Raw genomic sequence first — 71,402 nt, 5'->3', positions numbered from 1 at the left:
AAATCAGCAATGGATCTAGCACCACCGAGGTTCCCGAGGACCCCAGGTCAGTAAGGCGAGGGAGGAAGAAGAGAGGGCAATGTCAAGCCATCCAGTTTCCAAATGTGTCTAAGACAGAAAAAGGAATAACTAGAACTTGTTTCCCTCTCCTTCCTGCTGTGTCAACTCCGAGTTACATAACTGAGCTTCTCTGTGAGGTGCCTCATAGGGGCCTCCAGGAGGCAGGGTTGGCAGTGACATAAATAAATATTTCTGTGCTCTCTGCCCCCGGGCTCAGGTTCTGAGCAAATACCACAGCCTGAGAGGGAGGCTGTGACAAGGAGGAAGCTCTGGGCTGTGAGTTGCCCAGTGTTCCAGGCCCAGCCCTGCCTGGAAGGATGTGAATGGGTCACAGGCGGGTGCCTGATTAGGTACGAGCGGTCACGGGAGTGTGACCTGGAAGGAGAGACTCCAGTACGGCCAGGGCGTCGCGGAACCCTTGGTCGATTCTCTCTATGGATAGAATCGAGGCCACTCTCCTGCCCCACCTGGTATTCAATGCCCTTTACAATTCATTCCCCGTCACCTCTCTCCTGCCTCCTCTCCCATCCCATCTGGACACCCACGTACTCCACACCGCGGCTCCTTGAGGCTATTGAGTTTTCCCCAAGATTTGTCCCCCCTCTGGGAATGTCCTCCACTTCTTGCCTCCTCCATGAACTAGAAAGGGGGTGGAGTAGACAGAGATAAGGGCTTTAGAATTAAACTGGGGATTGAACTCCGGCTTAGTCGTGTCCCCTTGGGCTCACGACTTAGCCTCCACGCCTGTTTCCTCAACCGTAAAGGAGGCTTTGTGACTCCTCTCTAGTTTTCTTGTGACACTCAAAGGAGATGATAATTGTTAATATTAAGTGTCAATCACTTAGCCTTACTGTATCGACCAGGCCTGTGTAAGGGTTTGGTGTGCCTAAGTCGCTTTAGCAGTGCACGTTAACCCCCTAGCAGAATGCCTGGGCCTAGTGGGTGCTGATAATCTCAGCTCCTTTTTCTCCAAGACCTGCCCAAAGCCTCTCCTCCTATCTCAAGCAGGTCAGGCTCCTCTGAGACTCTTCCCAGCATCTCATAGGTACCTTAGTGATAGCACTTACCACATGAAAGTGTTGTTTTCGGTAGGGAGGTCCAGCTTCCTTTCTATTCTAGGTGCTCCCTGGGGGACAGACCTGCCTTAGTCATAGCCATCCTGCCAGCACCCAGCACAAGGCCTGCCATTTAGAAGGCACTTGAATGAATAAACGCGTGAATGCGTGCGTGCATATAGGCTGCATGGAAGAGATGGGCTTAGGCAGGTACCTGAGGATGGGTTGGTTCCGAACATATGCTTGACTCTCTGGGGTCCGGCTCCCTGAGCTCAGGGCCTGGGCCCTCTCAGCTCCATGCAGACTCAAGGGGCAAGTCACAGCCTCCTTTGTACTTTTACATTGGATATTGGGTATTTTTATAGTAAAAAAAAAAAACAGGATATTTGTCCCGGCAAAGGGTTTTTGGGCCACAAGTCATCCAAGAGGGAATCTAGAAGCTATGGACTGGAGTTTCCAGGATTCAGGTTTATGAATCATAGACTCACCTCCACAGTGCCTGGTCTGGCATTGTACCCAGCATACAATAATTGTCTAATAAATGCTTAGTGGATTTGAGGCGGTGTGCTTTTTATGCCATTGTGGCGCTGGGATATGTAACTGTGAAGGAATAGAAGCCTCCAGCCTCTTCCCTGGGGAGCCACCTGTTGAAGGAACTAGAATTACAGACCTTTGCTTTCTGCACGGTTTCTACATTGTTCCAATAGCAATGATCATTTCCAACTTGCTGCAGAATCAAGTTCTAATGATCTGTTGTGGGAATCAAGGTCTTCCATGAACTTGCCTCAGTCTTACTGCACCAGCCCCTGTCTCCTCCTCCCTTCCCCCCGCCAGGCAGAAAGAGCAATTTCCTGTCTCCAAAACTCACCAGTGCTTCCCAGCTATGCAAATTGCAGTTTCCAAAGACAACCTCATAATATCTCCCATTCCATATTCTCTCCTGTAGTGTGAACCGGCCACGGCCCACATCAAGAGGCGGAGTCCATTTCTCCACTCCCTTGAGTCTGGGTGGGCCCTGTGACTGCTTAGACCACTAGAATATGTCAGAAATGGCCAGGCGCATGGCTCATACCTGTCATCCCAGCATTTGGGGAGGCTGAAGTGGGAGGATCACTTGAGCCCAGGAGTTAGAGACCAGCCTGGGAGCATTAGTTTGTTTTCTTACTGCTGTAAAGAACTGCCCAAGACTGGGTAATTTATAAAGGAAAGAGGTTTAACTGCCTCGAAGTCCGGCACGGCTGTGGAGGCCTCAGGAAACTTACAATCGTGGAGGAAGGAGAAGGGGAAGCAAGGTAACTTCTTCACAAGGCGGCAGGTAGGAGAAGTGCCAAGTGAAAGGGGAAGAGCCCCTTATAGAACCATCAGATCTCATGAGAACTCACTCACTATCATGAGAACAGCATGCAGGAAACCACCACAGTGATTCAATTACCTCCATCTGGTCTCTCCCTCGACAAGTGGGTATTAAGGGGATTACAATTCAAGATGAAATTTGGGTGGGGACACAAAGCCTAACCATATCACTGGGCAACAGAGTGAGACCCTGTCTCTACAAACACACACACACACACACACACACAAATTAGCCAGGTGTGGTGGTGCGCACCTGTAGTCTCACCTATTTGAGAGGCTGGTGAAATTAAGAATATGAAAGACCAGGAAGAAGAGCAGGGAGAAATAACAGATGCCATACAAAGGAAGAAAAATCAGGTTGGCATTATACTTCTCAACAGCAATACCCGATAAAGGAAGTCAAAGAAGTGAGGTGGGTGGATTGATTGAACCAGGAGGTGGAGGCTGCAGTGAGCCATGATCACGCCACTGCACTCCAGCCTGGGTGACAGAGTGAGACTCTATCTCAAAACACACACACACACACACACACACACACACACACAATCTTCTATCGCTTCTAAAAATGGAAAACCAGTGTCACTTGCCATTAATAGAAGGTAACAATGACATAAATTAGATGAAATAGATCAATGTCATTAAATTTTAGCCAGACAGTGTCACCTCCCAAACTGTCCAAGCCCAGGATTCACTCTCTCCTTGTTGAAAAGACGAACAAGTGTTGCAGTGACACTGGTACCCAGACTCTGGGTTCCAATATCTGGGCAGTTACAGTGTATCGGCTTCCAGGTCACTGGATCCAGGATGTATGTGTCCTTGAATTCAACAGTTCCCTGTCAAGTTCAGTTTCAATCTCCAGGGCAGCCTTGAGATTCTTCCACTTTCCTAGCTATGGCAGATGCTGTAGCTCCCCAGTCTGGCCAGTTCTGCAGTATTTTGGGAGCCTCTAGCCTTTCCTATATTTAAAAACAAAAACAAAACCAAAAAACCAAAAAACGAGGTGTATAAAATCCCCTCCTGCCTAAAATGCCAAGTATTGCACTGAAGCCTGACTTCCCACAGCTCTTGCAGGATCTCCTGAACATTTCTTTTATTATTTATTTCCTGCAAGAGTATTTTCAATGTGGGTCTTTGTGCATTCCACCTTCTGAGGCTTTATTTGCCTAAGAATATTTTTATTGTGACCTCATGTTTGAATGACAAATTGGCTGGCTTTAAAATTCTGGATTGAAAGAGTTCTTTTTAAAAAATTACTAGTGACATCACTTCTTTGACTTTCTTTATCGGGTATTGCTGTTGAGAAGTATAATGCCAATCCAATTCTTGTTCCTTTTTACGCCATCTGTTATTTCTCCCTGCTCTTCTTCCTGGTCTTTCATATTCTTAATCTCTCCATGATACCTATGTGTGAATTTTTCCTTATTCTTTTCTACTGTTGGTTACTCTATGAGCCCTTTCAATCTGCACTCATTAAAAAAAATTTTGGAACATTTAAATCTCCATTATTTCTTCAATTATTTATTTCCTCATCTCCACTTTTATTTTTCTTTCCTTTTGGGAATCGTATGTCTACTCTCCATCTCTCTCAGCTTTTTTTTTTTTTTTTTTTTTTTGAGACAATCTCACTGTGTTGCCCAGGCTGGAATGCAGTGGCGTGATTTCAGGTCACTGCAACCTCCAATCTCCCGGGTTCAAGTGATCCTCCTCTTGCCTCAGCCTCCTGAGTAGCTGGGATTACAGGCATCCACCACCACACTCAGCTAATTTTTGTATTTTTAGTAGTGATGGGGTTTTACCATGTTGGCCAGGCTGGTCTCAAACTCTTGACCTCAAATGATCTACCTGCCTCGGCCTCCCAAAATGCTGGGATTACAGGCGTGAGCCACTGCGCCTGGCCTCTCTCAGCTTTTCTTTTCTATGTGTTGTCTCTGTTTCTTTCCCTGTTGCTTCTGGGGATAATTCTCAATCTGATCATCCTATCTACTCGCAAATTCTTCAGTTGTATCCATCCTGATATTCAGGCCATCTATTATGTCTTTTATTTTTTTAATCTTAAATTTTTCATAGCTAATGTTTTGGCTTGGTTCTCTCTTATGACTTCTTTTTTTCCTCTTCATTGCAGCAGTTTTTTAATGAAAGCTGTATGTAAGATTACTTTATTCCTACATCTTCCCAATTGCATTTTCCTTGTATTTGGGCTTTTCTATTCCTACTTGGTGAGATTTAGCTTTCTGCTCAAGGATCTCAGTCTTCGTTCAGGGTTAAGCGCCCTGCTGGGGCGAATGGCCAGCCTTCTCCCCCTGCACATGTCCAATGCAGATAACATATTTCTTCCCATAAACTTGGACCACTTTGCTAATTTGCTGACCTCTGTAGGGTGCTTGTGCAAACTGAGCTTCTTCATGCTTTCAGATGGGCATGGACCGAACATTATATTTCTGTCTCAGCTCTTTGGAAAGAGGAGAAGACATAATCTTCCTGTAAATATGGGAAGCTGCGTTACAATACCGCTTATGGTTCTTGTGAGAGTCATAAAGATTTCTTGACTTTCAGAAGTCCCTTAATTTCTGTTTTTGTTTGTTTGTTTTTGTTTTTGAGAAGAAGTTTCTTTGTTGTTGCCTAGGCTGGAGTACAATGGCATGATCTGGGCCACCGTGACCTCCGCCTCCTGGGTTCCAGTGATTCTCCTGCCTCAGCCTCCCGAAGTAGCTGGGATTACAGGTATGCACCACCATGCCCGGCTAATTTCGTATTTTTAGTAGAGATGGGGTTTCCCCATGTTGGTCAGGCTGGTCTTGAACTCCTGACCTCAGGTGATCTGCCCACCTCAGCCTCCCAAATTGCTGGGACTACAGGCCACCATGCCCGGCCAAGTCACTGAATTTCATTTTGGCCACTGTTGCTTTCTCAGTGATAGCTGAGAAAGGGAAGTGCCTGTGACTTCTTGTTCTTACATTATTTCATGAATTTCTTCCTTTATCTCCTTAAGTATAATCATGCTTTACTTTAAAATCTTGGTCCATCTGCTTCAATAATTCTGCTCTGAATGGCATATGTGGTTTGATTTATCTTTCTTTTTTCTTTTTTTTTTTTTTTTGAGACGGAGTCTGGCTCTGTCGTCCAGGCTGGAGTGCAGTGGCCGGATCTCAGCTCACTGCAAGCTCTGCCTCCCAGGTTTATGCCATTCTCCTGCCTCAGCCTCCCGAGTAGCTGGGACTACAGGCGCCCGCCACCTCGCCCGGCTAGTTTTTGTATTTTTTAGTAGAGACAAGGTTTCACCGTGTTAGCCAGGATGGTCTCGATCTCCTGACCTCGTGATTCTCCCGTCTCGGCCTCCCAAAGTGCTGGGATTACAGGCTTGAGCCACCGCGCCCGGCCGATTTATCTTTCTTTTGTAGTAGCTGCACTTCTCAAGTGTCTAATTATTCCAGCAGGTGAGTTCATGTCCCCCCAGGGATGCCAGCTCTCTGTCTGGTAATGTGCCCTGGAGAAAGGGCATAAGGAGGGGGAAGGGATGAGCCCCAGGGCAGGAAGCCATGCAAGCATCCTTGGCTTTTCTGCCTGGCACTCTGCCAGCTTCACCTTTAAGTTCCCAGAGAAAAGCAGGCTCAGTAGGAGGTAGACTCTGCTTGGGAGATTCTCCCAGCTGGGGGTGGGGATGGGACTTTAGGGGTATTAGTGGGGAAGTCAACGCCTGATCCCCTGCCTGTTTTTATAATTCCTCACTCCAGCAGGGCTGTAGCTGCCAATATGTGCACCAAAGTGACAGGCAGTGATTGTTTCAAGACAAAGAGCAGGGGAGCTGAAGCAGGTGAGCTTCTCTGAAGGACAGAGCAGTGGGTGGAAAGGGCAAGAGTTCAGGCTCTGGGGTCTGTCAAGCATTCGTTCATTCCACATTGAAAGCTGGTATGTGGCGGGCATTGTGTTGGGTGATAGGGAGACAGTGGGGAACCGGGCACAGTCCTCACCCTCAGGGAGGTTACAGTCTGACAACAAACTAACAGACGTGGATCCATGTTGGCACTGCCAGCTGGGCAACTCGCTTAGTCTTTCCAAGCCTCAGTTTCTTCATCTGCAAGATGGAGATGATAATAGCACTAATGTATAGGGTTCCTAAGGCTTATCAGGAGACAAGGCTGCAAAGTGATTCGTAGAATGCCTGGCACTTGAAGGCTCTCAAAAATGTTAATTATTGTTGTCATTATTGTGACTAATGATGCTGTTACTGGGAATGAGGAACTTGGAGCTGTTTAGAAAAAAGATAAATGAATTGCTTTTCATCCTCTGGGCAAACCAGTTACCCTTAGGAGACAGAACATTCAGAATTTCAAAGAAAGAGGATTGAGTGGGCGTGGCTCTTAAAAAGTTGAGGTAAAAAGCAGCAAGGCAAAGAAATAAACCAAGTTTCATTTTCTAGCAAGAACTATTAATATCATTAAAGGTTTTCAGATTTTGGATAACTGATCTCCTTCTCCAGTTCTTCGTCCCTCCCCCCCTCCTTTTTTTTTTTTTTTTTTTTTTTGTTTTGAGATAAAGTCTCGCTCTTGTCCCCAGGCTGGAGTGCAGTGGTGTGATCTCGGCTCACTGCAACCTCCGCCTCCCAGATTCAAGCAATTCTCCTCCCTCAGCATCCCTAGTAGGGGTATTACAGGTGTGTACCCACCACACCTGGCTAATTTTTTTATTTTAAGTAGAGACAGGGTTTCACTATGTTGGCCAGGCTGGCCTCGAACTCCTGACCTCAGGTGATCTGCCCGTCTCAGCCTCCCAAAGTGCTGGGATTACAGGCGTGGGCCACCGTGCCCGGCCCCTCCCTTCCTTCTTTCTTGCTGAAGGCAGTACTGTGAGGTTAGAGCTTCCATAGCGTTGGGCCGGGCTGGAGTTTCATTCCTTTTCTTGTTGGCTGGAGGACCCATGTCTCCATTAGGTGCAGGTGGCATGATGCCCAGAGTACCTTTAGGGGCCCACAAAAAATGTTTTCATTTCTTTTAAAATCCAGAGGAAAAAGTGACTTTCAGGTTGAAGAAGATGTTTTGATATACCCATGCAGTCATATAAATATCATTGTAAATATTTCTTTTTCTTTTTTTGAAACAGACTTTCACTCTTGTCACCTAGGCTGAAGTGCAATGGTGCGATCTCGACTCACTGCAACCTCTGCCTTCCCCATTCAAACGATTCTCCTGCCTCAGCCTTCCAAGTAGCTGAGATTACAGGTGCCCGCCACCATGCCCAGCTATTTTTTTTTTTTTTTTTTTGTATTTTTAGTAGAGACGGGGTTTCACCATACTGGCCAGGCTGGTCTCGAACTCCTGACCTCAGGTGATCCGCCCTCCTCGGCCTCCCAAAGTGCTGGGATTATAGGCGTGAGTCATTGCACCAGGATGATTTTAAATATTTCTTATGGGGCATGGGGCCCATGAAGGCAAAATTGCCCCAGGCTCAGGGAAGTCAGAATGCATCCCCAAGGACACCATGGAACAATAATACTCATCTCTGGGGGTGTTAAAGGGCCAGGGCTTGTATAGCACTCAGCACTGTGTAGGCACCTAAGAAGCTCTTGGCAAGCAAGTTAACCATTTGTTTCCTCTATGAACTACAAGTTGAAACCTTAGGAAACCTCCAGGAGGGTCATGGGATTGGGCACAGCAGTGAGGGGAAGTCGCACAATTGCTTTTTTTTTTTTTTTTTTCTCCTATGAGATAGGGTCTTGCTCTGTCACCCAGGCTGGAGTGCAGTGGTGCCATCACAGCTCACGACAGCCTCAACCTCCTGGGCTTGATTCTCCCACTTCAGCCTCCTGAGTAGCTGGGACCACAGGCGCACAACACCATGCTTGCTAAAGTTTTTGTTATTTGTAGAGACAGGGTCTCCCTATGTTGGCCAGACTGGTCTCAAACTCCTGGGCTCAAGTGATCCTTCTGCCTTGGCATGAGCCACCACCCCAGGCCCACATTTGTTTTTTATTACGCGACAGACTAAGGAAATACCCCAGGTGGAGGAACAGATGAAAACTTCAAAGCAAGGCCACTGTGTTTTGGGGTGTGCAAGAAACCAGACAGGCAGCAAAAAGAGCTCTTTCTGAATTCCCAGTGCAGGTGTTAGCAAGCACTGAAGAGGTGGGCCGAGTCAATGAACAAATGAATGAACCAATAATGAGGGAATTGTGGGAGGAATTTTTAAATCCTGAGGTTGTTTGCCCCAAAAGGTAGCTCCCCAGACACAAGTTTCTTCGGAGGCAAAGGGAAACTTTTTTTTTTGAGGTGGAGTCTGGCTCTGTCTCCCAGGCTGGAGTGCAGTGGTGCGATCTCAGCCCATTGCAAGCTCCACCTCCCGGGTTCACGCCATTCTCCTGCCTCAGCCTCCGGAGTAGCTGGGACTACAGGCGCCCGCCACCACGCCTGGCTAATTTTTCGTGTTTTTAGTAGAGACGGGGTTTCACCATGTTAGCCAGGATGGTCTTGATCTCCCGACTTCATGCGTGATCCGCCTGCTTCAGCCTCCCAAAGTGCTGGGATTACAGACGTGAGCCACCGTGCCTGGCCACAAATTTTGTATTTTTAGTAGAGACGGGGTTTCACCGTGTTAGCCAGGATGGTCTCGATCTCCTGACCTCGTGATCCGCCCGTCTCGGCCTCCCAAAGTGCTGGGATTACAGGCTTGAGCCACCGCGCCCGGCCGGCCACAAATTCTTAATAGGTGATTGCAGAGGGTACTATCGTCTCTGGTTAAATTAGGAAACTGAGGCTCAGAGAGGTAATGTGGCTTGAGGCAGAGTACAGGGCTTAACACCCTGCTCATCTCTGCCTCCTCGGGGCTGTTACGTGGAGCAAAGCCCTCCAAGCCCAGAGGCCCCAAGCAGGTACCGGCCCCACAAGGGCCCCCATAGTTCAGGTGTGTCCAGCCCAAGCAGGAGGCCCCTCGGAGAAGGCCTGAGCCCAGCTAGAGAACAGGCTTCTCTGTCTTAGAGGTTGGCACGCCCTCTGTTCCTTCCTTAGACTAAACTGCAGCCACTACCTTGGGGAATTTCAAACCACATGAGAAGGTCCCACTATCCAGCTCCAGCTCTGGTTCCACCCCCTCAGCTTCACCTACACCCCTACCCTGCTCAGGAATCCACCGAGACTCACTGCTGGCTCTTTTCTTGACTCAGTCCCCTTCCTTCTTCCTGCCTCCTCCTGCCCACCTAGGATCTGTACTTCTGATTAGGAATTCATTTCAGTGTAAACAGCAAGACATCCATCCTTCTAGGTCCCAAAGAAAAGAGCAGGACTCCAGGGGCCGAAGTGCCAACGACTGCCTCAGGAGACTGGATGGATGGTGATGGGGAAACCGATAGGGGAACGAGAACGAGGCTTGGAGGTTGTCCGGGAGAAACAAACCAGCTGCTGCTTCCGGGCTGACTTCAGAGGCCCCTGGACAGCAGCATGCAAAGTGGACATCTTACCGCAGGCACTTCTGGCCAGCAACAGGTTTAGCCCAAGTTACAGAAGTTCTGTTTTGGATATTTCTCTTCAATATCAAATATATATCTTTTTAAAAGTCAGGAGAATAGATGTAATTTTGGGTCTTTTCATCATACATGAGGGTTTTTTTTTTTTTTTTTAAGAAATTAAAAGAGTTTATTGGGCAACTTAAAATCCACTTTACCTTTCTTTTTCTTTTCTTTTTAACCTTTCATCCCAATTTATTGGAAGACTGTAAAATAAAGGGAAGTGTTGCTGCATTTACAATTCCCAGAGAACTGCACTGCTTACTGAGTGTGGAAAGCAGTTGGAGTTAGGAGAAATGGCCTTCCCAGCTCTATATGACTCTGAACATCCTATCCAGATTCCGGCTTGCAAACCCTGAGAGTGACAGTGTGCTCTGCTCCCTGTAGAGACCCTGTCACCTCTAACACACCATGACCCTGTGTCCCAGGAGCAACAGGATGGGAGGGGGTTCAGCTTGGACGTCACTTTCTCCTCTGGGAGCCCCGGGAACAGCGACATAGTGTGAGGCCTCCCCCTCAGCTGTCAATGTCTAGCACTAGATCCTTTTCTGAGAAGAGGCATTGGTGATGGTAGGAGAGAGAGTGGAGGTGCCAAATGTGAGACAGGGGGTAGGGACAGTGGGGGGACCACACAATGAAACAAGAAGCTCATGGTCAGTTAGTCAGAATCTCTTCTCTCAAAGCCAAAAGCCCCGTCCCTCAGCCTGGGTGAATGCATTCCACATGGACTCCTTGAGCCCCTCCTGTGAGCCAGATGCCATGCTAGGTAGGGACACAGTGAGAAGCAAGGCAGGCTTGCCTCCCTGCTTTTCTAGAGCTTAGGGCAAAACACAGATATTAAACAAGGGTTGTTGGCAATTATGGGAAGTGTTACAAGGAGAAGCTTCGAACTTGGCCCTTTTAGGGGGTCCAACGCCTCCTGACTGTTGACATACTCCTCCAGTCTCCACCTCCACTTTAGACCTTTGCTTCTCACATATTCGTGGTCAACCCAGGGAGATGGAAACCCACTGCAGCTGCCTGCCAGGATGTCACAAAACTAAAACTAGCTTTGCTTAGAGTGGCTCTACCTCAAGGACACAGCTCCTTCCTGGCTCCAGGCAGGAATGACCACAGTCCACATGGTGCTATGGAGCCCAGGAACTGGCCCAGGGGATAAGCTGTTGATAGGAAACCACTACACCAGATTCCCACAGAGCCCAGCCAGTTCCTCAAGCCCAGCTCACCGCACATGCCGTGGCTGGCTGGCTTGGCACTATGCTGCCTCCCCACAGCTCACCTCGGCCCCAGCCAGCAAAGAGCCCAGCAGGGACAAGGTGAAGAATGCCCCATGCCATGAAGGGATCACGGGAAGCCCCTTCCCTTTTCCTCCTCCCCTCCCACCAGGCATTCATAGTCCTTTGGTGTCTCTTGACTGCCTTTCTTTCCCATCTCCCCACTTAGACAACATGAGTAAAGGTATTGGTCTACTTAGAGTTCCTGCTCCATCATCCACTCCCACGGGCTGCTAGGACTCAGGATTCCAGTGCCCTTCTCTACCCCGGTGCTCTGGCTGTGCCTGTCACTTTCTACTGCCACCACCAACACACGCATGTGCACACACACACACACTTACACACATGCACACATACACACATGCACCATAGGAGGGGGTGTCTATAATCTGTTGCTCTGGGCTTATGCTTATAACTGTTCCATCCACCTGGACCATTGTCTCTGGCATCCATACCCACCTCTTAGAACCAGCCACCTGTAAATTCACTATTTGTGTCAAGCATTGTATTTCATACTCATTCATTCATTCATTGGACAAATATGTATTGAGACCTACTGCGTGCTGGACACCGTGTTGGTGCTGGGGATACAAGGGTGAACCAAATAGGAATCATCCCTGCCCCCAAGCAGCTGCTAGCAGACATTAATAGCTCGTGTTTATTGAGTGCCTATTATATACTGACCCTGTATTAAGCACTTTCTGAATTATCTGATTTAATCTGTCAGAGAAATTGTTTCATTTAAGGAGCACATCAAACTGAACCATAGAGAAAAGTGTGGACTTGCCCGAGACTGTTGGACGGCCTTGGCTGAGGGGTAAAGCAGGGACTCCAAAGTGCTGCCCTAACCACTACCTTTCCTTTCCCTGCCCCACTCAGATGCCACCTCCTCCAAGGAGGCTTCCGGAATCTTCTCCCAGACTCAAGGGCTGCCTTGGTCTCTCTAATCCAGCCTTCAGATTTGACACATCCATCTCCTCCTCCCACAAGGATACCCAGAGAACTAGAGCCGTCTCTGCATCCTTCCTCAGGAGCGCAGTTGGATGAGCGACCCCCGAGCCCCTCCAAACTTGCGGCGGATCGGAACTAGAGCCCTGGGCTCCTTCTCTGCCATGGGTTTTCATCTCGCTGAATCGCAGATCTTCCAGAGGGGCCTCTGCATAGGGCCGACCCATCAAGGCGCCCATTTAACAGATGAGGTGGACAAGGCCCCAAGTGGGTAAAAGCTCCTTGCATCTCCAGGCCGGGTCAAGGTCGACCCCCTTTTCTTCCAGCGAGCCTTGGTCCCTCCGCCAGACGCTTGGGTGAGGAGGGGACAGGGAAACCCACTGGGGACGGTCAGCCTCCCTCCCACCACCCCGGACCAACGCCCTCTCCGTGCAGACCCCAGGCACTTCCTCCAACAGAGGTGGGGGCGAGACTGGGGACCCCTCGTCCCCTCCCCCAGGCCCTCCTTCGCCCAGCGCGGTCTGCAGGTGGACAGGAAGCCACCGCACCTAGGCCGGGCCGCTCCTCGCTCCTCGCAGCCCTGGGCGCCCCGGCGACCAGACGCCTCCTACCTGCTCTGTCGAGCCCCGCTCGGCCTCCCGCCAGCGCCGCCGCTCTCCCAGCCTGGGTCCCCGCCGCCGCCGGCGCTGCCACCCTGGGGATCCCGCCCCCACCCGGGGCGTCCCGCCCCCGGCCCCGCCCCGTGCAGGTGATCCCGGGGAGCCCGGGGGCCGCGCCGGGGGTGCCAGGGTCCCGCACACTGGAGTGGCGGCGCCTCCCCGTGGTGTCCCCGCGCCTGGGTCCTTTTTGGGACTGGCTCTGGCACTCACGGGCACTCAGTCCAGTAGAGAAATCCAGCAGGAGGCTTCCAGGTGGGACTCCTCCTCCGAGGAGTAAGGAGAGGGAAGGGGCCTCACAAACACACCCAGGTGAGCTCTAGGCACTTTGAGTAGGGTCTTTAAAGGAGCACGGCGCTAATCTGATTGAAGGCTGTGGGGGGCAGGTGGGGATTCAGACAGCCACAGAACGTTAGACCGGGATTGGCAGCGGCAAGTGTCAAGAACTCAGCCCCTGTAGGATCAAAGGCTCCTTCCTCCCCAGGCTGTTGGGCTTCCAGCTGTATCCCAGGAGCCCAGGGCGATATCCCTGGCAGGCAGCAGGCTCTCAATCAATATTTATAGAAAGCGGGAAGAGACCTCGGAGAGGGGATCTCTTCTTTCAGAAACAGGGAAGCTGAGGCCCAGGAAGCAGAGGTGAGCACAAAGTCTTATAGCAGGTTAGTGACAGAATCAGGAGTAGAGGCTGGTTTCCCGGTTCTGTTTTCAAATGATTTCCAGAAAGTGATTGGATCTGGGCCGACTGGCTTGCCGCTCAGTGCCTGTGAGATGCTTTCAAACTCTCCTCAGCTAAGAACTAAGATTTTTATAGGAAAAAACACGTATTTTTATAGGAAACTCCAAGGTAGTACTTATTTATTTATTTTTGAAACAGGATCTCACTTTGTCGCCCAGGCTGGAGTGTGGTGGCACGATCTCGGCTCACTGCAACCTCTGCCTCCTAGTTCAAGTGATTCTCTTGCCTTAGCCTCCCGAGTAGCTGGGATTACAGGCACATGCCACCACACCCAGCTAATATATTTTTTTTGGTAGGGATGGGGTTTCACCATGTTGGCCAGGATGGTCTTGAACTCTTGACCTCAAGTGATCCACCAGCCTTTGCCTTCCAAAGTGCTGGATGAGCCACTGCTCCGGACCTATTTTATTTTATGGAGACTGGGTCTTGCTCTCTCGCCCCAGCTGGAGTGCGGTGGCGTGATCTCGGCTCGCTGCAGCCTCTAACTCCTGGGCTCTAGTGATCCTCCCACCTTGGCCTCCAAAAGTACTGGAATTACAGGCATGAGCCACCATGCCCAGCCACAAGGCGGTATTAACGAATATTGATTGAGAGTATAATTCTGTAATTCTACTTTCTCATCAAAGACTTGAGACACTTGAGTATGATCTTTAAGGAGCATGGCACTAATCCCTGGCTTCAAGAGCTTCCCTGTGGTGGGGGAGGCAGACCTGGTTACAGGGAGAGGCCACAATGTGAGGAGGGGAGTCCAGTGGGAGCCTGCTCTGGCCTTGAGGCCTGAGTTCCATAGTAAATGGCAGTGGTGGGGGGGGGGACACTTCAGGATGTTTCTGGAAGCTTTTCCAGGTTTGTTTGTGGGGGCAAGAGCCCCCAGTGCACAGTCTCAGATTCAAATCCTGGCTCCACTGCTTACTACTTTCAAGATGGGAGTAGTTTCTGAGACTGTGTCTTTCTGTAAAATGAAGAGAAGTTATTCAGTATGGTTGTGGTGAGGCTTAGAAATGTGATGACGCTTGTGAAGTGCCAGGTAAGTGGGAGAATGATCACGCCAAGTGGCAGGAGCTGGGAAGGGGAACCTTGGTGTCTCAGATAGGTCCTTCTCCATGGGGTTTGGTGGTCTTCAGCCTTCTGTTATCTATGGCTCAAGCCCACCTTCTGCTTTGTCCCTTAATCCAGGCTGGCTAAGCCACAGGACACCTGCCATGTCAGAATGAGTTTGTGCACAAACAGTAAGGGGTTTGGGAAGGGAGCTCTTCCTTGCATCAGCCCTCCCATAACCAGGGTCAGACACACCAGCCAAGCCCAGGAGGCAGAAGCATGAAAAGGCTCTTCATTGCTCAGCATATTCACTCATTAAGTGCTACAGAGTGTTCACTACAGGCCAGGCACTTTGCAAGGTAGGACAGAGTCAGTGGTGGCCCCTCCCTGCCCTGTACACCTCACCTTCCAGAGGGGCTGGGGTACGGGGACAGATGACACAAGCACAAAAGATGGTAACAAAATAGTGAGACCGTCTGAAAAGCTCTAAATGAAATAATAATACGGTGTCATTGGTTATTACGGGTGGGGGCAGTGGCTCCCTCAGAAACAGAGGAGAGGGTAAAACCCATCTGCCAGGGGAGGACGGGGAGCTGAGACCCAAAGGACAGGCAGGCAGGTGAGGAGAGGCTGGAGCTGGGGCCAGGGAGTGCTCTAGAAGGGAGCAGGGTGGGATAGGGTGGGGGAAGCAGAAGGTTGGTTTGTGAAAAGATCCTAAAGCCAGTATGGCAACTAAAGCCAGGGGTGGTTTCAGGGAGAGAGGACAGAATGAGGTTAGAGGCAGACAGAGATCAGATGCGAGGTCTTACAGGTCAGAGTAAGAATTTTATTCCAAGGATAGGGGAAAGCCATTGAGGGTTTCCCCTTGCAATTAAGACAAGCAACAGGCTGGGGGTGGTGGCACACGCCTGTAATCCCAGAACTTTGGGAGGCTGAGGCAGGAGGATCACTTGAGTCCAGGAGTTCGAGATCAACCTGGGCAACATGGCAAGGTCCCATCTCTACAAATTTTAAAAATTAGCCAGCCATGGTGGTGCATGGCTATAGTCCCAGCTGCTTGGGAGGCTGAGGTAGGAGGGTCACTTGGGCCTAGGAGGTAAGAGACTGCAGTGAGATGAGATTGCACCACTGCGCACTCCAGCCTGAGTGACAGAGCCAGACTCTTTCTCCAAAAAAAGAAAAAAAAAGAAGAAGAAGATTTTGAAAGGAGTTTAATGGAATGTAAAAAAAAAGTGTGGTGACTTTTCATTTTTAAAATAAAGATGATGTTTATATATAAATCAGTTTTATTAGTCAATGAAAATTACTTATAAAATTACCCAACATTCCAGCACTTTGGGAGGCCAAGGTGGGAGGATCACCTGAGGTCAGGAGTTCGAGACCAGCCTGGCCAACATGGCAAAACCCCGTCTCTACTAAAAACACAAAAAAATTAGCTGGGCGTGGTGGCGTGCACCTGTGATCCCAGCTACTCGGGAGGCTGAGGCAGGAGAATCACTTGAACCCAGGAGGCAGAGGATGCAGTGAGCTGAGATCTGCCCCTGTACTCCTCCAACCTGGGTGAAGAGCGAGCGAGACTCCATCTAAAAAAAAAAAAAAAAAGCAACAATTAGCCAACAAACCACTCCAGTTTTGGATATTACCATATGGGAGTCTCAGGTGCTGGGGGATTTTAAAATAACAAAAAATGGCTACTTCCACATGGAAAATACCCAGAGGCAACCAGTTATCCTTCCTTTTCTTATTAGCAGAAGATGTAACTACAAACTAGCCTTTGAGCGGCAGTGTTTTCTTCTCCTGGCCAGGCATGTCCAGTCTTTCATGTCTCCCCTCAAAGCCTTAATCTGCTGTTTATGGCTTTTGAGATGGTTGCTGGGGAAACCAGCCAAATGTCATGGGGATTAGAATGCAATTTCAGGGGAGGAGACGAAGCACAGAGAATCATGAGTCCAGAGAAACCCAAGTCCACATTGTTTAATCTAGTACAGAGAGAGAGAGAGGGAGAAAGAGAGAGAGGAGGCAAAGATACCTAGGCCAATTGATTTTGAAACAATTCCCTGTCTCTCAATTAAGGGGGTAGAGAGTAGAAGGAGCAGCAAAGGCCACAAGACTCAGGCCAAGGTTCTAAATGACCTATAGGGCTCATAGTGCAGTGTGTCATGTGGCTGTTCCCAGATGGACGTGCGCTGGGTGGACGTGAAGTGCAGAGGAGGACCAGTGCCCCTTCCCACGCGCTGCTGTCCTGCATGTGGTCTAATTCCCATCTTACCTCTAGGAGCATCTGGTGACAGAGGATGAGAAAATAGAGTGACGACGCGGAGTCAGGGGTCTAATCTCCCTGCAAGCCACCTGATCTCCCTGGGCCTCTGTTTTCTCATCTGTGAAATGACAGGTTGGACGGCTTAGTCTCTGAGGCCTCATCCAGTTCCACGGTAAGTCTGATAATCGTGAGTCTGCCTTTAAATAGCCAGCCCAGGTAATAACCTGACAGCTTCCTCATTTTTTTATGCTACATTTTTAGGACTGTGTGTTAGCACAAACTATTTGCTGGCAATTACAAGGGAAAAATTTCTATTCTCAGAATGAAAATGGGAAGCTGTAAATTAATTTAAGTCCTTCTGCCATCAGCGGAAGCCACTCCTCCTCGCCTTGACAAGAAACCTGTGCTCTCCTGGTGACAGTCAGCCCATTCGCGGCTATCTCAGCTGCTAAGTCCTCCTCCCCTGGTACCTCCTTGGTCTATCCTACTCTCACAGTCACCCTAGGAATCCCAGAGTGACAGCAGAAAAGACACACACCGAGAGAAGACACAATCTAACGGCTACTCCATTTACTTGCTGTGTGACTTCAGGCAGGTCTCCTAGCCTCTCTGGGCATGAGTTTCCTCTTCTATAATTCATTCATTCAGTGAATATTTACCAACAGCCTGCTATGTGCCAGCGATGAATAGAAGAGATGACAATTCCTGCCCTGATGAAGCATGCATTCTGATGGGAGAAAAACAACAAAAATGAAGAAGCCAGGCTGGGCGTCGTGGCTCACACCTGTAATCCCAGCACTTTGGGAGGCCGAGGAGGGTGGGTCACTTGAGTCCAGGAGTTCAAGACCAGCCTGGGCAACATGGAGAGACCCTGCCTCTACAAAACATACAACAATTAGCCTGATGTAGTGACACACACCCGTACTACTGGCTACTCGGGAGGCTGAGGTGGGAGGATCACTTGAGCCTGGGAGTTTGAGGCTGCAGTGACCTGTGATTGTGCCACTGCCCTCCAGCCTGCGTGAGAGAGTGAGACCCTGTCTCAAAAAATAAATAAATAAGCCAATGATATGGCATGTTGGAGAGTAATAAGTGCTCTGGAGAAAAATAAAAGGAAGCTGGGATAGTGATATCTGCCTACCCCAAAAGGCGTGGAGCATGAATGAGTTCAAAGAGTAGGCCAGGCCTGATAGCTCATGCCTGTAATCCCAGCACTTAGGGAGGTCGAGACTGGCGGATCACTTGAGCCCAGGAGTTTGAGATCAGCCTAGGCAACATAGTGAAACCCCATCTCTACTAAAAATACAAAAATTAGGCGGGCATGGTGGCGGGTGCCTGTCATCCCAGCTGTTCAGGTGGCTGAGGCAGGAGAATCACTTGAACTTGGGAGGCGGAGGCTGCAGTGAGCGGAGATTGCGCCACCGCACTCCAGCATGGGCGACAGAGCGAGACTCTGTCTCAAAAACAATAACAACAACAACAACACACACACACACACAAAGAGTAATTACTGTTGATATTTGCACACACTCTTGTGCAAGTATCAAGATTAATTACAGTATTGTAGATGGACATTTTGTTAGATGAAAGCATTTACAGTAATTCTAAAGGCCCAGGAAATGTGGTGATCTAGGGAGTGAGAAGCCACGTTTGGGTGACCTCGGACATCCCCCAGCCCTGGCTGTCTCAGTCCTGGTGGTCCCTCAGAATCCCTTGGGGACTTTGGAAAACTCCTGCTAAGGTTGCACTTTACAGCTATAGAGCTAGAGGCTCTGCAGTGGGGCCAGACCAGTCATGGGTTTTTATGAGGTGCCCAGGTGCTGCTAATGTGTGACCAGGGTTGGGAGCCACTGAGGAGCCCAAGATCATAGAGAGGGAGTGACTTGCTCAAGGGTTGGCACCCAAAGTGCTGGGATTAGAGGTGTGAGCCACTGCACCTGGCCATTTATAGTGACTTTTAATTGCATGCAGAATAAGGGATGGTTTATGCAGAAATTTCTAGGAGAAGAGTATTAACTTCTGGGTTTTTGGGTCATTGCCATGGAAAGGGGAGGTAACTCCTGGATGTTGTGTCAGCTGACATGGAACACTGGTGGGTGCGTCTCATGGAAAGCTGCTTCTGCCCTGTCCTTATTTTAACTACTCCTCCGTTTGGTTCAGTGTCCCAGTCCCCTTCCAGAGTCTAGTCCCACCTTCTACCTCATGGCTACCGTTAATGATCCAAAAGGATCCCAGTTATGAAAGATGATAATATGTCAATGTAATGGAAACACAGTCAATCCTGTCCTCAGCTCTGGCCATTTGCCTTAGGAGGTAGATTCCTCGCCTTAGTTCCTTTCAGGAGAACAGCGGGGACTTTGAGGCTAGCTTAAGATAAGAAAGAAAGAAAGAAAGAGAGAAAGAGAGAAAGAGAGAAAGAGAGAAAGAGAGAAAGAGAGAGAAAGAGAGAAAGAGAGAGAGAGGAAGAGAAAAGAAAGAAGACAAAAGGATTAATGGGCCATCTCTGGCAATTAAAAATCTCTGATCACGTGACCAGGCGCAGTGGTTCACACCTGTAATCCTAGCACTTTTGGAAGCTGAGTGGGTGGATTACTTGAGGCCAGGAGTTTGAGACCAGCCTGGCCAACATGGTGAAACCCCATCTCTACTAAAAATACAAAGATTAGCTGGGCATGGTGACATATGCCTGTAATCCCATCTACTTGGAAGGCTGAAGCATGAGAATCACTTGGACCTGGGAGACAGAGGTTGCAGTGAGCCGAGATTACACCACTGCACTCCAGCCTGGGTGACAGAGCAAGACCCGGTCTCAAAAAAAAACAAAAAACCACTCTGATCAGGTTTGTCTAACAAATGATCAAATGATCACAACTGTAAAAAAGAAGACACAATTTCTGAAAAAATATCTGGCATTTGGAAAACCACTGTCCTGTTCTTCCTGAGCTGTAGGATTGAGTTTTATTAAAATTATTCTATGGGGACCGGAAGTTACCTTTTCTGGGATATATAGGTGTTCGCTCAGTTAGCCACGTGTGAGTTCATTTGAGTAAACACTTCCTGAGAGCTTAAGTGGGCAAGGCTCTGAGCTGGGCTCTGCAAGAGTCACAGAGGCTGCAGTCTCTGCTTACGTGTTTGTTCCCTTACCGGGCCTCTCTCCTCCCCATCGTGCCAGGTTCCACATTCTTCCGTGTGTTTTACCATCCACTGTGAGATTTCCACTGTATGTTTTCTATTTCCTAAACAATGTGAAAACTACATTTTTAAACACAGAATTCCTTCCAGTTATTTTATTTTATTTTATTTTATTTTATTTTATTTTATTTTTGTGACAGAGTCTCACTGTCACCCAGGCTGGAGTGCAATGGCATGATCTGGGCTCACTGCAACCTCTACCTCCTGGGTTCCAGCAATTCTCATGTCTCAACCTCCCGAGTAGCTGGGATTACAAGTGACTACCACTACGCCCAGCTAGTTTTTGTATTTTTAGTAGAGAGGGGGTTTCAACATGTTGGCTAGAGTGGTCTCGAACTTCTGACCTCAGGTGATTTGCCTATCTCAGCCTCCCAAAGTGCTGGGATTACAGGTGTGAGTCACTGCACCTGGCATCTTTTATTTATAAAGTCAGAAAATCTAAATAAAAACATGTTATGAAATTATTTCCTTTCTTGAATCTTGAGGTGCTTAAATAGGGAAATGGCACAAAACCAAAATATAAGTGGCTAACCCTATTAAAAATTTAGAGTAATGATAAAATACTGTTCTTTATGTATACTGGCATATATGATATGTCTCTTATTATGACATGAAAGACTGGGATAATGGTTTTGTTTCACATTCAACATCAAGATTATAAGGAAGCTCTGTGGTAAATATCATAAAAGCTCTCTGTCTGAAATTCTCTATACCAGAACTTACTTTGGGTACATTTATCAAACATGCTTAAAATTTACTTCTCGTATCTTGCCTGGAATCAGAATTGAGTGGTGAAAAAAATGAAGGCCAGATAAAAATCAATGCTTACTTATTAGGTCTCTAAACTCGGACTAATTTACCAATGAATAAAATACTCTCCCCTTTTGGTCTTTATAAAGTTCCTTGAGATATTGAAGTTTACTGTGATTGAAGTCCACTGTGATCGCTATTTTATTTTTGTCTGCCCTGCTTTCATTTCCCTTTCTTGGGTAAGAGACTTGCCCATCTGGCCTCAGGGATGGGCACCAACCCAATCTGGCCAATGAGAATCCCACTGCAGTACGGAATCATAGAAAGAAGCTCTCCTTCCACCTGAGTTGTTGGCTACCATGTTCTATGCTGTGAGGGGACGTCCTTTTTGCAGTAAGAAGGAATTTGGTGGACATGCAAAGAGAGGTAGAGACAAAGACAGCTGAGAGATGAAGAAAGAGTCCTCACCCTATGTCCTTCTAAGCTCTTAACGTAAGCATTTAGAGTTACACATTTTCCTCTCTACTTTAGCCCCCTTTTTCTCCTACTACACTGTACCAGGTTGGTCTATGACCAATACCATATGGCAGAAGTGACGGTACATCATTTCTGAGATTAGGTTATAAAAAGTACTTCATCTTGGGCTCTCTCTCTTTCTGTCTCTCTGATCACTCGCTCAGGGGAAGCCAGCATCCATGTCCTGTGATCAGGCTTCTGGAGAGGCCCCTGTGGAGAGGCACTGAAGCCTCCTGCCAACAGCCTTGTGAGAGTAGGGAAGCAGATTGTCCAGCTGAAACGGGAAATGTCCCTTGACCCCTTTGTGAGTCTTGCGACAAGGGTGCCTCGCTTACTTAGCCCACAGCTCTCAACCCCTCGTGGGACGGGGAGCGCAGGAGAACAGATGCAGGAGCCGGGGCAAGTGCTTTTGGGCACTAGTAGGAGTGAAACTCCCATGGCAGCATCTAGAGGGGAGTACGTGTGACCCCCCCAAGAGACTAGAGGAGTTCTACAGTGAACACTCTTTAAAAACTTTATTTATTTATTTATTTATTTATTTTGAGACGAAGTCTCACTCTGTCACCAGGCTGGAGTGCAGTGGTGCGATCTTGCCTCACTGCAACCTCTGCCTCCCGGGTTCAAGCAATTCTCCTACCTCAGCCTCCTGAGTAGCTGGGATTACAAGTGCACGCCACCATGCCCGGCTAATTTTTGTATTTTTAGTAGAGATGGGGTTTCACCATGTTGGCCAGGATGGTCTCGATCTCTTGACCTCGTGATCTGCCTGCCTCGGCCTCCCAGAGTGCTGGGATTACAGGCGTGAGCCACCGCGCCCGGGCTACAATGAACACTCTCTTAGCTTTTGCCGTTCATGGATGGCTTAAGTGTTAAACAGCTCAGTGGGCCCTCTGCCTTTTCGCATGAGGTGGTTGCTTTCCACCAGCGAGGGCGGAGGGTCAGTGTGACAGCCTTCTGTATCCCAAGCTCTTGTCTGGCATCCAGAAAAACATCAGGTCACATGAACGAATTGAAGGATAGTAAATGTGTGGGATTTTATTGCTGGCGGAAGTGGCTCTCAGAGGGAAGGAAAGCGGGAAAGGGGATGGAGCGGGAAGGTGGTCTTCCCCTGAAGTCTGGCCATCTCCAACCGGACTTTTCTCCAAAGTCCCACTGGCAAGCCGTCCCTCTGAAGTCAAGCTGCTTCTCTCTGACATCTGGCTGCTGCTTCTCTCTGACATCTGGCTGCTGCTTCTCTTCTCCCCTTCTCTGCTCTCTGCCAGTGGAGCCTGGGGTTTTTATGGGTACAGGATGGGGGTGGGGTGGGCCAGGGGTGGTTTTGGAGAGAGCAACATTTGAATGGGAAAACAGAGATGTTCTCACTTTGGGCCATGGTTCTAGGCTTGAGGGCGGAGCTTTGCCAGGGTCCCTGTCCTTTTCAGCCTAGAATTTCTCTGCCTCCTGTCCCTGTCACAGCCTTGTTGATGACTTGATGGCAACCTCTTAGAGACCCTGAGCCACCACTGTCCAGCTTAGCCACTCCCAGATTCCTGATCCTCAGAAACTGAGATCATGTTTTCTTGTTTTAGGCTGCTAAATTTTGGGATAAAATGTTGTGCAGCAATAGATAACTAATACACCCCTTAATGGATTTTTATTAAACCTGCAGTTTAACTGTCTCCTTTGTCTCTAGCATGGATCACTAGTTAACTTCTCTCCAGGAAAACGCACCTTAAAGTGTTCAGTTCGTATCATTGGAGACATCTGGAGACAGGAACTGAGCAGGAGGGCAGCTCTGTGCCATTTCACAATAGAACTCATTAGTATACAGTGTCTAGGATTAGCAGGATGCTCAAGGGCTGCTTCTCATTTGCAAAGGAGACAAATCTCCATTCTAGACTTTCCAACAGTTGTTAGAAATATCTGATGGGATAGAATAAATAGCCTGCCAAGTAACTGAAGTTATCAAGGAAATAAGTCAGAGGAGGCTAGTCCATTTGGTCCATAAAAGACCTTTCATTCACAGGGCTCACTCAGGTGATGTCTGAGAAATCATTTTAGGTTTAATTTCCTCCTTTGCAGGAAGGGGCCTGGTCAAATCTCTCAGGACAGAAGGTTGTATAATTTCCCATCAAAGATCTCAATTATTCAAAAGATATTGAAGAAAGATAGCACCGGGCTGCGAATTAACCTGATTACTTCTTTGAACCAAAAGGAAATGGTGAATCTAGAGTCAAACCACATACAAAGCTCCTCATTTGTAGCTCAGAGAAGAATGAATGATACAGTATATATTTTTTCCATCCATATGGGAGTACATTTAATAGAGAATCTTCATCTACTATTAATGTAGTAAAGTAGTAAAGTAAAAATGTAAAGTAGTAAAGTAAAGTAGTAAAAAAGAATCTAACCCTTTAAAGTCTATCAAAAGGTGATATAAAGTCTCACAGTAAATCAGACTTCTCAATTCATGGCACATAATCCTTGATCTGTGCAAGATGCTTTTTATGTTTGGAGGTATATATTTAATGTGTATCTTTTTATTTGTATGTATTCTTGCAAAGTGCATTACTGTCTGTGGGTGGTACTTCAGGTAATGCGAATGTTAGGTACATCTTACTCCTTTTGGCACTCAGCTGTTTTCAAGATATATCCATGTGGCTGTGTATATGGCTACTCTTGCTGCATGGTTCTCCATAGTGTTCATTTTCCAGTTGCAAACACCAGTTTGTCTCCATAAATAATGGTGCAGTGAACATCCTCGATATACCTCTTTATGGCCCTGTGTGAGAATCCCTTTGGGATGTTCTTGGGACATCTCTCTCTCTCTCTCTGTCTGTCTCATCTATCTCCAGGAGCAGAACTGCAGAGTCAGAGATTTTGTTCTTATTTAGATGACCAACGACTGCCAGTTTGTTCTTCAGAATGACTAAACTAGTCTGTACTTCCACCAGTTATATGTCAGATTTCCTATATCCCCGCCTTCTGGCTATACTTGGCATTCATTGTTTTTACATTTTTGAGACTCCAATAGGTATAAATGGCATCATGTTATTTTAATTTGCGCTTCATCTGATTACTGGGTTTTAGTGTTTCTTCATAGGCTCATTGTTTTCCTTTTTTGTCAATTACTTTTCATATCCTTTAGCCTATTTTTCTATTGGGCTGCTTTTCCTTGTCAATTTGCAAAATCTCTTTGCATTTTATAGTTATTTCCCCTGTGTTAGTGTCAGAGGTGTTCAAACCAGGGTGACTCCATCTTGAATAGGAGCTCAGTAAAATGAGACTGAGACCTACTGGGCTGCATTCCTAGGAGGTTAGGTGTCCTCAGTCACAGGATATTTACAGTTAAGGGAACAAGTTAATAATGTTAATGTTATTGGGAAATAATAGACCCAGGAAATGTCCTGATGTCCCAATATCTTAAGAACAAAAGCATTTTTAGTTTAAGAATATGTTTCGCTTTGAAGATAATAATATAGATGCTTGTGGAAGACAGCAGTTACACAGAGATTTAACAGTTCTTTGTCACAAACCTTTGTAGTAGAGCACATCTCTGCCATGATTTTTGCTTTATCTTATATATAAACAAGCATTGTATCTTAGGCAGGCACGTTCCCCCTTGTACTTTTGGGAAAGCCCTACTCTGCTTATGGAGTATCTATTCTTTCATTCCTTTACTTTCTTTTCTTTTTTTTTTTTCCTTAAGACGTTTCACTCTGTTGTTGGAGAGTTTCACTCAGAGTTTTACTCTGTTGTCCAGGCTGGAGTGCAGTTGCACAATCTTGGCTCACTGCAACCTCCGCCTCCTGGGTTCAAGCAATTCTCCTGTCTCAGTCTCCCAAGTTGCTGGGACTATAGGTGTGCACCACCATGCCTGGCTAATTTTTGTATTTTTAGTAGAGAAGGGATTTTGGCATGTTGGCCAGGTTGGTCTCGAACTCCTGACCTCAAATGATCCACCTGCCTCAGCTTCCTGAAGTGCTGGGATTACAGGTGTGAGCCACCATGCCCGGCCCATTCCTTTACTTTCTTAATAAACTTGTTTTCACTTGGCTGGGCATGGTGGTTCACGCCTGTAATCCCAGCACTTTGGGAGGCCGAGGCGGGCGGATCACCTGAGGTCGGGAGTTCGAGACCAGCCTGACCAACATGGAGAAACTCTGTCTCTACTGAAAATACAAAATTAGCCGGGCGTGGTGGCGCATGCCTGTAATCCTAGCTACTCAGGAGGCTGAGGCAGGAGAATCGCTTGAACCCAGGAGGCGGAGGTTGCAGTGAGCCGAGATCGTGCCATTGCACTCCAGCCTGGGCGACAAGAGCAAAACTCCGTCTCAAAAAAAAAACAAAAACAAAAACAAAAAACTTGCTTTCACTCTACTCTGTGGGCTCATTCCGAATTCTTTCTTGCATGAGATCTAAAAACGCTCTGTAGGGGTCTGGATTAGGGCCCTTTCTGGTAACATCTGGACTGTAAATATTTCTCCCTATTGTCAACATTTTCATGGCATTCTTCATTGAACATGAATAATTAATTTTGATGTAACCAATTATAATTTTTAACCTTATAGCTTATGCTTTTAAAGTTTTGTGAAGTCTCTCCCTGCCTCTAGGTCACAATGATATTCTCCCACAATTTGTTCTATTAACTTAGTATTTTTACATTCTAGATTTAGGTCTTTAACTTTTAACTTTCAGCATTTAACTTTTCCAAATGTTTCAGACCACAAACTTTTCCCAAGTAACATACTTTGAAATACCTTACAGAAATATCTAATCTACAAATCACTTATATTTAGACTTTCTATGTCTCAGAAGACCCGGGGAAGCTTGGCAAGATGAGATCTTTCCTATGTGTATAAGAATTTTAATCTTTTCTTCTTCTAGATTAGAACCACATTTTAACGTGTTCATTGAGGGCAGGAATATAGCGGTTGCTCACTCCTGCCCTTTAAACATATTTCTCAGTGATAATAGGACTCTGATACATCTGATACATACATTGTATGCATTTAACTTGAAGCCAGTTTATTAGGTAAATTACTTAAATCTTGATTCTTGTATTTCATATTCTGCATTAAAAATTTTGTGTTTTGGCCGGGTGCGATGGCTCGTGCCTGTAATGCCAGCACTTTGGGAGGCTGAGATGAACGGATCACCTGAGGTCAGGAGTTTGAGACAAGCCTGGCCAACATGGTGAAACTTGTCTCTACTAAAAATACAAAAATTAGCCAGGCGTGATGGTGTGTGCCGGCAGTCCCAGCCACTCAAGAGGCTGAAGCAGGAGAATTGCTTGAACCCGGGAGGCAGAGGTCGCAGTGAGGTGAGATTGCACCACTGCACTCCAGCCTGAGCAACAGAGTGAAACTTGGTCTCAAAAAAAGAAAAGAAAAAAAAATTGTGTGTGTGTGTGTGTTTTGTCTTGGTTATTTGCAGTGGTTTTCCAATTTTCTGTTTTCGCCAAGGAATCCTTAGCTCAAGTGAAACCTGATGCTGGGACGTTTAGGTACAACAAATAATAGGAGTGCAAGGCTCCAGGAACCTGGAAGCATGGCGCCCCCTGGAGGCAGCCCCACAGAACACAGCTTGGAAAAACATCAAAGTGGACATGTCCCCAGTGACTCCACTTTAGTTTTTTAAAAACAAAGAAGGCCACTTTGCAGTGGCTCATGCCTGTAATCTCAGCACTGTGGGAGGCTGAGGCAGGTGGACTGCCTGAGATCAGGAGTTAAGAGACCAGCCTGGGCAACATAGGGAAACCCTGTCTCCACAGAAAATACAAAAATTAGCTGGGTGTGGTGGTGCACACTTGTAGTCCTAGCTACTTCGGAGACTGAGGTGGGAGGTTGGGGCTGCAGTGAACTGTGTTCATGCCACTGCACTCCAGCCTAGGCGACAACCTTGTCTCAAAAACAAAACAATATCAAGAACCTTTGAATCCAAACATATTTATCCAGCAAAATTAAAGATTGTGGTGTAACAAAGTAGTGGAGTGTGGTATAAAGAATGTCAAGAAGTGGGTTCTAGTCCCAGGTCCATGACCATCCAGATGTGTGCATTTGGCAACGCCTCTGGGGCCACTTTCTTGTAAAGGTGTGTTGGGGGTGGGGTGGGAATGGAGGAAGTAGAGGGAGGCAGGGGAAATAGAGGGGTGTGTCTGGGTCTGTCCTGCTGAGCTCTCACAGGGGTTGGAACTCAGGTCCCCATTCCTCCCCCAGCCCCTTGAAAAGGAGCACCTTTGTTTACCTTTCTTTTTTGTGATCAATTTTACATTGGCTTTGTGTAAGATTTCATTTGAACAAAGAGCAGAGTCCTATGGCTTAAAAATAAGTATTCGAAATCCCACTGCACTAGATAACCTCTACTGTCATTTATAGTTCCACATTTTGGAGATTTTTTTTTTTTAACCAAGACAAAAAGTAAGTCTTTACCAGGAATAAATCGTTTTTAACCAAAGAGGAAACCAGGGTAAAAGGGAAGAGCTGAAACTGCAGTGGTTATTTACACAGTCAGCAGTGACTCACAACCTTGAACTCTGGCACTGCACGGCATTAATGTTCAACAGGACTCTTGTGGAAGGAACAAACACAATATTGCACTTCTCTGTCTTATTAGCTAAATATAAGTGAGGCATATTGAAAATACTACACACACAAAAACTCAGTTCAATGGACTGATTTAAAAATAGTTACTAACTTTATTCGTAGGTTTTTAAAACAGAACTTGTTACAGGTAATCACGAAGCTTCCAAAAAAAAAAAAAAAATTACATTCTGCTTTTGTCACCTTGATAGGACAAGGAATGTTTAAATGTCCTTAAATCATAGGGGAGTTAAAAGTTGACAAATAAACTACTACAAACTATGGATTGTCCACTTCACGCACACTAAAATGTGGAATACATGTACATAAATTACTGACCAGTTGTTTACAATACAAACAGTATGCACTACAGCTTATAGTACCATAAAGGTAACATGCTCCAAAATATAACAGAAGATCACAAACACGTTCAGAGAAAATAGTAACTTTGACTCTTGGGTTCAATTAAGGTTGAAGTGAAATGATCGGGAAAGTTTTCTGAAACTTGAAGGGCACACACATTATAGCAGAACTGTCAATCAACACTCACATGGGGTTGAAAAGCAGCAGGAAGAATATGGCACGATAACAAGGGTAACCACCTTTCTCTCTCCTCAGTCCCCAGTTTGAGTTAGGAAGATTGGGGACTAAACAGAAAACAATATTTAAAAACCTATATTATCTGCATAGATAGAAATCTTCCATTATGATGAGAGTGAACATTCGGTCAAAGCTCTGCAGGGGTGCCAAGAGTCTGCAGGATATGATTCTGTTTTCAAAAGGAAATATATACGTTTACATCCAGACGGACCACATAAGGAATTTAGTGAAAGATCTTTATGCTGTTATTGAAGTGGGTAGAGACACTGACTCAGCCCCAGGTTAGTTCTTAACCTCGGTTAAAAACTCTACTTTGAACATGATTTTTATAATCTTTGTCAGTGAACCCAGCAGTTGTTGCTTTCAGTTGTCTTATCGATCGTACATTTGGTAATAAGAAAACAGTCTCCAAATGATTAACATTTTCCCCTGATTCACAATTAAACAATGGCATTCTGACCAAGATGTTCAGGCTGATCCATACACCAAGGGGAGTTTAAAAGACAAATAAGTATTTGGTGAATTGTAGGACAAGGTTCATAAATCTTTTAAAACTTTTTAAGTAGTGAGTTTCTGTAAGATGGACTTACTGCTCCAGCTAGGAAGCAACTATTTCCCCATCTTTTGTTCCTTTATATTGTCATCCCAATTATAAATAATTTGTTTCTTTTAGTACAGGAAGATATAAATGCAAATGTGTAAACAAAGGAAGAAGGAAAGATGGACCAAGTTCACCTGTTTGGTACGTACGAGGTCCACAGCTCTGCAGAATGGGGAGAAACCCAGTAGACAGAGGGCCTGACACACCACGGGATTGAGTACATTTTCCATTGCTTAATTATGTGTGAGATTTTCCCTTTTAAAATAAATCTATGGTCTGTGAAATAGTCTGTATAAAAATATGAAGCCAGCCGGGCACGGTGGCTCACGCCTATAATCCCAGCACTTTGGGAGGCCGAGACGGGCAGGTCACGAGGTCAGGAGATCAAGACCATCCTGGCTAACACGGTGAAACCCCGTCTCTACTAAAAATACAAAAATTAGCCAGGCGTGGTGGTGGGCACCTGTAGTCCCAGCTACACGGGAGGCTGAGGCAGGAGAATGGCGTGAACCCGGGAGGCGGAGCTTGCAGTGAGTGGAGATCGCACCACTGCACTCCAGCCTGGGCGACAGAGTGAGACTCTGTCTCAAAAAAAAAAAAAAAAAAACAACGAAGCCTTGAATAGGTCAGTCATAGCAGTTCTGTCTTGAATAGAACTCAATTTTACAAGCACGGAGTGACAGTATCATTCCACTGCAAACTCTTTTATTTCCACCTCATTAGATCTCATTCTGCTTCAGTAGAGTTACCTCTTCAGTACGACTATTACTCATTTCATTAATAGGAAAATCTGGGAAAGCCCATATAAAATGCCAATGTAACTGCTGGATACCAAGATAAAATTATTTAGGCGGATTCCAACCCCAATGGTTCAATGGTAACAAAACCACAAAACATGGGACATCAAATTCATTCACTAAAATTACTAAGTCACCTCTTCCATCAGACGATGAGATTTTTCTTATTCATTGTTTCCCATCAGGGAAAAAAGAATCCTCCCACTTCATGCCTTTTTTTTTTTTTTTTCTAATGACAGGAATTAGTATTCATTGCCTCTTTAAGAGGCCAATGCAAAAAAAAAAAAGGTAGAAAAAGCCCTAGCCCAGGAGTTGGGATTGCCATTTCGAGTCCCTGGGTTGCCTTGTTGGGGTGCCTAAGTCAGTGCCATAACCTCAGTTTTTCTAATCTATGTAACATGGGGATAGAGTACATGATTTCCACGGTCACTTTCACCTCTGTGATTCAGCCTCTAAGAAAGTCAAATCTTTTCACTTTGTAATCGTGACATTTTTAAAAGATGGAGTTAATATGAATGGGAAACCTTTGTTGTTTTTTTTTTTTGAGCCAGGGACTTGCTATGTTGCCCAGGCTGGTCTTGAACTCCTGAACTCAAGTGATCCTCTCATTTCAGCCTCTCAAATGGCTGAGACTACAGGCATACACCACTGCACCTGGCTAAAGACTATCTTTTTAAAGAATAAAAGTACTGCACTTCACCTCTATCTCCTGGTATCTGTTTGATTCAAACACACCATCAATGCCTACAATATTTTATTTAGAGCCAGGCATGGTGGCTCATGCCTGTAATCCCAGCACTTTGGGAGGCTGAGGCAGGCGGATCACTAGGTCAGGAGATTGAGACCATCCTGGCTAACACAGTGAAATCCCGTCTCTACTAAAACCAAAAACCAAAAAACAAAAAAAACAAATACAAAAAAGTAGCCGGGCGTTGGGGTAGGCGCCTGTAGTCCCAGCTGCTCGGGAGGCTGAGGCAGGAGGATGGTGTGAACCCGGGAGGCGGAGCTTGCAGTGAGCCGAGATCGCGCGGCTACACTCCAGCCTGGGCGACAGAGCAAGACTCTGTCTCAAAAATAAATAAATAAATAAATAAAAATAAAAAATATTTTATTTAAACCTTTATGTTGAACTTAAAAGTTTCTTGAAGCTTTGCTTTGGCTCTTAATTACTGATATGTTTTTGAGTATAACATTCTGAAGAAGCAGAATGTGAAAAGACTAATTTGCTTTCCCGCCAAGTTTTAGTTCGCGAAGGCAATGGAACTGTTCTTATCCATTTCTGCCTCTTAGTACCTTAAACCTCAGAGATGCTCACTAGTACACTTTTTACTTGGATTTATCTTTGGTTTCATCAGGTGGATGTGCTACAAAAATGGAGAACGTAAGAGCCAATGCAGTGTAGGTTCTGTGACTATCCTTGTTAAGTGTTACGGTTTTCTTTTTTTTTTTGAGACGGAGTCTCGCTCTGTCGCCCAGGCTAGAGTGCAGTGGCGCGATCTCAGCTCACTGCAAGCTCCGCCTCCCGGGTTCACGCCATTCTCCTGCCTCAGCCTCCTGAGTAGCTGGGACTACAGGCACCCGCCACCTTGCCCAGCTAGATTTTTGTATTTTTTTTTTTTTTAGTAGAGACGGGGTTTCACCGTGTTAGCCAGGATGGTCTGGATCTCCTGACCTCGTGATCTACCCGTCTCGGCTTCCCCAAGTGCTGGAATTACAGGCTTGAGCCACTGCGCCCGGCCAGTGTTACGGTTTTCTAATCCTTCACAAATATTTTTTTTCCCAACACAAAGCACCATTATCTTTTCTCACAATTTTCTACATAGTTTGAGTCCCATGAAGAGGTTATGGTTTCTAAAGAAAACATGGCTACTACTATGCTATCAGGGTTAAATACTTCTTCTTTTTTTTTTTGTCTGAGACGGAGTTTCACTCTTGTTGCCCAGGCTGGAGTGCAATGGCGTGATCTCGGCTCACCGTAATCTCCATCTCCCAGGTTCAAGCAATCCTCCTGCCTCAGCCTCTCAAGTAGCTGGGATTACAGGCATGTGCCACCACGCCAGGCTAATTTTGTATTTTTTTAGTAGAGACGGGGTTTCACCATGTTGGTCAGGCTGGTCTCGAACTCCTGACCTCAGGTGATCCACCCACCTCGGCCTCCCAAAGTGCTGGGATTATGGTGTGAGCCACCACACCTGGCCTATCGGTTAAATCCAAGTAATAACTCCATTTCAAAAAAATTGCAGAAAATCTTATTAAAAGAAAAAAAACACCACAAGACTTACCTCTCATAAATTTGTTACATGAACTAGATATTATACAGCCAAAAAAGGACAGAGATGATAGTACCTGTTAAGATCCTGGTTCATTTCACAATATGAAAAAGTTGATGGGTACTTAGTAGCTTTTTTTAAAAAAAAAATTAATTTTATTATTATATTATACTAGAAAAATGAAGATATTAATGTTTTCCATTCAGAAAAGTTTAAATGACTCTCTAATTTTGGTTTAAAGTTTTCTTCAATTTATTCAATGCTCTAAAAAAAAAAAAAAAGATAGAAAAGCATTGGTTAATTTGCCCTGCTTGACTGTAAAAAGTTTTATGTGTTAGGAATAGAATATTCTTTAATTGGCAGAGAATGAAAGCCAAGCCAAATAACAAAATATCATGGGTTTTGATCACTTAGAAAATTACAGTGAATCAATATTACCTAAAAGGAAATTCAAAAAATTCCCAATTGTTGATAATACATGTCTCCTGACATATAGGGTCCATCTTGCAACAAAAAATGGGCACAATGCTGAGTTCAGAACTGCAAAGTAAATTTATTAAGTGGCTGTCGGTTAAAATGACAAATGATGATTTGAATTCAATACATCAAATTGCTGATGGAATTGCAAATTTCAACTGAATTTACATTGAGGCTTAGCTGCGGTAGTTGGCTACAAATGGAACAGTTTATTATCTCAGAGTATTTGAGGGCAAGGAAGATATAGAAAAAAAACTTAGGGGTGTGCAACACAGTTAGTGCTCAGAAATAAATTTTACCAAAGTGAGAACAAAACCACAATGACATGTTAGTATCACTGTGCAGACGTCATGGTTGAATGCCTGCGTTTTGTTCCTTCATGGCGGCAGCCGCCTTGGTTCATTAGTTCTCACTCATGTTTGCAGCTCCTTCACACGCCCCGGAGCTTCCCAAGTGTGCCACACAAAGGAAACAGCACAGTGAGTGGAGGCCAGCAGACCCACTCAGCCCAAAGCAAAGCCTTCTCAGTTATGAGACTTTTCTACAGAAGGGACTTCAAAGTCTAAACAGACCAGAAGAGTTAAAAAGATCCTGCTGCTTCTTAGGGAGGTTCAAATATACATTCTGACACATAAGTGAGAAACAATTCTGTCTTAGGAAAAGTGCCAATTGCAATCCGGGTACAAAATTTCAACAAAAAGAAAAGTAAAACTGAATGATCTCCCCCTCATTCCCTAATTCATAGAAAAATAGTAAGTGTGACTTTTGTTTCAAAGCCAGCTGAAAAATGGTTAAAGGGACAATTTACATTATCATTACCGTTTCTAGTTGAAAGTCTATGAATGACATACATAAACGTACACATCACAGCAAAAGACTCAAGAACTAGTGGTTAACACGATACTGGAAAAGGTGAAGGATAAAAGTTGGTGAATGAAGGTAGTTGGGTGGTCTACAGGCTAGAACACGGTCACCAACGGCAGAATGCAGTAGCCACCTGCAATCCTAATCATTCAAGCTTCCTGGTGGTACCTCCCACTTCTAAAGTGGCCCTCCTTCCCGGGCAGCCATGTCTGGAGGGCCCCACATCAGGAATGAGGGCCTATGCATTGCTTTGTCCCAAATTTCAGATAAGAGCAACACGTGGGGACATCTGTGTCGTAAGACTGATCCTCAAAGTGGATTTGGCATTTCTTCCCCAAAGCTGATGAAACAAATACTTGAGAACCATGATTTCTACGAATTATTCTGTATTTCAGGTTTCTTTTCCTGCAAAAAATGTCGTGTATACTGAATAACCACCTTTGATCGATTTATTAATTAGAAGCTATTTATACCAGTAGAAAAATACCCATTGTATTTTTCTCTTTGTAAGACTATTTTTAAATTCATAAAAATGGTACTGTACTGGCTGCGACTAGAGTTGCAGTTTTTGGTGTCTCATGTGACATGGCATCAGGAGGACTTACATGGCTGGAGGGGAGCGAAACTGTTTTCCTCATGTTATTATTTAAAAATGGTTAAGGGTGGCCACATCTCCGGGGCTTCTCCTTTAATGTAAAGTCCCATTTGGAATATCACTTAAAATCTGGGACAGGTCAAATCAGCTGCTACTCTACACGACCGTGTCTGCAGTACAGGCGTGGTGAGCAGACCTACACCTCATTCTGCAGAGTCTCAGCTACACCGTCAGCAGCAACGCATCGGCCGCGGAGCACAGATCGCCATGGCCGGAGCCCACCAAGGCAGCCGCCTCGCACCACAACCAAGCGCCTCACAGTGCGCAGTCGAAGGTCTGGGACTCATTCAGCGCTGCGGTCGGAGGGTCGGGGCGCCTCGTCTGGACAATTTTCTGTTTGGGGTTTTTTGTTTCTTCTTCCTCTTCAGTTTCACTTTCACAGACATGAACCACCACGCTGGGCGTCGACTCCGTTCCTGCGTGAAGTTCGTATTTCTCTCCTGCGGAGGTAAAAGCAAAATAAGAACCATGACAAAAGCATCACTTCCAGCAAAAAGAACTCTTTTGTCTCTTGCAACGTTTTGTTCTACTCCTATTTTAATGGGTGATTCTTGTTGTTTAAATCTTTAAGTCCTATGTCAGAGTATTTTATCTTGTTTTGGTGTTAGAGATTTGATACTTTAAGGCTGGTATAAAATGTTGTTTCAGTACTGAGGTCTTGGGAGTTAAAATGCAAATGCTAATTATTGTTTTATGAATAATATGAGTGAATCTGTTTAATTAACTTGTTTATTTATTTGAGATGGAGTCTCGCTCTGTCGGCCAAGCAGGAGTGCAGTGGCACGATCTCGGCTCACTGCAACCTCTGCTCCCGCCCCGGTTCAAGTGATTCTCCTGCCTCAGCCTCCGGAGTAGTTGGGACTACAGGTGTGAGCCACCACGCCCAGCTAATTTTTGTATTTTTAGTTGAGATGGGGTTTTATCATGTTGGCCAGGGTGGTCTCGAACTCTTGACCCCAAGTGATCTGCCTGCTTTGGCCTCCCAAAGTGCTGGGATTACAGGTGTAAGCCACCGCACCCGGCTGAGTCAATCTGTTTAACTTCAAAATAGTTTCGGTTTTCCTTTGGGAGATACTTGTAAGGATCCAGGCAGCACAGGCAATCCCTTGATTATAGGACCTTGGATATCTAAGATACAGCTCTAACATCTAAAAACAGCACTGAGTCACTTCTTCCTCAACATGCCTCTTTTATTCCCCTTCAAGAGACGTAACCTCTGTCTTGGGTGGACAACTGTCTGAACCAGCATCACGTCGGTTTCTTATATGATTTTAAAAGGAAGAGAGGTAGAGAAAGAGAAGGAACAGAGGAAATGAAACAGAAATGACAAAAATATTGAAGGAATGAGATGATATCACCACCAATTCTTGTAATGTAGTCAAAGCAGTTGTTGTTTGCCTGATACTTGGTGGGGCTGGGAGAGAAGGCACCTAATATTCACTAACTGCCTATCAAGTACTAGCAAAATTTGTAGTAGTAAAAATTGCAGTTACATTTACTGAGTATTATGTGTACATCATTTAATACTTATTTTTTATTTTTATTTTTGGAGACAGAGTCTTGCTTCATGGCCCAGGCTGCAGTGCAGTGGTGTGATCTCGGCTCACTGCAACCTCTGCCTCTCGGGTTCAAGCAATTCTCCTGCTTCAACCTCCCAAGTAGCTGGGACTAGAGGTGTACGCCACCACGCCTAATTTTTTGTATTTTAGTAGAGACGGGGTTTCACCATGTTGGCCAGGTTGGTCTCGAACTCCTGACCTCAAGCAGTCCGCCCGCCCTACCCTCTCAAAGTGCTAGGATTACAGGTGTGAGCCACCATGCCCGGCCCTCGTTTAGTACTTATAACCACACTGAATGGTGTATATGATTCTCCCTACTTTATAGATGGAAAAGCAGAAGCTCAGAAAATGGAGGCTACGTAACTTGCTCAAGATCACAGAGCAAGTAGATGCCACAGCTGGAATTTGAACCCAGGTGTGTTTGACTTTATCCTCTGCTCTAATCATACTGCCACAATGCACACTGCTGAATACGATCGTCAATATAAAAGTTTCTTGGGGAAGAAAAGAGGAAAAACAGAAGTTTATTACCTGGTCCCAATTTGGAAACAGCACAGAGTAAATCATAATTTATAACAGGCATCGCATCTTCGCTCTGCTTCCACCCCACCGGGGGAGAGGCTGGAGGAGAGATGAGGAACTGCTTGACAGGCTGGGGCGGCAGGAGATAGGACTTGTCCCGCACTTCACCAGACATCTGCACCTGCGGGGAGCGAGACGCTCAAAGCCAGTTTGCAAACTGGGCTATGTTTTCTTCATTTTCAACTTTATGTTTACTGTTCCATCTTTGTGTAGAAAATTAAAAATTTCTCTTAAACAGTCTATAATCTCCAAGAGGGTGGGACTGGGTCTGTTTGGCTCACCACTGGCCACTCAGTGCACAGCACATGGCCACACATAGTAGGTGCTTCATAAATATTAACTGAATAAAAAATAAATGGATGGGCTGGGTGTGGTGGCTCACACCTGTAATCCCAGCACTTTGAGAGGCCGAGGCGAGTGGATCACCTGAGGTCAGGAATTCGAGATCAGCCTGGCCAACATGGTGAAACTCTATCTCTACTGAAAATACAAAAATTAGCCGAGTGTGGTGGCACATGTCTGTAGTCCCAGCTACTTGGGAGGCTGAAGCAGGAGAATCACTTGAACCCGGGAGGCGGAGGATGTGGTGAGCTGAGATTGCATCACTGCATTCCAGCCTGGGTGACAGTGAGACTCCATCTCAAAAAATAAAAAAATAAAAATAAAAATAACAAATAAATAAATAAGTGGATGAACAGAGAAATGAACGACAGTAACTACTAAATTCCGATCTTAGAAGACATTAGGTTATATCGACTTATTTGTACTCCATCTCAAGAGACTCTACCCAGAAATGTCAAGACATCTTTTCATTTAGGTTTTTACTCGGAAGGCAAGATAAGAAACCTTTTTTTTTTTTTAATTTGAAAGGGAGACTGTAAAAAATGCTTTTTTGAAAATAAAACAGTGCACTTGATACATGAGTAATCTCTTGATTTTGCCCATTCTTCTCAGAAGAAATCCGTTTCTCAGAGTCACACCAATGCAGGATTAGAATATACTAAGTGTAGCCAATTCTTGGTACCCTACAGGGTCCTCTGCAATTTCAAAGTCGAAGATTTGTACAGTTCTGTGACCTCCCTGGTTCCTCATATGAATTATGGAACACAGAAAATGATTTAAGAGACCATTTTCTCAGTTTTCCGAAGGATTTCATGTCTTATTTCATGTGTGCCATTCTGGATGCACAGGAGGTAAGTTAGTTCCCTAACACTAGGTGTCAGGGCGTAACCCACGCAGAATCCCAGTTGATCAAAGCTGCCAGAAAAATCAACTCCTTCAACTGCTAGTCTCAGCAAAACAAAGTTAGGAGGTCAATGTGCTTAATAAATACATAAAATTATGTATCTATAAAATAAAAGGAAAATATTTTTGTATTATTTGCTGATTGAGATGGTTCATTCTATACACCTCTGCTATAATAATATAGAAAATGGTGAACTAAAACTATTTTTGGATGGAGAAAAACAAGTTTAGAGAACAGTGTTCTTTGCACTGTGAAGTACCTGTGCAAAATACAGCTTTAGCTTCTGCCCATTGAAGTCTGTTTCGTGGAGTTCTATTCGCGCTCTTGCTGCCGCTTCAGGTTTGCTGAAATTTATTCTGACTCTTCTAAAGCTTTTAAACAGCTGAAAAGTAACTTGGTCATCATAGATGGTGAAGAGTGCTTCAAATCTTTCCTACAATTAAGGAGCAGCAAGGCAAAGGGAATGGGAGGGAAAAAAAAGAAAAATCTTTAACAGAAGGGGAAATTTAACTCATGAAACCTAAGTAATTAAGAACACATTGTAAGTTAAACTTTTCTCCTAAAAGAGTATACTTTTCTTGCACATATACAAGAACAGGTATCCTGTAATTTAGCAATTGCACTTACTTTATGTATTTTTTTGAGATGGAGTCTCATTCTGTCATCCAGGCTGGAGTGCAGTAACATGATCTCAGCTCACTGCAACCTCCACCTCTCGGGTTCAAGTGATTTTCCTGCCTCAGCCTCCAAAGTAGCTGGGATTACAGGGGCTGGCCGCCATGCCTGGCTAATTTTTATATTTTTAGTAGAGATGGGTTTTCACCATGTTGGCCAGGCTGGTCTTAAACTCCTGACCTCAAGTGATCCATCCACCTCAGCCTCCCAAAGTGCTGGGATTACAGGCATGAGCCACCATGCTGGGTCGTGCACTTATTTTAAGTGTAATTAACTTTATTAAATATTGTCTACATTCAAAGGTTATAAAACGAATGCAAGATATAAGAGAATGACACAAACATGCCCAATTCTAGAACACTGCTATTGTTCTGATGTCCTCGGTGCAACAAGGTTAGTTTTCCCTTTCACATTCCTTTCCTCCTTCAAAGCTGTCATTTCTGGAATTTTATCATTCCCTTGTTTTTCTTTATAGTTTACAACATTTATTTGTATCTCTAAAAATGTTATCATGTTATATGTATTCTTCCACAACTTGCTTTTTTTGCTTAGATCTTGCTGCTGAGGTTCTCCCTTGCTGCTGTGTGTGACTGTTTTGTTTGTTTGTTTGTTTTTTGGAGATAGAGTCTCACTCTGTTGCCTAGAATGAGGTGCAGTAGTGCAATCTTGCCTCACTGCAGCCGCGACCTCTAGGGTTCAGGTAATCCTCCTGCCTCAGCCTCTTGGGTAGCTGGCACTAAAGGCACCTGCCACCACATCCAGCTAATTTTTTGTATTTTCAGAAGAGATGGGGTTTTGCCACATCGCCCAAGCTGGTCTCAAACTCCTTGGGCTGAAGTCGTCTACCCTCCTTGACCTCCCAAAGTGCTGGGATTATAGGTATGAGCCACTACACCCAGCAAGACATCCATTTCTAAGTACTGTTTCAGCTGTTCGCCACCAGTTTGTTTAATTTTTTTTTTTTTTTTGAGACAGGGTCTTGCTATATTGCCTGAGTTGGGCTCAAGTGATCCTCCTGCCTCAGCCTCCCAAGCAGCTGGGAGTACAGGCATGTGCTACCACACCCAGCACCTGAACAGTTTTGATATGTTTTATTTTTATTTTTTAAAATAGAAGGCAGGGCAAAAATAAAATAAAATAAAATTAGCCAGGTGTGGCCAGGCATAGTGGCTCACGCCTGTAATCCCAGCACTTTGGGAGGCTGAGGTGGGCGGATCACTTGAGGTCAGGAGTTCAAGACCAGCACAGTCAACATGGTGAAACCCTGTCTCTACTAAAAATATAAAAATTAGCCAGGCATGGTGGTCAGCACCTATAATCCCAGCTATTTGGGAGGCTGAGGTGGGAGAATCACTTGAACCCGGGAAGTGGAGGCTGCAGTGAGCCAAGATAGTGCCACCGCACTCCAGCCTGGGTGACAGAACAAGACTCTGTCTTTAAAAAAAAAAAAAAAAAAAAGAGAGAGAGAGAGAGACAGAGTCTCTCTGTCGCCCAGGCTGGAGTGCAGTGGCGTGATCAGAGAGCTCACTGCAGCCTCGAACTCCTGGGCTCAAGCCACCCCCACTACATCAGCCTCCTTCAGCATGCACCACCACATCTGGCTTTTTTTTTTTTTTTTTTTAATGAGATGAGGTCTTGCTATGTTTCCCAGGCTAATCTCAAACTCCTGAGCTCAAACTATCTTCCTACCTTGGCCTCCCAAAGTGCTGGGATTACAGGCATGAGTCACCATGCCTGGCCACACCTGGCTAATTTTATTTTATTTTTGTACAGAGTCTCAATGTCTTGCCCAAGCTGGTCTGGAACTTCTGTGCTCAAGTAATCCTTCTGCCTGAGCCTCCCAAAGTGCTGGGATTAAAGACGTGAGCAACTGCGCCAGTTGATTCTAAATACTCTCTAATTTTTCTTACGATCTCTCCCTGTCTCGTGAATTGTTTAGATGTATGTTTCTTAAACTGCAAATAGATGGGAGTTTTTTATCTTTTTAATGTCTAACTCATTTTCACTCTGATTGGAGTAGGCTATCCATAGTGATAGTAATCCTTTGACAGTTTGAGACTTGCTTTTGGTTCAATGTCATTAAATTTCATAAATCTTGTACATGTGCTTGAAAAGAGTGTAATTTGTGCAGCTGTTTGGTACAGTATTATAAAAATGTTCAGTATGTTCAGCTCACGTTCTTTACAAGTTCTATATCCTGATTTTTTTGGGGGTCTGTTTTAACTATTATCAGGAAAGATCTGTTAGATTTTCCCACTATCAGGTGGATGTGTTATTTTTCTGTATAATTTGGTTACTTTCACGTCCTACATTTTAAGGCTAAGTTATCATGTGCGTACAAGCTTATAGTTGTTTTCTCTTCCTGGTGAATGAAACTTTTAATCATTAGGTAGTGACCTTCTTCATCTGCCACATAAAGGAATGTGCTTTGTTTTGTTTGTTTGTTTTTGGAGACGGAGTCTCGCTCTGTCGCCCAGGCTGGAGTGCAGTGGCCGGATCTCAGCTCACTGCAAGCTCCGCCTCCCGGGTTTACGCCATTCTCCTGCCTCAGCCTCCTGAGTAGCTGGGACTACAGGCGCCTGCCACCTCGCCCGGCTAGTTTTTTTGTATTTTTTAGTAAAGACGGGGTTTCACTGTGTTAGCCAGGATGGTCTCGATCTCCTGACCTCGTGAACCGCCCGTCTCGGCCTCCCAAAGTGCTGGGATTACAGGCTTGAGCCACCGCGCCCGGCCAGGAATGTGCTTTGTTTTAAAGTCTATTTTGTCTGGTATTAATATAGCTGGTGTAGCTTTCTTTTGATTATGTATTGTATGGAAATCAATTTTTAGCCTTTACTGCTAACCTTTATGTATCCTTATGTTTTAGATATGTCTCATAAAAAGAAGACATGTGTGTATAATGCATGTGTGTGCCTGTATGTAAATAAATGCAGTTTGACACTCACTGTCTTTCCACTGGAGTCCATTGTTGACTGCTGATATTTTGGGATGTCTACTATCTTATCTGTTTGTCTTAGATTTTCTGTGTTCTTTTTGTTTGTTTGTTTGTTTTCTTTCCAACTATTTTTTCTCTTTCTCTATTTTCCTACCCTGAGTGAAATTCCTATGAAAGATGCTAATGTATGTTTGGCAACGTCTTTAAAGATGCCTAACTCCCTACAGCCACAGCTTCTCTTTCACAAAGGCAAAACCATCAAACCTTTTTCTCAACATTCATACTGGGACTATATAATTCCACAAAAATAGCATTTTGGGGTAAAAAGCATTGGAAGAATATCTGAGCACAAATCATTTTATATAATTTGCAGTAAGTGTGATCTCCAGAGTATTCTGAGATGGACTAGAGAAAGAGAGCAATATTTGAATCATTCATGAGGCTGAGGAAAAAAGTGGTTATTTTCCTATTTATTAATGAATTGGGATAACGAAAAGCCTAATTTCAATCACCAGAAGAAACGCAACATTAAATTTTCTTTACAGAAAACATATTTAGGCAATGGTTTAATACATGAAATGTAATAAAACGGATCTAAGAAACTTCTCAATACCTTTAGAAGTATTCCTTAGGCTTGGCAATGGTAACACAATAAAAGGAACCTATAAATTAGCTTTGTTCTTGCTTGGCCTATGTAAAGATCTTTCAATGATCTGTTGATCCTGAAGTGCAAATTATACATTCCCTCATTTATTAGCTTCTCTCAATGTGAACATTTACCTGCCACTTTGCACTATTTCTCCAACTGGATAAAATATAAAATAATTTGTCCTCTGATATTTATTCTTTGTGTTCAAATATCCTTCATTCTTGAGGAAACATCATTTATCCTAAAGACTATGTATTTTTTGTTGATTCATTTAAAAAAATAAATTATGCCGGACCTTCTACTCAGCCTGGCTTTTCAGTGGACTGCAAGCTGCTTCCAGCAGGGGGCAGTTTTAAGATCAATCCTATTCTTATTCACTGCAGTATTTCCATATACTAAAGTAATACAGAAAGCCATGCGCGGTGGCTCACGCCTGTATTCCTAACACTTTGGGAGGCTGAAGCAGGCAGATCAACTTGAGGCAAGGAGTTTGAGACCAGCCTGGCCAATGTGGTGAAACCCCATCTCTACTAAAAATACAAAATTACACACCTGTAGTCCTAGTTACTCAGGAGGCTGAGACATGAGAATTGATTTAGCCTGGGAGGCAAAATTATGCCAGTGTACTCCATCTTGAGTAAGAGAGCAAGACTGTCTCAAAAAAAAGTAATATAGATAAATAATAAAATATTATATAGCTTTAGAAAGGATTTTAAAGTAGCATATCAGTTCTTAAAAGGGAAGGTGAATAGGTAAATATATTAAATACTGATAATTATTATTGCTTCTGGATACATTTCAAAGTTTCTTCAGCATCCATTTCAAAGGTGGTTAGCTTTGTCGCTTTTAAAGAGAATGAGAATTGAGATTTTGCAAAATCACAACCCATTTGGTTCTTGGTATTAGTTTATTTTAAATGTATTTTAAACATTAAGAAAATATTAAAATTCCCATGTGATATAGTCAAGAAATATTAACACTGAACACAATGGAAATTAAGAACTAATTAAGAACAGCTTATAAAATATTAGTACTTTGTTAATTCTATACATTAAACATTTTCCTTGCCCAAGGTAAAAGGACCATGTATTATCCCTAGTCCTCCACAGCAATGAATTTTTCCTAGTACCAATGCATTGTATGACAGAAGCTATCTTGCAAACAGCTACTTGATAATCATATCCTTCTTCCTTTTTCCCTTCAAGATACTTCTTTTCTTCAAATTCCAGAAATACACTGTAACTGAATGTAACATGCAGATGACAGCAATGGGTCATATAGCTGGCGCGTGCTCTCTCTTTCTCTCTCTCTCTCTCTCTCCACCAAAATCCAATACCTGTGATAGGACTAAGAATTATAACAAAATGGCCAGGCACAGTGGCTCATTCTTGTAATCCCAGCACTTTGGGATGCCAGGAACTTGAGACCAGCCTGGGCAACACTGCAAGACCCCATCTCTACAAACAAATTAAATAATTAGCCAGGCATGGTGGCACACGCTTGTAGCCTTATCCACTCAGTTGGCTAAGGTGGGAAGATTGTTTGAACCCAGGAGTTCGAGGCTGCAGTGAGCCACAATTGCACCACTGTACTCCAGCCTGGGCAACAGAGTGAGACCCTGTCTCTCTCTCTCTCTAAAAAAAAGAATTACACAAAAATGAAGCCATGCAAGAACTGATTAGCAAGCTTTTTCTGAATTTTGTGTTCTCTCTCCTTCACACCCATTTTCCCTTGAAGTAGCATAAATATGGTTATGAAATATGTGAATTCTAGCTGTGAGGTGCTTTAGAAGCATGAAGAATTAACTTGGAGGCAAAACCATCAGTTTCCTATTTGAGAAAAAAGGTTACGAGCCCTCAGCTGGTAGCTTTGCCCTTCTGTGAGTCCACAGACATCCCTATGTAGATTTCTGATGCTGCCCCGATAGCCCGACATTAGCACGAAAGGGATTTAGAAGATTGCAGATAGCAGGGAAAGGACATAATCTATGAAAATGGACTGAAAACGACTTGTGATAAACATGAAGGATCTGCAGCTGTTCATTCAAAAACCAAATGACTATTTTTCTCCTTAGAATTGTTTCAGAAATAGCTCACTTTTATAAATTTCTGAATTCTCTAATGATGTAACATTAACATCATCCTGTTGGGTGATGGCTGCACATTTATTTGAGAAAAGATAATGTGGATTCCATTAAAATAAAAATCATCATTAACCACTTTACTTTTTCTGTAGTCACTTACTATCCCCCTCTGGCAGCGTAAGGTCTACAGGCACAACACAAATAATGCAACCTAAAAACCAATGCCTGAGGCTTTTTCCTATGATGTATGTAGGTTTTCCACAAAATATAGACCAGAAGCTGCCTTCGTATGCTAAGACCACCTGTGCAATTAGCCATCACAATGACAGCACATACCTTGTACCTAAAATAGCTAAGAACAACATGTAACCAACAACCTTCTTGGGGACTTAAGAAAGAGTGCTTGACAGCTGGATAACAGGCATCAGTAAAGGAGAAAAGTGGAAAAGGCCATACAGGAAGGTCAGTTTCAAGGAGCAACAGATGAGGATGGCAGCCAAGTGTGTATTTCCTGACCTTTCTGGAACCACCATGGCTCCACTCTGTTGCCCTATCCCAACTCGGAGAAGGCAAGGTTTAGCTGTTTCACTGAAGAACAAACTGGGAACATGATTTTGCCACACCCCTTTGCTTTGGACTGAAAAAAAATGAGGAGCCCACCACTTCTAGTAAACATTAGAGAGTAGGAGGATGGGAGGCTGAGGCATGAGAACTGCTTGAACCTGGGAGGCGGAGGCTGCAGAGAGCCGTGATTGTGCTACCACACTCCAGCCTGGGTGACAGAGCGAGACCCTGTCTCAAAAAAAAAAAAAAAAAAAAAAGAAAACAAAACAAACAGAGTAGGAGGAACGATTTTACTCTTGAGAAGGAATGGCTTGATTCATTCAGCAGTGAAATTATCTTTGGCATCCTAAGGCAAGAGATTTATATTCTATGTCTTTCTGTAAATCTGATCTAGCAAATTCTATTTCTCCAGTGTCCCGAGCCTGCAGGTCCACTAATATCAAAGGCAAGGCCTCCATTTCTGTCTGGGGGTAGGCAAAGTGCTTTTGGTTCTCCTCAATCTCTGACTAAAACAGCCAGGGAGATGGACTTTACTGAACAGAAAAAAGAGCACATACAGCTAGGCATGGTGAATTTTAAAACTTTCCTTTGATAATCTGAGTACTTGTAAAATTCTGGGACCTAAAGTCAGAAGTGCTAGAGGGGAGCAGAATATATGAAAAATGCAAAAACCTTTGTCAACCTTTATTATTTATGTTGCCATCATCATTTTTCCAGATCAGAAAGAAACCTGTAACTGAATTAAAATTCAAGAAAATATGGAATGCTAGCTATTCAAGATGGGTTTTTATGTTTTAATGGCTACTGTATTTATAAACACATACTCTTACTTATTGGAACATAAATTCTTTCTTTTTTCTTGAGACAGGGTCTCACTCTGTCACCCAGGCTGGAGTGCAATGGTGCAATCTTGGCTCACTGAAACCTCTGCCTCCTGGGTTCATGTAACTCTCCTGCCTCAGCTTCCTGAGTAGCTGGGACTACAGGTGCCTGCCACCATGCCCGGCTAATTTTTGTATTTTTAGTAGAGACGAGGTTTCACCATGTTGGCCACACTGGTCTTGAACTTCTGACCTCAAGTGATCTGCCTGCCTCAGCCTCCCACAGTGCTGGAATTATAGGCATGAGCCATACTGTGCCCAACCCTGGAACATCAATTCTTAAACGGCTATGAGTTTTTTCCAAATCTATAATATTCCTTAAACCATGTACAAGAAAAGTGGTCATGATGATTAATCATTATTGATCGGAACAAATTATGGATTGGCGTAAGGATGGGACCATGAAAATACTTTGATTGCTGTGTTAGTTACAAGGGTAGATACTGTCAAGTCACCAAACTGCACACTTTGAAGATCTGTACATTTCACTAAGAGTTTTACCAAAGTTAAAAACAATGTATAAGGGGAAACAAGTTAAAAGATGGAGTGAAGTGGCTACAGCAGCCAGCTGCCAGGTCAGAGGTAGCACCTGGGTCTCACCATCGCTGAGCACAGGTGTTGGATACCAGAGCCCTGCTTCATGAGTGTCTGCCATGGACCTGGCTGGGGGCCCAGAAAGGCTGGTTTTGGCTGGCACTACTTTCCATCTTTAATTAGGGCAACATATCCTTAGTTATTAACAGTAATTCTGGTTATAGAAACTTCTCTGGCTGGGTGTGGTGGCTTATGCCTGTAATCCCAACACTTTGGGAGGCCGATGCAGGAGGATTACTTGAGGCCAGGAGTCTGAGACCAGCTTGAGCAACATAATGAGACCTCATCTCTACAAAAAAAAAAAAAAAAAATTAGCCATTCGTGGTGGTGTGCACCTGTAGTCCCAGCTACTCAGGAGGCTGAGGTGGGAGGGCTGCTTGAGCCCAGGAGGTCAAAGCTGCAGTAAGCCAAGACTGTTCACTGCACTCCAGCCTGGGTGACAGAGTGAGACCCCATCTTAAAACACAAAAACAAAAAAATAAAAATAAAAATTTCTTCCGTAGTTAAGTTGGAAAAGATCTATGACTGTGCTTGAACTGAAGATGTATGCACAATGTAGAAATCATTTTCAAGCAGTTTGGTGGCCAGCTGCCAGCCTCAAAACACCTCGAAAATGCACTTTGCCACCCGAGGAACAGGTCCACAACCACAGCTACCCCCCAATTACAGCAACATTAACAGTTAAGCTGATTAGGCAGCTGTCAGGGCTTCTACAGAAACAGTCTACACACACACACACACACACACACACACACTCTTTCAAGATGTGAAGGTACTGCACTCAAGTGATGACACTCAAACCCTGTAGCCCATCAATAAAGAAAAGTACTTTTTATTTGGCTTTTCTATTGGAGAAGTGCGATCTTCAAAACCACAAATGGGAGAACTTCTAACAGCTCGTGACAGCAGTATCGGCCTTTTTCCCCTGAAGCCTAGAGGTTGTTTGGTTATTTACTGAATAAAGCAAAGAAGACAGAGGAGCAGATTATAAGGTCCCCTGAAGGAAACAGCAGATGGACCAAATCTAGAGAGAGTGCACACGAATTGTGAAACACAGATTTCTGTCCTTTGCAACCCCACTTAGCTATTTTGCTATTGAAGGGCATCTCAAAGAGGCAGTCAAATTATAAGTAGGCAATTACCTAATCCAAAGCCCAAAAACAGCCCACAAAACACTTCAGGTTTGCAAACCTATCCAGGGACCTGGACTCAAACATACAGTTTTGATCTAAGACATCACAGTTAAGAAAAACCAGGGCGAGTTCTTCCCCCCACAAACCGTGCAAATTTGCCCAGGAACAAGGGCAAGTGTTTCAGCTGCCCAGGCTGCTGTTCAAGCACTCTGGGCTCCGTTTTCAAGGTTGGTGTGGTAGCAGATCCAGGCCAGCTGCTCGAGACAACTGATGACTGCTCTCTAGGATGTCCACTGGAATCTTCCCTCCCTCTTTCTTGTCCTCCCTGTCCATGAAGTAGGAAGGATTTGGGAAGTCCAAGTTCAGCTTGAATTCCACATCTGGCCTTGGGTTCCATGACAGCCAGGAGCAGAACCACATGGGCCAGGTGCAGATGCTCCGACGGCCCCATCAGAGACAGTGTCCATATGGTGATCTCTTTGTGACTTTTGTGAGCGAGCATTGGCTTTGATGAACAAGCATCAAACCCCGCTCTGCCTCTGAGAAGGGGAACATGAGTGGATGTTATCCATTCGGGAGGACCAGAGGCCCCTGTTCATAGGCCTGGTGGTGTGTGCCTGTGGTCCCAGCTACTCAGGAAGCTGAGGTGGGAGGATCACTTGAGCCCAGGAGGCAGAGGCTGCAGTAAGCCGAGATTGCTCTACTGCACTCCAGCCTGGGCAACAGAGCCAGACCCTGTCTCAAAACAATAATAATAATAAAAATAATGAATAAGGCATCCTTTCTATTCCTGAACATTCAGTCCAGAAGCTGTCGATGGAGCCATGTAAGGTAGCTGTGCACAAAGCTGGGCAGTGGGGGAGCTGCAGCAGCCCGCAGCACGGTGTGGGGTCCGGGTGGGGCAGGGCAGGTGGTCACTTGGAGAGTGGCCTGGCATGGGGTATTAGAGCCCAGCAGAGATGAGGATGGTATGCCCAGCAAGAGGTTGCCTAGCACAGGGTAAGGGGGAGAGTATTCTTGCATTGGAGCAGTCGGACAGGAGGTGGAAGCCCAGGCAGGGTGGGAAGGTGAGGGGGCACTGAGGGGGCACTGTGTGGGAACTCAGCAGCGGGTAGTGGAGCCCTGTAGGGTGAGGGGGTGCCTGTATAAGGGGCAGCCCAGTACACACGGGAAAAAGGCAGTGACAGTCACAGACAGGGGAAGGGAGAAAATTCTTTAGTATTGGAGTGGAGCTGGATGTGTTAAATGTAAATACATGTATATGCACGTATGCAGATACGTGTATATGTGTGCATGTATGTAGAAACGTGTGCATCTGCATATTTCCTAGCCCTGTCCACTGAAGGGCCTAGAAACAGGGACACTCCATGAGCAATGGACACAGCCAACTGCCATATCCTAGTTTCTATACACTCTTCTCCACTGAAAGCAATCCAAGGGCTCCTTGGAAAAATGGCTGACTCCCAGTTCAGCACTGTATGTTGGAGCCCAAGCGCTAGGGCTGAGGCAGCGAAAGTACCAAATAATTCTGGAATATCTTGTGCTAGAAAGTAAAGAAGTACTCAAAGAATGATGGGTGCATGTCAAAAAGACACAGAAGCCACCTTGAAGGGACAACCACTGGCCAAATCCGGACAAACTGCAGCATCAAAATAATCACAGTAACAGATTATAACCAATGAATAAAATAGGAAACCACGGACCTTACTGTATGAATAAACTGAATATACTAAAAGTTTGATGGGGAAACAGTTTCAAAGTACCTCCCACAAAATATTAATTAATTACAAGGAGAAAAAGAGCAACTCAACAGTGGAGAAGTCTGGCAGACACCACCTTAACCAAGGGCTCAGAGCCAAAGGGGACAAATGGAAACCGCACCATCGGACAGGACCTGAAGGGAAGAGATCAGTGTCACCTCTGCAATGTTCTGGTCAAAGATGCACAAACTGAATCAAACCTGGAGGAAACATCACGCAAACCCAAAGTGAGAGACATGCTACAGAGTAACCGGACTGCAATCTTCAAGGGCATGGGATGCTATGAACAGTGAAGAAAGACAGGCTTCCTTCAGATTGAAAAGGACTTAAGAGACCTGACAAATAAATGCGATGGGTGAGAAACAACTGGATATTTTCACTATAAAGGACATTACTGGGACAACTGGCAAATCCTGAATGGGATCTGAGGATTAGGAGGGAGAAATGTAACAATGTTAATTTCCCAGTTTTTGTTTTTTTTTCCTCCCAGGAAAATGCCCCTGTTTGTAGGAAATACATATCGAAGTACTGGGGAGTGACAGCCATCATTGTGGGCAACTTATGCTTTGAAATGGTGCAGGAAAAGCAAAGTGCTCTGTACACCTAACCATGAAAAGGATCTTTTTTGGGGGGGATGGGATCTCGCTTTGTTGCCAAGACTGGAATGCAGTGGTGACATCATAGCTCACTACCGCCTCAAATTCCTTGGCTCAATAGATCCTCCTGCCTTGGTCTCCCAGAGTGCTGGGATGACAGGTGTGAACCATCATGCCTGGCTTATTTACTTATTTATACACACACATATATTATGAACATGTTCTACTGTCCTAAATATGGCATAAAACTTACAAAAATAAAAATGTAAATCAGGTAAGGAAATAAAAAAATAGGAAACACATGGTTATTCAAACTAATTGATGAGGGTTCAACATAAATGTTGGGGCGTGTTGATGTCTCAGTACACGTAGATTACTTTCCCAGTCATTTTTCCAGCACGTATTTCATGAACAGCAAGGCTCACAAGCCAGGCTCTGTGCTAGGCGGTGTGGAGGTGACACACATGCCTATCCTGAGCGCCCTCACTTCTGAATTACCCTGTCCCCACCCATGGGAACACTCTGCTTTGGAAAGATCAGGAACGTATACACATGGGTAACCTAGCTATTTCTTTCTTTTCTTTTTTTTTTTTGAGATGGAGTCTCGCTCTGTCACCAGGCTGGAGTGCAGTGGCGCGATCTCAGCTCCCTGCAAACTCCGCCTCCTGGGTTCAAGCTATTTTCCTGCCTCAGCCTCCCAAGTATCTGGGACTACATGTGCACGCCACCACGCCCAGCTAATATTTGTATTTTTAGTAGAGTCGGGGTTTCACCATGCTGGCTAGGATGGTCTCGATCTCTTGATCTTGTGACCACCTGCCTCGGCCTCCCAAAGTGCTAGGATTACAGGCGTGAGCCACCGCGCCCAGCCATAACCTAGCTATTTCTTAGCACCTAAGAGTCTTGAGGTCTACCTTGATTTGGGGAGTAGTGGATTGTTTGCAGCTGAAATTGAGCTTACTGGAAAAACAAAAAGCTTCAAGGTACGGGAAGGGGCCATTAGCTCAAAGATATTTTACACTTGCTTTGATATATGGAACCTCCATAAATCAAGATAAAAAAATTATAAGGCATTTTGACTATATATACACATCAGAAAAAAGTTATTTACATTATACTAGCATAAATGTCAGTGAAGTGATAGGAAGTCAAGTAATTCTTTCATGTTATTTAGGTCTCACTTCCAATGTCAGTTCTTTGGATAGGCCTTCCCTGACCACTCAAGTTCAAAATCACCACCCATCAAGTCACTCTCTCGTGCTCCATACCATTTTATTTTCTCACGGTACTTGTTATTATCTTAACGTATTCACTTGTTGGCACGTTCACTATCTTTTTCTCCCTATGCTCCGTGAGGGATCCTTCATCTTGCTGACCGCTGTCTCCCCAGAACCTGTTACAGAGACCAGCACAACACTCCATCAAAACTTACTGACTGTACAAATCAAGAAAGGGGATCTGTAAACAAGTCATCTCCAAGAACATGAGAGCCAACCTTACTGTTCAGTGACTCTTAATTTTCTATTAATTTAGATGTCCAAATAAATCATCTGAAATCCTTTTAAATTCTTGTGTTTGAGGCAACGTATTCACAATGGAAGCTACAACTATCCTGGATGGTAAATGAAGAGAGCTTTTTCATTTCAAAATCTCTTAAGATATTTCAAAATCCCTAAATGTTACATATACCGTGATGTAGTCTGAGGACCCAGTGCTAGTCCGTGAACTTTGCTACCAGTCTGCGAGAAGGTTCAGTACCGAAACAGAGAGAAAGTGTTTAGAAACGCTTTAGCAAGTTTACATCACTATGACATTTTTATTCCATTTTACAAAAGCATCAGACAGTGACAGTTTAGAGGAAAAAACCTGGTCTTCCACTGGCTATAAGTCTGAGAAGGATTCATCTATAATTCATTGAAAAATACGTTGGAAAGTAATAAAAATGTAACTACTAGACTGGCAACATTTTTAAATTCTGGAAATAGAAAGTACTGATGATGTTCTGAAGCAATGGGAACTCTTACACATGGCTAGGAAGATGCAAACAGCTCCAAATGCTTTAGAGAGTATCTGACAATATGCACTAAGACTGGAGAAGCGTAACTCCACAAGCCAGCAGCGTCGCCCCAGCCTCACACAGGATGCTACGGAATGTAAGCGGTATCCAGGAATGCGATGGCAGCACACCAAAAAGAACCTAAATGCCCATCAACATGAGAATGGGTAAATAAATTGTAGTATATTTAGAAAATAAGATACTATAGAAGTGAAACTGAATACACATTTCAACATGGATTAGTCTTGCTGATACAGTGTTGAGCAAAAAAATAAGAATTTATACAGTTATGCCATTTATATAAAATTTTATTTATTTTTTATTATTTTCTAAATACTTCCAACTCCTTATTTTTTGTCTTTTTTTCTCAGTCGCTCAGGCTAGAGTGCAGTGGCGTGATCTCGGCTCACTGCAACCTCTGCCTCCCAGGTTCAAGCGATTCTTCTGCCTCAGCCTCCCAAGTAGCTGGGATTACAGGCGTACACCACTATGCCTGACTAACTTTTGTATTTTTAATTTTTAGTACAGATGGGGTTTTGCCATGTTGGCCAGGCTGGTCTCGAACTCCTGACCTCAGAGTGATCCACCCACCTTGGCCTCCCAAAGTGCTGGGATTACAGGCCTGTGCCACCATGCCTGGCCAATATATAAAATTATAAATGATGTAAAATACTATTAATTTCATTAGTGTTTTAGCATACAGTTTAGCATACGATTTTCAGCATACAGATCATATACATATTTTGTTAATGTATACTTAAGCTACAAATATCACTGAAAGTAATTGAAGATGCTTATCTCAAAATATATTACAATATTTCATGGCCAGGCACGGTGACTTGCTTGAATCCAGGAGGCAGAGGTTGCTGTGAGCCGAGATCGCACCACTGCACTCCCGCCTGGGCAACAGAGTGAGACTCCGTCTAAAGAAAAAAAATATGTGTGTGTGTGTGTGTGTGTGTGTATATATATATGTATTTGAAATAATATAGATTTGACATACCTTTATATATATGTGTGTGTGTATACATATTTGTATAAATATATGTGTGTATGTATATTTAGGAATTTTTGAAATATCTATAGATATTTCAATTTCCAAATGTTTACTGTTACAAAGACAGTTGATTTTGTGCATTGAACCCATATCCTACAATCGTCCTAAACTCACTTATTCGCTCTAACAGCTTTTACATAGATTCCTTTCTAAAGAGACAAATCACGTCGACTTCAAATACAGATAATTTAAAATCCCAGCACTTTGGGAGGCCGAAGTGGGCGGATCACCTGAGGTCAGGAGTTCGAGACCAGTCTGGCCAACATGGTGAAGCTCCGTCTCCACTAAAAATACAAAAAATTAGCCAGGCGCAGTGGCAGGTACCTGTAATCCCAGCTACTTGGGAGCCTGAGGTAGGAGAATCGTTTGAACCCAGGAGGTGAAGGTTGCAGTGAGCTGAGATCACGCCATTGTACTCCAGCCTGGGCAACAAAGTGAGACTCATCTCAAAAAAAAGAAAAAAAGTGTGTGTACATACACATAGAGTATCAGGCTAAATCAGAATAAATGCTGATATTTGCACTTTTGACCAACAAACATAGCAATTTCATATGATTAAATCTATTAAAGTTTACAGATTTCATGGAAAATGGGAAACCTGAGTTCAGGATGATGGTTATCTCTGGGAAGAGACACAGGGGATTCAACTGTATTAGTAAAATTTCATTTGCTAAATTGGGTGGGCACGTGGGTGTTTTTTATATTAGTCTTTATCCTTTTTGCATAACCTAAAATTTGCCTTTTTTATTTTGAGAGCCTGGGACAGCACCTTACATAAGAGGAATAACCACAACCAAACTTGGAAGCTTTACCTGTGCCTAACCTAGGCTCCCTGGAGAAGCAGAGGCAAGGCAAGGCAGAGGCACACACACTGTTTGTTTCGGGAAGCGACCCCATGAGACAAGAGTGGAGGCCTGGGAACAGTGGCACCGGGAAGGAGGGCAAGCCCATTCTCTGTCCTTCCAGGTCGTGTTTTCAAGCTTGTCACCTCTGTGGGCAACCGGGGCTTGATCTGCTGGGGAGCCAGTAAGAACCCACCTGAGAATTGTTGGATTCAGTGTCAGAACACTGGGCAACATAGCAAGATCTTGTCTCTTAAAAAAAAAAAAAAAAAAAAAAAAAGGCCGGGCGCAGTGGCTCATGCCGCTAATATCAGCACTTTGGGAGGCTGAGATGGGCAGATCACTTGAAGTCGGGAGTTTGAGACCAGCTTGGCCAACATGGAGAAACTCTGTCTCTACTAAAAATACAAAAATTAGCTGGGTGTGGTGGCATGTACCTGTAGTCCCAGCATTTTGGGAGGCCAAGGCAGAAAGATCATCTGAGGTCAGGAGTTTGAGACCAGCCTGTTGGTGAAACCCTGTCTTCACTAAAAATACAAAAAAATTAGCCGAGCATGGTGGTGGATGCCTGTAATCCTAGCTACTTGGGAGGCTGAGGTGGGAGGATCACTTGAATCCGGGAGGCAGAGGTTGCAGTGAGCTGAGACTGCACCACTGCACTCCAGCCTGGGTGACAGAGTGAGACTCCATCTCAAAAATAATAATAATAAATAAACAAAAATGAAAACTTAGCCGATGTGCTGGTGCATGCCTGTAGTCCCAGCTACTTGAGAGGCTGAGGAAGGAGGATTGGTTGAGCCCAGGAGGTCAAGGCTGCAGTGACCTATGATCACACCACCACATTCCAGCCTGGGTGACAGAGCAAGACCCTGTCGCTTTTTAAAAAGACAGAAAAAAAAAAAAAAAAAACTGGCGTTAAAAACAAACAAGCAAATACAATCACATTGGGACAAATCCAAATCTGTCACAGAAAAATGAAGCACTAAGCCTGCCGCACTCCTGATGGAGCGACTGACTAGCAGAGCACAGGCATGAAATTAACAACCCTATAGCTGAGAAATACACATTGAACGGTAAGTCCTTTTCTCCACCTATTTTTCTTACAGTTTGTTTTCCTATGATTTATTATCCCCCCAACACTATTAAGAAATACTGATAAAAAACAGAGCCAAACCTAACAATCTAGAGCAAAGATTTACCTTTACATGATAATAGCACCTGTGTTATTTATTCTACTATTTGGAAGAATGTAAAAGCTTACTCCAATAGTTAGAAGCTTATGAAGACAAAAACTTTTTCAAGTTAGGAACAAAAATTTTTTTTTATAGAGATGGGGTCCTGCTATGTTGGCCAGGCTGGTCTCGAACTCCTGGGTTCAAGCAATCCACCTGCCTCAGCCTCCCAAAGTGCTGGGACTATGGATGTGAGCCACTGCGCCAAGCCAGAAATTATTTTTTGAAATTAAAGTGTTTCATTGCAATCAGGATTATTCTGCCTATAATCCAACAAAAGCAACTGTTTTATTTTTTGCACATTCATAGATAACCTGAATAAACAGGTGATTTCAGGAGAAACTACAACAAAATAAGACACTGGTAGAAGAAAAATGTAAAGGAAACATTTGATTCTGCCCATATTTTTAAAAATAGTTCTTTAATAGAAACGGGGTCTCACTATGTTGCCCAGGCTGGTCTCAAACTCCTGGCCTCAAGCAATCCTCTTGCCTTGGCCTCCCAAAGTGCTGGAATTACAAGCATAAGCCATCATGCCTGGCTTGATTCTGTCCATATTTTATATCCAATTGATGATCTATAGATAACTATAATATAAACATTTTATAGTTAGTCATTTCAGATATTACTGTTAAAGTTATTCAATACAATTCTATAGGAAGTTCACTGAACTGTTGTTATTAGAATTTCTGCTGGGATGATTTCCAGTATAAATTTAGGTTAGATATAACCCCAAATGGTTTAAAACTGAACTGAAACCCAACAAGGACTCACTCCTTTTGCAAGCTGTATCCCACCGTCCACGCGCTCACGCTTCGTAATCCCAGCACTTTTGGAGGCCGAGACGGTGGATCAATGAGGTCAGGGAGGATCACACCATCCTGGCTAACACGGTGAAACCTCACTTACTAAAATACAAAATCCAGTCGGAGCGAGATGGCGAGCGCCAGTCCTTAGTTACTGGAGGTTGAGTATGGTTCCACGATCCCGTCCGCACCAGTTTGGCGGTAGATGAGACTCCGCCTTCAAAAAAAAAAAAAAAAAAAAAAAAATTTCCTGCTACAGTGAAAAGAAAAGGTAGAAATAGAAAAGATTGTGAGGTTTCTTGAGAGAATTCCTAATGTTATTGCTAATTTTAACATAAATTGGCAATTCATCTGGTTTCTACAATAAACAACAAGGTTAACTTATTTGTAACATAAAAACCTATAGGAGCTCTTAGAAAGCATGAGAAACCCGCGGATGATTTCAAATGTCTAAATCATGACTGGACTTGGGAGAGCAAACAGCGCTTGTAAATGAAACAACCCTGAAAGACACTGTGCTGGTGATCATGTCTCTCCCCTGCCTTGGCACTCGGTGGTCATCTCCAGGTGGGTGCACCGAGAGCTCCCCTGCTCTGCCCCCTCTTCTCCATCGTGCCACCATCCACGCATAAGCGCGGGCTCAGCTTCCTGACATGGGAGCCTGATGGTCAGCCTTCATGCTCAGAAAACCTCCTCACGCTTCCTACTGGGGCAGTAAGTTTCTATTGTGCTGGCAGCCCCATTCTACTCTTCTGGCCTGATTTTTCTGACTCTACACATATCAGCTATGTGCTAAGCACAGAATGGCTCACTACTCCCCAAATGGCTCCACCTCTCCTCGACTAGTTTTTCTCATTTTGTCTCTATGGCCAAATTCCCTTTCCCTGCTGTAATCCTACCCAGCTCACAGCCCTTCTCCAATGTCACCTCTGTGAGATTCCTTTTATTCCAACTCACTGTGATCCTTCCTCCTTTCTTACTCCTCAACACACTTTTTAAATTATTATTACTTTTTTATTTTATGGAGATAGGGTCTCATATTGCCTAGGCTGGTCAAGTGAACCCCTTGCCTGGGTGATCTGCCCGCTTATAGCCTCCCAAATGCTGGGATTACAGGCACGAGCCACTGTGCCTGGCCCTATACTTTCAAGTGTTTCTTTTTCTTTTTTTTTTTTTTTCTTTGAGACTGAGTCTCACTCTGTTGCCCACGCTGGGGTGCAGGGTTCCGATCTTGGCTCACTGCAACCTCCGCTTCCCAGGTTCAAGTACCTCCTGTCTCAGCCTCCAGAGTAGCTGGGATTACAAGCACCCGCCAACATGCCCAGGTAATTTTTGTGGTAATTTTTTTTTTTTTTTTTTTGAGATGGAGTCTCACTCTGTCACTCAGGCTGGAGTGCAGTGGCGTGATCTTGGCTCACTGTAGTCTGCCTCCCAGGTTCACGCATTCTCCTCCTGCCTCAGCCTCCTGAGTAGCTGGGACTACAGGCTTCTGCCACCTGGGGTTCCTGCTGCTGTTTTTCAGATTTTTAGGTAGAGACGGGGTTTCACCGTGTTAGCTAGAATGGTCTCGATCTCCCGACTCCGCGGATCCGCCTGCCTCTAGCCTCCCAAAGTGCTGGGATTAGAGGCTTGAGCCACCGCGCCCGGCCAATTTTGGTATTTTTAGTAGAGACGGGGTTTCAGCATGTTGGTCAGGCTGGTCTGGAGCTCCTGACCTCGTGATCCACCCGCCTTGGCCTCCCAAAGTACTTGGACTACAGGCGTGAGCGACCATGCCTGGCCACTTTCAAGTGTTTCTAAAGGCACTAAGATTCCATTTGATATCATAATTACTTGTCATCCCTGCTGCCTGGCCTTGATTTTGCTGCATGGCTGGACACCATGAGACAGAAGCTGCATGACTCACGCTCTATCCCCTGAAGCAACTGGCACCAGTGCCTGGCACATTGTAGGCACTCAAGTATGTCCTGAGTTAAATGGTATCGAAGTTCTGCTCCAAGAAAGCCACTGGAAGGGAAATATTTTGGGTGCATCAGCTGAAAACTAAAGGGCCCGCAATAGCGTTTTGAGAAAAAGCCTCAGAACATGGAAAATACATCCAGTGGCAGAGCTATTTTACTTTTGTGGGACTAAGACCTATAGCCTTTTGTGAGGTCATGAGGGGGAAAAACAAAATACACACACACACACACACACACACAAACTCTCTTTCTAGGTAAATAATAAATGAACTAAAGGAATCTTTAAAATAAGCTCAATCATTTTCCCCAGTTGTAGAAACTAATACAAGAAACGTGAACAATTTTGTTGGACAAAATCATAAATAGTCCTAATAGGTTTTAGGTAAATCAGCCCCAGGAAAAAGCTGAATTCCTTCCGCCCCAGGAAAAAGCTGAATTCCTTCTTTCGTGAATGCACTCCCAAGTAACAGGAAGCCCAGCTAAAGATCTCCAGGTTTTCTTTAATTACAGTCTCTGAAAATGAATAAGTGAATAAATAAGTAAATGGATTGAATAAGACTTGACTCACTAAACTTGAGTTCACTAAATGCCAGTGCTTCTCAAAGTGTCTATGGAGAAGGACTGGTTTTGAAACATTTGCTATCTGCTGCAGACTGATACTCTTCTAAAAATACAATTAAAAATTCTGCAGCAACATCTATAACTGGACATACACTTTTTTTTTTTTTTGAGATGGAGGCTTAAGAGCAGTGGCATGGTCTTGGCTCACTGCAACCTCTGCCTCCCAGGTTCAAGTGATTCTCCTGTCTCAGCCCTGTGAGTAGCTGGGATTACAGGTGTGCGCCACCACACCTGGCTAGTTTTTGCATTTTTAGTAGAGACAGGGCTTCTACATGTTGCCCAGGCTCATCTCGAACTCCTGACCTCAGGTAATCTGCCCGCCTCAGCTTCCCAAAGTGCTGCGATTACAGGTGTGAGCCAATGCGCCCGGCCTAAAAGTGGACATACATTTTCTATACTTAATTTGTCATGGACCAGTCATGCTCTGTTTCCCTAAATCCACACACATTCAACATGCTACAAATGCAGGCAAAGGGAGGATAGATGCCTACCTTCTCCTCTTGTGCCTCAAACACAGCTTCATGGACGCTGCAAGCAAAAAGTGAGGTAGGCAGATCACTTAAATCCATCATCTCATCCAAATCATCTTCATTTTCACCAAAAATCATCTCTTCTTCCTCTTCCTGGTCAGTGCTACACAGATCTGACTGGCTATCATTCCAAGATTTCATAGTGTCTCTCAGCATTATCCCCCGAAGTGGGCCTTTTCTGTCTGTATAGTCCTAGGATCAGGCACCCACTGTTAAAAAAAAAGAAAACGCAGAGGTAAAACTCTGAAGGCCAAATAATGTTCCAATCAATCAATGTCTCCAGGCTGCAATTCATCAAATGAAGGAATCTTATTTAGAAAGATAAATCAGTATTTAAATCAAAGCATTTCAGTCCTCATAAGTGAATTCTAGATACGCTAATTTGATTTGCTTAGCATATTTTATGTAACATATTTCACTGGCAATGATTTATTAAGAAAAAAAGGCAAAACGTTTTCTAGTGAACTTATGGAAAAAAGGGTAATATAAAATGAGATCATATCAATATGTACTCCAGTTTATAAGCAGTAGAAAGAAAAATGTGAACCAGAAGAGCCTCCACATATTTGTTTGGGGTTTTCCATCTACAACAGTGTAACTGGCACAGCCAAATACAACCCACACTAATTCTCTCACCATCTGCACCCTGAAATATGGTCTGTGATGAGCTGACTCTACCTCTCCTAACCAATTTGTTCTTTTTGAATACACTTGAAAGAATTAAGTTACACAGAATCATAAGCTGTCTATAAATTCAGTCTTTGTTAATATCTTAAATATTTGCCGTAGGCAAAATTTAACACAGAAAATCAAAAAGACAGCCAGGTGTGGTGGCTCATGCCTATAATCCCAGCACTTTTTTTTTTTTTTTTTTTTTTGAGATGGAGTCGTGTTGTGTTGCCCAGGCTGGAGTGCAGTGGCTCGATCTCAGCTTACTGCAACCTCCACCTCCTGGGTTCAAGCAATTCTCATGCCTCAGCCTCCACTACAGGCGTGTACCACCATGCCTGGCTAATTTTTTGTATTTTTTGGTAGAGATGGGATTTCACCATGTTGGCCAGGCTGGTCTCCAACTCCTGACCTCAGGTAATCTGCAGACCTCGGCCGCCCAAAGTGCTGGGATTACGGGTGAGAGCCACCACGCCTGGCCAATCCCAGCACTTTGGGAGGCTGAGGCAGTGATCAAAGGATCACTTGAGCTCAGGAGTTCAAGACCAGCCTGGCAACATAGTGAGACCTTGCCTCTACAAAAAATTTAAAAAAATAAAAAGATGTCATTTTCCTGAACTTTCTTTGAGACGGAGTCTTGCTCTGTCACCCAGGCTGGAGTGCAGTGGCACAATCTCGGCTCACTGCAAGCTCTGCCTCCCGGGTTCACACCATTCTCCTGCCTCAGCCTCCCAAGTAGTTGGGACTACAGGCACCTGCCACCATGCCCAGCTAATTTTTTGTATTTTTAGTAGAGACAGGGTTTCACCGCGTTAGCCAGGATGGTCTCCATCTCCAGACCTCATGATCCGCCCGCCTCGGCCTTCCAAAGTGCTGGGATTACAAGCATGAGCCACTGCGCCCAGCCCCTTTTTCTGAACTTTAAAAAATAACCAATTTTAAGACAAATGTCTGAAGCTGACAGCGTCCCTGAGTGGAATAAAAGGACAGAATCTGCCTCTCATAGACTGTTTCTGTGCATGTCTGCCTCTTCCAATGAATTGCACATCACATCCACCGAGCAGAGTCTTGGACATGACACATTTCAAGATGTAGGGGCAGAATTTAAGAAATACGTAGCAGGCACAGACAAGCTAAGTGATTATGATTACTATTACTACCTCAATACCACCTGATTTGTGATTTTTCACTTTTATTTCAAAGAACAGAAGGTCACAATACATTGCTTATACACAGTACAATATAGAATGGTAATTATAGAATAAAAATAGTGAGTTTTTTTGTATTCTATAATACTAATCAAGACTACTTCTAAGAAGTAAAATCTTTACTCATTTGTATACACATTTTCTCAGTGCCTACTGCTTGGTGTTGGGGAGTGAAGAAAACATGGTTCCTACCCTCAAGGCACTCCCAGCAAAGCCAGCATTTCTCCTCCTCAACAATGGTAAGCACCCATTCTCCTAAAGAACTTCGTTCCATCAGCTGTCAGCTGTACTTAATTTATTTTTATTTTTATTTTTTTTGAGACAGAATTTTATCCTGCCACCCAGGCTGGAGTGCAGTAGTACGATCTTGGCTCACTGCAACCTCCACCTCGCAGGTTCAAGCCATTCTCCTGCCTCAGCCTCCCAAGTAGCTGGGACTACAGGCATGCACCACCATGCTCGGCTAATTTTTGTATTTTTAGTAGAGACGGGGTTTCATCATGTTGGCCAGGCTGGTCTCAAACTCCTGACCTTAAGTTATTGGCCCACCTCGGCCTCCCAAACTGTCAGCCATACTTTCAATTCCTCCTTCTCCGTTTGTTCCTCTTCCTCAGCAAACATATGTGTTCCCGTAAGCCCTACCATCTGGATTCTACCCTCCCTTCACACTGGTCCTAATTCTCCTTCACCTTCCTACCAGCTCCTGGGAAATGTGGTATCTTCTTGCCGCGCTCCCTCTGCTCTAGTCACTCCCGAATTAGGTGCAGTTTGGCCTCCGCACTACCTTTCGGCTGCAGCTGCCCTCCTCATGGATGGCAACGGCTTCCCAACAGGCATCCCACATTTTATCACGCGTCACTGTATCACACAGAACTGCATTTTTTCCAAAGTGAAGGCTTGTGACAACCCTGCATTGAGCAAGTCTATCAGTGCCATTTTCAAACAGGATGTGCTCACTTCATGTTTGACATGTTCTGGTAATTCTCACAATATTTCAGACCTTTTCATTATTATTGCATCTGTTATGGTGATCTGTGGTCAGTGATCTTTGATGTTATCATTGTAATTGTTTTCGGGCACCATGAACCGCACCCTTATAAGACGGCAAACTTAATCAATACATGTTGTGGGTGTTTTTAATCAATACACATGGGTGTTCTTAATCAATGAATACATGTAGGTGTCCTTAACCAATACATGTTGTGGGTGTTTTGTTTTGAGACGGAGTCTCACTCTGTCGCCAGGCTGGGGTGCAGTGGGGTGATCTTGGCTCACTGCAACCTCCACCTCCCGGGTTCAAGAGATTCTCCTGCCTCAGCCTCCCGAGTAGCTGGGACTACAGGTGTACGCCACCACACCCAGCTAATTTTTTGTATTCTTAATAGAGACAGGGTTTCACCATATTGGCCAGGATGGCCTCGATCTCTTGACCTTGTGATCTGCCCACCTCGGCTCCCAAAGTGCTGGGATTACAGGCGTGAGCCACGGTACCTGGCTGTGGGCGTTCTTAATCAGTATGTGTTGTGGGTGTTCTAACTGCTCCACTGACTGGGGCCATTCCCCCAACTCTCTCCCTCTCCTTGGGCCTCCCCACTCCCTGAGACACGACAATACTGAAATTAGGCCAACTGATAACCCTTCAACGGCCTCTAAGTGTTCAAGTGAAAGGAAGCTTCGTGAGTCTCTCATTTCAAATCAAAAGTCAGCAATGATTAAGCCTACTGAGGAAGATTCGTCCCGAGACGCTGAAAGCTAAGTCTCTTGACCAATCAGTCAAGTTGTGAATGCAAAGGAAAAGTTCCAAAGGATATTGAAAGTGCTACTCCAGTGAACACACAAATGTTAAAAAGGCAAAAACAGCCTTAAAATGATATGGAAAGTCTGAGTGATCTAGATAGAAGATCAAACCAGCCACAACATTCCCTTAAACCAAAGTCTAATCCAGTGCAAGGCCCTAACTCTCTTCACTTCTATGAAGGCTGAGAGAGCTGAGGAAGCTGCAGAAGAAAAGTCTGAAGCTAGCAGAGGTTGGTTTATGAGGCTGAAGGAAAGAAACTGTCTCTGTAACATGGAAGTGCAAGGCGAAGCAGCAAGTGCTGATGTGGAAGCTGCAGCAAGTTCTCCAGCAGATCTAGCTAAGGTCACTGATGAAGGTGGCCACACTCAACAGATTTTCAATATAGACAAAATAGCCTTCTATTGGAAGAAGATGCATCTAGGACTTTCATAGCTAGGAGTCAATGCCTGGCTTCAAAGCCTCGAAGAACAGGCTGACTCTTTCGTTAGGGGCTAACATACCTGGTGACTATAAGTTAAAGCCAATGCTCATTCACCATTCTAAAAAATCCTACGGCCCTTAAGAACTGTGCTAAATCTACACTGCCTGTGCTCTATGAACGGAACAATACAGCCTGGATGACCGCACATCTGTTTACAGTATGGTTTCCTGTATGTTTTAAGCCCATTCTTGAGACCTACTGCTAAGAAAAAAAAAGAGAGATTCCTTTCAAAATATTACTGCTCGTTGACAATGCGCTTGGTCACCCAGGAGCTCTGACAGAAATACACAGGGAGATTTCTTTTCCTGTCTGCTAACACAATATCCATTCTGCGGCCCATGGATCAAGGAGTAACTCTGACTTTCAAGTCTTACTATTTTAAGAAATACATTTCATAAGCATACAGCTGCCAGAGACGGCAATTCCTCAGATGGATCTGGGCAAAGTAAATGGAAAACTTTCTGGAAAGAAGTCACCATTCTAGATGCCATTCAGAACATTCGTGATTTATGGGAGGAGGTCAAAATTGCAACATCATCAAGAGTTGGGAAGAAGTTGATTTCAACCCTCATGGATGACTCTGAGGTGTTCAAGACATCAATGGAGAAAATAACTGCAGATGTGGTGGAAATACCAAGAGAACTAGAATTAGAAGTGGAGCCTAAAGATGTGACTGAATTCCTGCAATCTCAAACAAAACTTGAATGGATGGGAGTTGGCTTCCTGTGAATGAGCAAAGAAGGCGGACGCCTGAGATAAAATCTACTCCTGGGGAAGATATTGTAAACATCATCGAAATGGCAACAAAGGATTTACAATATTCCATAAACTTAGTTGATAAAGCAATGGCAGGGATTAGAGGATTGGCTGCAAATTTGAAAGAACTTCTATTGTAGGTAAAATGCTATCAAACAGCATCACATACTACAGAGAAATCTGTCATGAAATGCTGTTGTCTTATTTTAATAATTGCCACAGCCACCCCAAACTACAGCATCACCACCCTGATCAGTTAGCAGCCATCAACCTCAAGGCAAGACCTTCCACCAACAAAAAGATTATGACTCAGTCGTCAGCATTATTTTTTTAGATGGGGGTCTAACTCTGTTGCCCAGACTCTAGTGTAGTGGTGTAATCATGGTTCACTGTAGCCTTGACCTTCCCAGGCTCAGGTGATCCTCCCACCTCAGCCTCCCAAGTAGCTGGAACTACAAGCGCACACCACCATGCCCGGTTAATTTTTGTATTCTTTGTAGAGATGGGGTTTTGCCATGTTGCCCAGGTTGGTCTCGAACTCGTGAGCTCAAGTGATTCACTCACCCCAGCCTCCTAAAGTACTGGGACTATAGGTGTGAGCCACCACACCAGCCGATCGTTAGCATTTTTCAGCAACAAAGTATTTTTTTAAATGAAGGGATATACATTTTTTTTTTTTTTTTGAGACGGAGTCTGGCTCTGTCACCCAGGCTGGAGTGCAGTGGCCAGATCTCAGCTCACTGTAAGCTCCGCCTCCTGGGTTTACGCCATTCTCCTGCCTCAGCCTCCCGAGCAGCTGGGACTACAGACGCCCGCCACCTCGCCTGGCTAGTTTTTTGTATTTTTTAGTAGAGACGGGGTTTCACCATGTTAGCCAGGATGGTCTCGATCTCCTGACCTCGTGATCCGCCCGTCTCGGCCTCCAAAGTGCTAGGATTACAGGCTTGAGCCACCACGCCTGGCCTGGTATATACATTTTTAGAAGACATATGCTATTGCACACTTAATAGACTATAGTATAGTGTAAACAAGACTTTTATATGCACTGAGAAACCAAAATTCGTATGACCGACTTTATTACAATGATCTGTAACAAAACCCACGACATCCCCGAACAAGCCTGCAGTTGAAACCCAGTGTCAAGTCTCAGCCTATATCTGTAGCACATGACTGGCCTGCCTATTCCACTCATTCTTGGACCTCCCTGTGTCCCTGCCTTCTGGGTCTTGGTTCTTCCTGGCCCTTCTTCCTCACCAACTCTATCTTTTTTACTGCCTCCTCTTTCTCCACATCCTCATCCTCTTTTCCTCATCTTCCTCTCCTGGGTGATTTTATCCACACTGGAGTATTTAGCTGCCTAACCACCAGAGGTTCTCAACTAAGTTCCTGCCTCCCTATGGTTCACACACACCTGTGTCAATACTGGCTCTCATTTCATGCAACGACCTTAAGAGAGGATGAATGTCACCAAAGTTGGGAGGGAAGCCAGAGCAGAACCTTGAGCAAGAAGGAGGATAGGTAGTTTGGAAAAGTACCATGTCCCCAAGAGACTGTGATCTGCCTGTTGGTCTTTCCTGCCTACAAATCCTGAAAATCACTGATCTGTATAGCTACGTTCAAATTTATATATCAGGATTCACTCTCTCTCCCGAGTTCTAGTCTTGTATTTTTCAATTTCTTTCTTTGCTTTCCTTTTTTTTTTTTTGAAACGGAGTTTTGCTCTTGTTGTCCAGGCTGGAGTGCAGTGGCACGATCTCGGCTCACTGGCAACCTCTGCCTCCAGGTTTCAAGCGATTCTCCTGCCTCAGCCTCCCGAGTAGCTGGGACTACAGGCACGCGCCGCCACACCCGGCTAACTTTTTGTATTTTTAGCAGAGATAGGGTTTCATCATGTTGGGCAGGCTGGTCTCAAACTCCTGAGGTCAGGTGATCTACCCTCCTTGGACTCCCAAAGTGCTAGGATTACAGGCGTGAGCCACCACACCCAGCCATAAATGTTCACTTTCTATTGAATATATCTATCTGGGTGGCCCACAGGTACAACAACTGTTTTTAGCTTATTCATTTATTGTGCCAGAAATCTCCAATCTGGAAAGGGGCCCTGGGGGAGCAGGGCAGGGTGTGATACTGTATCTCACTGTGGCTATTAGTCTTTTCTTCAAGACAAAGTTATCAAGTGGACTTAGCTCTTACAGGGCTTGGTTCGTTTTTCTGTTACACACTTATGTTGTGATTATTTGTTTACAAATCACCCCTAGCTACAAGACTGTATCTGTGAAGCCCCAGGCCCTGGCACAGTTTCCCGCTCACAGTGTATGCTTAAATAAGGGAGGCTGAATAAAAGCAGGTAGCATTGTGGTGACCCCACTGATATGTCAGCACAGACACAGGTAAATTGAATTCTGCATGGAATTAGAGATAGCTTCCCAAAGGAGGCGATGGTGAGACTTCAAGGATGAACAGAATTTCAGAAGGAAAAGAATGGGGAGTATTCCATGCAAAGCCAGCAGGACATGAACAAAGGCAGGAAGACAATAGGACCCGCATGTTCACGTGATCTGGCATGGCTAAGGTGCAAGGTGTCTGGTGCGGGTGGCATGAGACAGTCGGAAAGGCAGGTATGGGCCAGGTTGCCAAGAAAGTAGGGTTACAGAGTTTTGACATAAAGACCATGTCAGTATCAGCATGCCATTGAGGGTTTTTAGGCAGGGAAATGATAAAACCAAAGCAATTTACTTTTAGTATCTCTAAAGGCGGGCTGTCTTTGTGTCTTATCTCTTAGAGGCACTAATATTTCTATCCTATTCCCAACCCATTAAAAAGACACAAAGAAAATACTGTGCCTGGGTTTTTGGAGGCTGACAAATTGAGGAGCTCTGGCTGACTAGATTTTGAAATTTGAGAAAGTCAACCTATTCTTGATAAGATTTTGTTTGTTTCAAGTTCCCTCGTCTAACCCGTAAAAAGATTTTAAAAAACAGAACACAGGAAATAATCCTTCACCTGGCTTAAAAAAAATTCTTAGAATGTCACACCTTCATTTCCTGTTTTCTACCTTCAATTTTGAGTACCTTTTTTTTTTTTGATATAACTTCAAACAGAAGTTATAAGAATAGCACAAGGAATTCGGGTACGCTGTACCCTTTACCCAGAGTCACTAATTCCTTCTGTTTTGTCCATCTGCTTTATCTTTCTCTATTTTTACAGACGTGCATTTTCCTGAGCCATTGAAAGATGGAACATACCCCTTTTACTTCCAAATACTTCAGTGTATAAGAACAAGATCATTTTCTTACATAACCCATAAGCTATTTATCAAAAATAGGAAATTTAACATTGATATAATACTATTATCTAATACATAATTTGTCAAATGCATAATCTGGATTCAAATTTTGTCAGTTATCCTAATAACGTCTTAGCTATTTTCCTTCCTTTTTTCTTTTTAGATTATTGTCAAATTATTTGTCTTTTGTCCCAAGATATCTGTATTTCTTTTTTCTTTTTTTAGAGACAGGGTCTCTGTCACCCAGGCTAGAGTGCAGTGGTATGATTACCGCTCTGCTCCCACCATCACAAGACTCAACTGTTCCTCAGTTTACCAATCCAGGGAACTCCTGACTGGCCCAGCAGAATGGGCTGAACCAATATCCTCCAGCTCCTGTAAGCCAAAAGTCTGTGCTATTCCAGGTTTCCCATCATCTCCAGCACAACTGTAACTGCCGCTGGCTTCTGGCAAATTGTTTCCTCATGGAAATATCAAATGAGTGGAAAAACTCCAAGTAGCATGACCATCTGGTACGCCACAACAAGCCTGTGACAAAAGTCATCTATCAAGGCAAAATGTCAAGCACATGGCATGGATCTTGCATTTTCTGTTCTGATCAGGAAAAGGCAAGTTTTTTCTCCTCCAGGATTAAAATAATAATTTTTCAAATTAATAGGCTTCCCAACTTGGTGAACATTTCAATATCTTAGCTAGAAGCACTTTTTACTTTTTGTGTGTGTTAAAAATGCTGGCAAGCAATACTGGAAGCAAACAAGTGCTCCATTATCAGCTCTACAAGCGTCCTGCTGAATAACCTTGGGAAAAATCACTTGCCTTTTCCGTATTTATAAAATGAACAAAATAAAATACATAAAATGTATAAAATATATAAAATAAACACAGGTGCTTTGGGCTACTAAGTTCCTTTTATAAATTTCTAAATTATAAATTTCAACTAAGTTAAAAAACAAAACGAAACACCTGGACTGGTGTGGTGGCTCATGCCTGTAATCCCAGCACTTCGGGAGGTGGAGGCAGGCGGGCTGCCCGAGCTCCAGAGTTCAAGACCAGCCCGGGCAACATGGCAAAACCCCGTCTCTGCAAAAAAATACATGGTGCACGTCTGTAGTCCCAGCCACTCAGGAGGCTGCGGTGGGAGGACTACTTCAGCCTGGGAGGCCAAGGCTGCAGTGAGCTGTGTTTGCACCACTGCACTCCAGCCTGGGCAACAGAAGGAGAACTTATCTCAAAAAAAAAACAAAAGAAAAAGAAAACGAAAACAACGAAAAGCCACTTAGGACCATCAATGGGAAGTTCCAAACGGCTATCACAAAGCCCTACCTTCTATTCTCTACTCATTTACCCCTTACAGGTAGAACTGTACTATTTTTTAGTAGCTGTGTGTAAGAAAAATTTGGTGCGACAGTAAAGTAAAACAGGTGAAAATCTGATTTTTGTATTTTGTATGTTTCAGTGACCCATGTCCTGTTTTCACACATAACCTAGAATTAGTCTTGTTAAAATTGAGGTTCCACTCCACCAGGAATTTGTTAGCAAGAGACAGATAGAAATAAACAACCACCACCAGCCTACAAAACACATGAAAACAACAGGCTTTAAAGAATAACTGAAGTTGAGATATATAAGACTGACGCTATTTGTTGTGCTGTGTGTAATTCCTTTCCCCTGGATAGAACCTTTACATTCTAGGGAGAAAGTGGAGGCTGCTGTCCTACTTCCACCTTCTGTGGGTTTTTTTCTAAGTAACAAATGGTGTTGAACTTCAGAGCTTCCATTATTTCACAGGCTTCAGGCTAATGGATTTCCGGTTCACACGACTTTTCATGTTTTAAGTCCTTCAATCAACAACTCTAACACCATACAAAATCTGCTCTTGTCTGTTACCTAATGTTCACATGTTTGAAACCTTTACAAACGTTGTATTTCAACAACAGGAAAAATCTTGTTTCCTAGAAAAGCACTGAAATCTGTTTCCAGGCTAAGAAAAAAGGTCTAGGCCGGGCGCAGTGGCTCATGCCTGTAATCCCAGCACTCTGGGAGGCAGAGGTGGACGGAAGGCTTGGGCCCAGGAGTTCAAGAACAGCCCGGCAACATGGTGAGACCCAATCTCTACAAAAAATTAGCCGGCACCTGCAGTCCCAGCTACTGAGAGGTGGGAGGATCGCTTGATCCTGGGAAGTTGAGGCTGCAGTGAGTTGTGTCTGCACCACTGCACTCCAGCCTGGGTGACAGAGCCAGGCCTATGCCTCAAAAAGAAGGAAAGGACAGGACAGGACAGGAAACGAAAGGAAAGGAAAGGAAAAGAAAAGAAAAGAAAAAAGGCAAGGCTTGCCAATGCAGTAAAATGTAAAGCTGATGACCTGGCTAACGAAGAGACTCAGTTTTCAGGCTTTTCACAGTCTTTTTGCATGGAAAGCCCATTTCTAGAAGATCAATTTAAATCCCCACCAAAAAGAACACATTTGTGTGATGCATATCTAGCTCCTGAATTACGTGTTTACAGAGCTTAACATATTGAACTAAAGCCAATGAAACAGTCTTAGAACAAATTACATCGTATGTAATCACAGCTACCGATAAATCAATTGCTTCTTTTGCCAAATAGTACATCAGAGACTTCTATGAAAAGTTCAAATAAATGTGGTGTACTCGGTGGCTTCCAACAAGTGAAAGCGAGTATTTTTGGCTTTCAGCACTACAGGAAAACATCACTTTAAATAATCCTTGTTTGTATCTGAAACACGGATCTGGATTGCTTCCTACACTAGAATCCTAATCTCTAAAGGAGATGATCAGATTTTGCACGGAAGCTAGACGAATCAACCTGGAACAGATCACTCCTGCCCTACCTGTCCAGGCGGCGGACAGAAGCAGACAGACTAGTTTCAAGAAGTTAGGGAGTCACTGATGCGATGGTGATCCACGCACCGTGGGGGCAGCGGGGCAAGGGAGAAAGACAGGGGGCTTCCACCTTCCAGGCGCCCATGCACCGCTCCTGCCTTCAGAGGTAGGCTGGGCCTGTCGGCTTTTCAAAAAGTCAAACACTTGGTGGGAGAAAATCGTTGGTGGAGAAGACAAAACACTTTTGTTTTGTTTTCCGGGACACCACCCTCGAGGCTGCCAGACTAGACCCCACGAGGGAGAAGGGTGCGGCGGGAGGCGACGTCGCGCGCGGCAGCATCTCCGGGTCCCGCGGCTGGGGGCTCCCACCCCTCCCGGGCTTCTTGGGGTGGCTTCTTCCTTTTTTTTATTTTTAACTTTTCACGCCCCCCGCCCCCGCCCCGCGCCCCACCCCCGCCCCGCGCTGGGTGCAGACCTGCTGGAGAGGGCGGGCGCCAAGGAGCCTCACCTGCACGCCCCGCCGCCGCAGGACCGGAGCCGGGAGGACGGCGGACGAGCCCTGGCGGCCCGACGGGTCTGCGGGGAGCCTGGGGCCGCGAGCTGCGGGGCCTCCGAGAGCCTGGCAGGCGGCAGGCGGGGCCGAGGGCAAAGCCAGGAGCCGCGGGCAGCAGCAGCCTCGCCGCCACGCCCTCGACGCCGGAGACAGCGGCCGCCTAGGCGCGGACTAGGGCGGTGTCCCGGCTGAGCTAGGCTGCCGGCGCCGCGCGCGCTCCCGGGCCCCTGCGCGCGCCCGCCTTGTCCCCTCCTGTTCTGGCAGGGCGCGCGCACGGCGGCGCAGGCGCCGGAGGCCCGGCCGAGGCCGGGGCCGGGGCGGGGGCGCGCGGGGGCCGGGGTGGGGGTGTCTCGCCGCGCGCGCCCTCCTTCCGCTCCTCCGGGTCCTTGGTCCCCAGCCTGTAGGGGACTTGGGCTGTAGCGCTGGGGCGGGGGCTTTAGATCCCCCCAAAAACAGGACCTCTGGCGACCTTCTCGTTTTCCACCGGGAGCGGAGAGAGCAGATCTCCTTTTCCTGCTAGCCCCGTAGGACAGTCTCCGGAGCAGCTCATAGGAATATGACGAACGTTTACTCAGGGCTGGTTACTATGTACACTGCGCCCCGCGCGCGGCGAGTTTACCTCGGTTCACCTCCCGGCAACCGGCGGCCCGGATATTATCAGATGCGGGGGACTTGCCGGCGCCTCATTGCCCGAGGAGAGGCGGCCTCAAGTACCTGAGCTGGAGCTAGCACCAGGTGTGGGACGGCACAGGCTGGGTCCCGCTCTGGCGGGTACAACTCTCTTCCCCTTCCCCTCCCCTCCCCTCCTCCCCACTCGTGCTCTTCTCCCTCCTCCCGCTCTCCCTCCTCCTCTTACTCCTCTTCACCCTATGCCCTATCTACTGTTGTCGTACAATTCACATGTTTAATGCTTTCTTTTTCGTGTAAAAACCCTTCCATGCAGTCTTGCTTGCTTGACTCCGACGCCCTAGGAGACCATGGGACATGATTACAACTATTAGGCAAAGGGAAGAGCCGGGGTCTAAACTGTTCAGCGCGTTTCATTCATGAATGAACCGAGGCTTACATTGGCAGGTATTATTATTACCAATAACAGCTATGATGACAAAGCTCCTAAGCACAGCTTGGAAGGCAGCTGGTGTCTCCTCCCTTAGCCGGCAGAGAAGGAAGCAGGGTCACAGAGCAGGGAAAATAACTGGGCTCAGCTCCCACCTGCAAGGACCCGCAGCTGTGCGGTGGTGCGCACCCATAGTCCCAGCAACTCAGGAGGCTGAGGCGGGAGGATCGGTTG

At 44.9% G+C, this 71,402-nt stretch overlaps 1 protein-coding gene and 2 long non-coding RNA genes across 6 annotated transcripts in view; 2 read left to right on the top strand and 1 right to left on the bottom strand.

Annotated features, from left to right (window-relative positions):
• The window catches only part of LOC103882438, a 7,356-nt gene extending 2,226 nt beyond the window's left edge, over nucleotides 1-5,130 (top strand). Inside the window, exons 2-3 of the long non-coding RNA XR_644260.3 lie at nucleotides 1-46; nucleotides 5,092-5,130. The exon at nucleotides 1-46 is cut by the window's left edge and continues 42 nt beyond it. This is a non-coding gene — a long non-coding RNA (uncharacterized LOC103882438). The remainder of the gene's footprint in view (nucleotides 47-5,091) is intronic.
• A 7,801-nt stretch (nucleotides 5,131-12,931) lies between these two features.
• LOC116274539 lies at nucleotides 12,932-36,250 on the top strand. The gene is made up of 3 exons (XR_004183284.1): nucleotides 12,932-13,150; nucleotides 16,888-17,044; nucleotides 36,039-36,250. It is a non-coding gene; the product is annotated as an uncharacterized LOC116274539 (long non-coding RNA).
• On the bottom strand, nucleotides 32,692-70,838 carry LOC100999502 (calcipressin-3). Of its 4 annotated transcripts, none has more exons than XM_021937522.2 (5): nucleotides 70,731-70,838; nucleotides 58,478-58,725; nucleotides 37,801-37,974; nucleotides 36,245-36,416; nucleotides 32,692-34,594 (listed from the first exon to the last, which is right to left on the bottom strand). In XM_021937522.2, the coding sequence occupies exons 2-5, from the start codon at nucleotides 58,670-58,672 to the stop codon at nucleotides 34,410-34,412; spliced, it is 726 nt and encodes a 241-aa protein (XP_021793214.1). In that variant the 5' UTR covers nucleotides 58,673-58,725; nucleotides 70,731-70,838; the 3' UTR covers nucleotides 32,692-34,409. The 4 variants fall into 4 exon arrangements, with proteins under 4 accessions (XP_021793214.1, XP_021793216.1, XP_009200095.2 ...); XM_021937524.2 differs by lacking the exon at nucleotides 70,731-70,838 and adding an exon at nucleotides 70,581-70,694; XM_009201831.3 differs by lacking the exon at nucleotides 70,731-70,838 and adding an exon at nucleotides 70,067-70,292.
• Between the last annotated feature and the right edge of the window lie 564 nt (nucleotides 70,839-71,402).

The sequence above is a fragment of the Papio anubis genome, chromosome 1, assembly GCF_008728515.1.
Source record: "Papio anubis isolate 15944 chromosome 1, Panubis1.0, whole genome shotgun sequence".
NCBI lineage: Eukaryota > Metazoa > Chordata > Mammalia > Primates > Cercopithecidae > Papio > Papio anubis.
Note: the sequence above shows the minus strand (reverse complement) of the source record. Positions and strands in the feature narration are given on the sequence as shown.

Excerpts from the sequence above, each read along its gene's own strand:
- LOC100999502 (XM_021937522.2), bottom strand. The coding sequence starts at position 58,672 with ATGCTGAGAGACACTATGAAATCTTGGAATGATAGCCAGTCAGATCTG. Across the intron at positions 36,417-37,800 it reads TAAAGCTGTATTTTGCACAG|GTGCAGATGTCTGGTGAAGT; the intron begins GTACTTCACAGT and ends CGCTCCCCGCAG. Across the intron at positions 34,595-36,244 it reads TGTTTCCAAATTGGGACCAG|GAGAGAAATACGAACTTCAC; the intron begins GTAATAAACTTC and ends TTACCTCCGCAG.